This window comes from Homo sapiens, chromosome Y, assembly GCF_000001405.40.
Source record: "Homo sapiens chromosome Y, GRCh38.p14 Primary Assembly".
Taxonomy (NCBI): Eukaryota; Metazoa; Chordata; class Mammalia; order Primates; family Hominidae; genus Homo; species Homo sapiens.
In genome coordinates, this window is record NC_000024.10 from 776,338 (window position 1) to 847,195 (window position 70,858).

A 70,858-nucleotide genomic window follows, 5' to 3' on the forward strand; every position below is an offset into this window, starting at 1 on the left:
AAAGCAACTAGCTTGGTGTGCTGCAGAGACTTTAAGACTGGGGAGAAAGTTCAAGCAACATTCTGTAGCTTGCAAAACCAATCCAAGAAAATGAAATGAAAAACAAAAAACAAAAACAAACAAAAAAAGGTAACCTATTGTCTTCTTGGATCTCCAGCCCTATAGTGGGAATGTGTTTCTCCAAAAATCATCTGTTTATCCGAAAAGGAAAAAAAAATAAAACGATAAAACAACAGCAAACCTCAATACAGAATCTCGTTCTTCTAAGACACAGACTTCACTGTGCTGATATCGCTTTTAAAGGAGGAAATTCAGAATATATCCACGTCTGCCTTTCCTTTAAAGACTGTTCATTGCAGAGGAACGTGGCCCTGCCAGTTTGACCTGCCTAGCAGGACTCCAATCAGAAAAGATAAGAGCATGTTTAATTGATTAGTCAGAGTCTGTCCAGCGCTTTGAAGGTGAGGACTGAGATATTATTGTAATGATGAAGAGGGAGCTGTGATCTTTGGAGAATTTCTTCTCTCATGTAAGCCTCTTTCTCAATTTGATCTATGCTGCTCAAGTCTACTGCTGGGGTGTACAAATTACTGATCCCGATCAGTAGGAAGCACCTTACATATTCAGGCGTGGGTTGCTGAACCTCGAGGCATGAAACCAAAGACGGGCTACTGAGAGACGGGAGCTGTCTCCAGCTATCCTTCTGGGAAGACAGTCTCAAGATGGCACCCGCCATGCTGGAGGTTGCCCAGGCATCATTCTTTTCTCTGAGATGTGTTGGCTGATTTCTCTTCACGGAACACATGCCACCTCCCCAGGGCAGCTCTTGAGGGAAATTCTTCCTGACACCTGTTGGAGCTTGAGCTATCTCCATGGTTTCTCTGAACCTTGACTGTTGCCATCAAACAGGTGTTAAATTATGGCATATTGTCATTGCTTTATCCTCAGATTCCGCAACAGATCATAGGTCCTCTAAGGGGGATGACTATATGCTGTTTAATGCATAGATTTGTTTTTTCAGAGCAGTTTTGGTTTCAGAGAAAGGGAGGGCAGAAAATAAAGAATTCCCCTATATCCCCTTCATTTTTCTCCCAGCAGTTTCTGCTATTATTAACATCTTGAATTCAGGGAGGACATGCGTTGCAATTGATAAACCCATATTGATTATTATTCACTAAAGGTGATAGTTGACACTGAGGTCACTCTTGGCATTGTACGTAGTTTACACTGAGGTCAGTCTTGGCGTTCTACATCCTATGGGTTTGGACATACACAGAAGCTTCACGGCCCTAAAAATCATCTGAGAGCCACTTATTTACCTACACCAACTGTATAGTTTTCTTCTCTGCATCACCAGTAGCACTGTGCCATAATCAATCATGAATCAATCAATCAGTCCTTGATCAATCAGCTTAACATGCTGCTCAGTGTCTGGGGCTCCTCCAGAGCCAGGGTCACCTTAGTCCTGCTCTGTGGCTGCAGGCTGACTTATAGGGTAAGGGTGTGTGGGACTCCTGTGTCCCTGGATTTGGTCTATAGGAAGCCCCAGGAAGATGGCAGGAACAGAGATGCCACCTTCAGTCTGACAGTTGGCTTCTCAGGATGACTCCCTACAGGGATGGCAGGAGCTGGCCTCACCCGGCTCTTGAAGGCCATAGTCCTGACAGGTGGCCACATCTCCACCCCTAGACTGCTCTCTCTCCAGCTACTGGAAACCCACTCCTCACAGCATAGTCACAAGTCTCCCCCACACTCTGCTCCCACGGATAAGATACTCTAGCCACTGGCCGGGCGCGGTGGCTCAGGCCTGTAATCCCCACACTTTGGGAGGCCGAGGTGGGTGGATCACGAGGTCAGGAGATGGAGACCATCCTGGCTAACACGGTGAAACCCCGTCTCTACTAAAAATACAAAAAAAAATTAGGCGGGCGCGGTGGCGGGCGCCTGTAATCCCAGCTACTCCGGAAGCTGAGGCAGGAGAATGGCCTGAACCCGGGAGGTGGAGCTTGCAGTGAGTCAAGATCGCACCACTGCACTCCAGCCTGGGCGACAGAGCGAGACTCAGTCTCAAAAAAACAAAAACAAACAAACAAAAAGATACTCTAGACAAATTGACCTCCTTAGCAAGGGGACGAGGGACCATTTCTGCTCATCCCTGAGTAGTGGTTTCAGTTCCCTGCCAACCTATGGAATTGTCCAGAAAAGCCCATCACCTTCTTCTGCAGGAACCAGGAGCCACCTCACCCACTTGTTCCTACAAAGCCTGCCTTTCATGGCTTCTGATGGTTCATTGTACTAGAATGCAACTTCACATGCATGCTGTAAAGGGTCCTCTTCCCCCATCTGTGCATAGACGTGAGCAATCAATGTGGTTGTAGCTGTCATGCCTCCAGTGCTACATGCCATGGTCAGCCATCCCTAGCATCCTAGCACAAGAAACCCTTTCTTACCAAAGCAATGGATAGGAGGCTGTCCATCCATTGCTTCCCAAAACCACCTGCTCCTTGTAGTAAATTGTGAGGATAAACAGGGCAGTGTTCCATTTTGGACTGCCTCTATATATTTAAATTATCTTTGACTTGGGACCCACAAGATTATGGAAGAAGAACATGGGAAGCTTCCAGGAAACCTGGATGTATTAGTCAGGGTTCTCTAGAGAGACAGAACTGATAAGACGGATGGATGGATAGATAGATAGATAGATAGATGATAGACAGATGATGGTAATAGATACATAGGTAGATAGAAGACGATAGATAGATAGATAGATAGATAGATAGATAGATTCATAGATACATAGATACATAGATACATAGATAGATGATGGTAATAGATACATACTTAGGTAGATAGAAGATAGATAGATGATAGATAGATGATGGTAATAGATACATACTTAGGTAGATAGAGGGAGATAGATAGATAGATAGATAGATAGATAGATAGATAGATAGATACATAGATAGATAGATAGATAGATGATGGTAATAGACACATACTTAGGTAGATAGAATATCATAGATAGATAGATAATGGTAGTAGATACATACTTAGGTAGATAGAATATCATAGATAGATAGATAGATAATGGTAGTAGATACATACTTAGGTAGATAGAGGATGAGAGATAGATAGATAGATAGATAGATAGACAGATAACGGTAATAGATACATACTTAGGTAGATAGAGGATGAGAGATGGATAGATAGACAGATAATCGTAATAGGTACATACTTAGGTAGATAGAGGATGAGAGATAGATAGACAGATAGATAGACCGATAGATAATGGTAATAGATACATACTTAGGTAGATAGAGGATGAGAGACAGATAGATAGATAGATAGATAGACCGATAGATAATGGTAATAGATACATACTTAGGTAGATAGAAGATGATAGATAGATAGACAGACAGACAGATAATGGTAATAGATACATACTTAGGTAGATAGAGGATGAGAGATAGATAGATAGATAGATAGATAGATAGATAGATAGATAGATGATGGTAATAGATACATAGGTAGATAGAGGATGAGAGATAGATAGATAGATAGATAGATAGATAGATGATGGTAATAGATACATACTTAGGTAGATAGAATATCATAGATAGATAGATAATGGTAGTAGATACATACTTAGGTAGATAGAGGATGAGAGATAGATAGATAGATAGATAGATAGATAGATAGATAGACCGACAGATAATGGTAATAGATACATACTTAGGTAGATAGAAGATGATAGATAGATAGACAGACAGACAGATAATGGTAATAGATACATACTTAGGTAGATAGAGGATGAGAGATAGATAGATAGATAGATAGATAGATAGATAGATAGATAGATGATGGTAATAGATACATACTTAGGTAGATAGAATATCATAGATAGATAGATAATGGTAGTAGATACATACTTAGGTAGATAGAATATCATAGATAGATAGATAGATAGATAATGGTAGTAGATACATACTTAGGTAGATAGAGGATGAGAGATAGATAGATAGATAGATAGATAGATAGATAGATAGATAGACAGATAATGGTAATAGATACATACTTAGGTAGATAGAGGATGAGAGATAGATAGATAGATAGACCGATAGATAATGGTAATAGATACATACTTAGGTAGATAGAAGATGATAGATAGATAGACAGACAGACAGATAATGGTAATAGATACATACTTAGGTAGATAGAGGATGAGAGATAGATAGATAGATAGATAGATAGATAGATAGATAGATAGATGATGGTAATAGATACATACTTAGGTAGACAGAGGATGAGAGATAGATAGATAGATAGATAGATAGATAGACCGATAGATAATGGTAATAGATACATACTTAGGTAGATAGAAGATGATAGATAGACAGACAGACAGACAGATAATGGTAATAGATAGATACTTAGGTAGATAGAGGATGAGAGATAGATAGATGATAGATAGATAGATAGATAGATAGATAGATAGATAGACAGATAATGGTAATAGATACATACTTAGGTAGATAGAGGATGAGAGATGGATAGATAGACAGATAATGGTAATAGATACATACTTAGGTAGATAGAGGATGAGAGATAGATAGATAGATAGATAGACCGATAGATAATGGTAATAGTTACATACTTAGGTAGATAGAAGATGATAGATAGATAGACAGACAGACAGACAGATAATGGTAATAGATACATACTTAGGTAGATAGAGGATGAGAGATAGATAGATAGATAGATAGATAGATAGATAGATAGATAGATAGATGATGGTAATAGATACATACTTAGGTAGATAGAAGATAGACAGATACTGGATAGATAGACGATGTAAAATCACTAGCAGCACTTTTGGGAAAAGGTGTTGTATAAACTGGATCAAAGACTAACTCTGAGCTACACACATATGAAATCTCACCCAGAGGAGACCCCACTGCTCACAAAGACCTCAGTCAGGAGCGGGCGAGCTGTATTTTTATGCTAAAATTTACACAAAGGGACGGCCCCAGGCTCTCCCTCCTTTACAAGCTGTGGTCAGTCACGCCGTCTGGCCGAGGAATCCGGCTTTCACAGGGGGAAGCAAATAATAGGACGGGGAAACCGCAGGGTCCTTGGGCACTCAGAGCTGTCACTCATCACAAATCCATAAAACAATTCGTGTGGAAGTAATGATATTGTTTAACCACTGTATTTTTGATTAATGTATAAATAATTTAACTGAGTATTTCTTGAGTTTTCAGCGTGTCTGCCATTATTTACCGGCCCTGTCATGACGGCTGCTGGTGCTCTGCCATATAAAACATCCTCAAGTCCGTCCGAGGAGGCTGGTGGGTTGTTAATGGTCTTAGGGGGAAACGGCATTGCAGCTATTAACAAGCCGATTAGCATAATCCATTGTGATATATCATCATCCAGAAGTTCATCTGTGCAACTCGATGGGACTGGGGAATGGCTTTGAAGATCTTATGATACAATAACTATCTATTTGATAAGCAATTAAAAAGATATTTTGAGACACGAGGAGTGAAGATAATGGAACGGAGAGGAGGAGGGAGGCATGAGGGTGCCACGCTTCAGGGGAACGCGTTTGCTGATGACGGATGGAGCTTGATTCAGCCTGAGCTGTGGATGTCAGTGGCATGTTTGGCTCCCGGAGCAGCGTGGGGTGGTGACCTAGAAGCTATGGTATTCACGCAGGACTCTCCGCATGACATCAGGAGGCAGGACAAAGCACCTGTCATTATGCCACAACATCCTACTGCACTCACAGCTGCAAATCAAAGTATCTCAAAACCATTCTTGTTTCCATAGTCTTTGCCTTACACTATTCTGTGATACTGGGGGCAACTGTCAGGATCTGGGTGTGGGGACTGATAAGTGTGGATCACAGACTTCTTTTTTTCTTTGAGACGGAGTCTCACTCTTGTCGCCCAGGCTGGAGTGCAATGGAGCGATCTGGGATCACTGCAACCTCCGCCTCCCGGGTTCAAGCGATTCTCCTGCCTCAGCCTCCCGAGTAGCTGGGACTACAGGCACCTGCCACCACACGCGGCTAATTTTGTAATTTTAGTAGAGACGGGGTTTCACCATGCTGGTCAGGCTGGACTCGAATTCCTGACCTTGTGATCCGCCTGCCTCGGCCTCCCAAAGTGCTGGGATTACAGGTGTGAGCCGACGTGCCCGGCCTTTTTTTTTTTTTTTTTTTTTTTTTTAGATGGAGTCTTGCTCTGTCACCCAGGCTGGAGTGCAGTGGTGTGATCTTGGCTCACTGCAACGTCCGCCTCCTGGGTTCAAGCGATTCTCCTGCCTCAGCCTCCCGAGTAGCTGGGACTACAGGCACCCGCCACCACGCCCGGCTAATTTTGTGTTTTTAGTAGAGACGGGGTTTCATGATACTGGCCAGGCTGGACTTGAACTCCTGACCTCAAGGGATCCAGCCATCTTGACCTCCCAAAGTGCTGGGATGACAGGTATGACCCACTGCACCCGGCCACAGACTTCTTTCAAAATTGTGGCAAACTGTATAGAACCTAAACATGGCCACTTGACCATTTCAAGGTGAACAATTAAAGTTGCATAAAATATGTTCACAGCTCACACCTGTCATCCCAGCACTTTGGGAGGCCGAGGCGGGTGGATCACCTGAGGTCAGGATTTCAAGACCAGCCCGGCCAACATGGTGAAACCCCGTCTCTACTAAAAATACAAAAATTAGCCAGGTGTGGTGGCGCGCACCTGTAGTCCCAGCTACTCGGGAGGCTGAGGCAGGAGAATTGCTTGAATCTGGGAGGCGGAGGTGGCAGTGAGCCGAGATCACACCACTGGACTCCGACCTGGGTGACAGAGCGAGACTCCGTCTCCAAAAGAAAATAAAAAATGAAATAAAATAAAATACATTCACAGTGTTGTGGCATCATCCCCACTGTCTAAAGCCAAAGTTTTTCTTTTTCACCTAAACAGGAACTCTCTATGTATTAAACTATCATTCCTCATACTCCCCGTCCCCCAGCCCCTGGAAATGTCTAATTTTACTTCCTGTCTCTCTGGATCTGCCTATTCAAGTTTGTTTCTACAAATGGAACCCTACGTTATGTGGTTTTTTGTGTGGCTGGCTTATTTCACGGAGAGTCTTTTTCTTTTTCTTTATTTTTTTTTTTATTTGTTTATTTTTTTGAGACGAAGTTTCACTCTTGTCGCCCAGGCTGGAGTGCAGTGGCGTGATCTCGGCTCACCACAACCTCCGCCTCCCAGGTTCAAGTGATTCTCCTGCCTCAGCCTCCCGAGTAGCTGGGATTACAGGCGTGCACCACCACGCCAAGATAATTTTGTATTTTTAGTAGAGATGGGGTTTCACCATGTTGATCAGGCTGGTCTCGAACTCCTGACCTCCAGTGATCTGCCCGCCTCAGCCTCCCAAAGTGCTGGGATTGTAGGTGTGAGCCACCGCATCCAACCAAGCCTTCTTTTTCATGGCTAAATAATATTTCATAGTACAAATGGAATACAATCTATTTGTTGATTCTTCTGTTGATGGATATTTGGGTTTTTTTTTTTTAAGCTATTGTGAATAATGCTGTTAGGAAGTTTGTGGACAAGTACCTGTTTGAGTCATTTTCCAATTCTTTTTTTTTTTTTTTTTTTTTGAGACAGAGTCTCACTCTATTGCCCAGGCTGGAGTGCAGTGGTGTGATCTCAGCTCACTGCAACATCCTCCTCTGAGGCTCAATTGATTCTCCTGCCTCAGCCTCCCGAGTAGTTGGGATTACAGGCACCTGCCATCATGCCTGGCTAACTATTATTATTATTATTATTTTTGAGACGGAGTCTCTCTGTGTCTCCCAGACTGGAATGCAGTGGCGTGATCTCGGCTCACTGCAACCTCCACCTCCCGGGTTCAAGCGATTCTCCTGCCTCAGCCTCCCGAGTAGCTGGGATTACAGGCACCTGCCATCATGCCTGGCTAACTATTATTATTATTATTATTATTATTATTAAGACAGTGTATCTCTGTGTCTCCCAGGCTGGAATGCAGTGGCATGATCTCAGCTCACCGCAACCTCCTCCCCTGAGGTTCAATTGATTCTCCTGCCTCAGCCTCCCGAGTAGCTGGGATTACAGGTGCACGCAACCAAGCCCAGCTAATTTTTGTATTTTTAGTAGAGACGGGTTTTCACCATGTTGTCCAGGCTGGTCTTGAACTCCTGACCTCAGATGATCCACCCACCTCGGCCTCCCAAAGTGCTGGCATGACAGGTGTGAGCCAGCAAACCCTGCCCTTCTCTTCCTTTCTTTGCTTCAGGACTTATTGACAAATACAGCCACAGGGATCAAACACACGGGGAAAAGCATCCTTATTTTTTTCTTCTTTCCCCAACGGATAAAGGTACTGATCCTCTCAGATCTGGATCTGAGAGCAGTTAAGCCTCCTCGTTAGTTCTCTTAAGTTGAACTTGCTCTCCTTCTAATGAGGAACAAGGAGGGGTGAAAACGGTGGACATTCCCCTTGTCGGGGAGACCTGACCCATTCAGCTTCCTCTGAGCAGGCCGGTTGTCCCAAAGACAGACCCCCAGAGGGTCTAACCCACGTTCTCTGAGAGTCAGGTCATTCCTGGGGGCACTTGCAGGGGCCGTCAAGAGGAACCAGGAGCACTCATCGGGGAGGACTCCCGGAGTGCAAGCACGAAGAAGGAGTTTCCCCGCTTATTCCAGCAGACACCGCCCTGCGCAGCCTAACGCAAGATCACCATGTTACCTGTAGGCACCCATCTCCATGCCTGTCCTTGCAATGCGATCTTTCTCTCTCTTTCTCTTTCTTTCTTTCTTTTTCTTTCTTCCTTCCTTCCCTCCCTCCCCTCCCTTCCTCCCTCCCTTTCTCTCTTTCCTTTCTGTCTTCCTTTCCTTCTTTCTTTGTTATTTTCTTTCTTTCTTCCTTTCTTTCTTTGTTGCTCTCTTTCTTTTCTTTCTTTCTTTCTTTCTTTCTTTCTTTCTTTCTTTCTTCCTTCCTTCCTCTTTCTTTCTCTTTCTTTCTTTCTTTCTCTCAGATGGAGTCTTGCTCTGTCGCCCAGGCTGGAGTGCAGTGGCGCGATCTCAGCTCACTGCAAGCTCCGCCTCCCGGGTTCACGCCATTCTCCTTCCTCCGTCTCCCGAGTAGCTGGGATTACGGGCACCCGCCACCTCGCCCGGCTAACTTTTTTGTATGTTTAGTAGAGACGGGGTTTCACCATGTTAGCCGGGATGGTCTCGAACTCCTGACCTCAGGTGATCCACCCGCCTCAGGCCTCCCAAAGTGCTGGGAGGACAGGCGTGAGCCACCGCGCCAGGCCAACAATGGGAGTTTTCTTTACTTCACTTCTTTTTTGCATGGAGAGGCTTATAATTGGATACACTTGGGGCTTATAACTGGATACACTTGCAGCTTATAACTCCATACACTTGCGGCTTATCACTCGATATAGTTATCTTCCAGCACATGGACTCCGCATCACACAGGGATATGGCTGCAACACAGCAGCTACACATACTCATGTAGGTGAGAGGGATTCCGCAAAACCTCAACATTTGGAAAAGAAAAAAAAAAAAAAACAAAAAAAAGCCAGGCGCCGTGGCTCACACCTGTCATCCCAGCATTTTGGGAGGCCAAGGAAGGTGGATCACCTGAGGTCAGGAGTTTGAGACCAGCCTGGACAACATGGCGAAACCCCATCTCTACTAAAAATACAAAAATTAGCTGGGTGTGCTGGCGTGCGCGTGTAATCCCAGCTATTCGGGAGGCTGAGGCAGGGGAATTGCTTGAGCCCGGGAGGCGGAGATTGCAGTGAGCTGAGATTGTGCTACTGCACTCCAACCTGGGCGACATGGTGAGACTCTGTCTCAAAAAAAAAAAGACAAAATGAACAAAACAAAGAAACAAACAAAAAAACACATGCAATTGTTTACAACGCCATTGGGGTCTGGAAATTGTCTGTTTCTTGCTGAAGCTGACACTGTTGAGATCACTAAGGCAGCAAGCAAAGAACAGAGCCTCAGATGCACTTCACAAGCTATGCCATTTCCACAGTGAAAACAGGGAGGGGTCTGGAGTGCTGAAAACTTCCATGCCTTCCTTCAGTGCTAGGTGGTCCGGCTGCCCTAACATCACCCAGCTAGCAAGGTGTGGTGCCTGCTTTCAGCTCAAGTCTGCAAGCCACACCAGGCCTGTGCATTTGTGAGTGAACACAAGACATTAGCTTAGTTCACCCCTGAATACGGTGCAAGCACCTGCTCGTACAAACGCAGTATAGTACTGATGGCTTCAAATGATCTATTATCTATTAGACTTATCTACTGATGGTTATCTATCCACTGAGACTGGCGTTTCAGGAATATCCACTCAACCAGCTGTAGCCAAGGGGCCCACGGTGACTGCTCACTGCCTGCATTGACTGTGACCCAAGCCTGCTCTCCAACATTCCTGGGACTCACTTTCCCCAACTGTGGAGGAGAAGAGGATTTAACCTGCAGGGTGGTTATGAGAATGTAACACTTTTAAAAAGCACCTGCCCAAGGGTGGTGGCTCACGCCTGTGATCCCAGCACTTTGGGAGGCCGAGGCGGGTGGATCACTTGAGGTCAGGAGTTCGAGACCAGCGTGGCCAACATGGTGAAACCCCGTCTCTACTAAAAGTACAAAATTATCTGGGCATGGTGGCGGGCACCTGTAATCCCAGCTACTTGGGAGGCTGAGGCAGGAGAATCGCTTGAACCCAGGAGGCAGAAGTTGCAGTGAGCTGAGATCGAGCCACTGCACTCCAGCCTGGGCAATAGAGTGAAACTCCATCTCAAAAAAAAAAAAAAAAAAACTAACTGCCTGGTCCATCACCTGCCCATGTGTGTTTGGGGCTATTGGGAACCCCTTCTTAGTGATTGGAAAGACATTTTCATGATTTCTCCAAGCAAAATCAGGAGGATTAAGGCCAATAGCGTCAGAGGCGTTCGAACGAAAGCGACTTCATCTTGAGTGAGGGCTCGGAAAATGAGGCTGAGGCTTGCTGGCTGCATTCCCAGAAAGTTAAACATTCCTAGCCTCTATGTATTTATGGTTAAGAGAACAAATTAGGCCAGGCACAGTGGCTCACGCCTGTAATCCCAGCACTTTGGGAGGTTGAGGCGGGTGGATAATAAAGTCAAGAGTTCAAGACCATCCTGGCTAACACGGTGAAACCCCCTCTCTACTAAAAATAGAAAAATTAGCCAGTCGCGGTGGCTGGTGCCTGTAATTCCAGCTACTAGGGAGACTGAGGCAGGAGACTCGCTTGAACCCAGGAGGCAGAGGTTGCAGTGAGCCGAGATCGCTCCACTGCGCTCCAGCCTGGGTGATAGAGTAAGACTCTGTCTCAAAAAACAAAACAAAAGAGTAAAAAAAAAAAAAAGGAATAAATTAATAATGTTTACTAAATAGACCCCGACTTGGGACTATCCAGCTATCTCAATATCTGAAGAATGAAGGTATTCCTGATTTTGCTTTAAAGATAATGATATTGATTCTTGCAACATATAGTAATTAAGAACATTAATCCTTTATCACAAACCCTCCTAGCAGAGCATACGTCCCCAAGATATTTTTTTATCCTATATATAAACAACTATTGCATCTGCGGTGGAAGCTTCCCCCTCTCAGTTTCAGAAATGCCCTACTCTGTCTATGGAGGAGCTGTTCTTTTACCAATTTAGTTTCCTTTTTTTTTTTTTTTTTTTTTTTTGAGAGAGAGTCTCGCTCTGTCACCCAGGCTGGAGTGCAGTGGTGCAATCTCAGCTCACTGCAACCTCCACCTCCCAGGTTCAAGCGATTCTCCTGCCTCAGCCTCCCGAGTAGCTGGGACTACAGGCACCAGCCACCACGCCCGGCTAATTTTCCTATTTTTAATAGAGACCAGGTTTCACCATGTTGGCCATGCTGGTCTCGAACCCCTGGCCTCAGGTGATCCACCCGCCTGGGCCTCCCAAAGAGCTGGGATTACAGGCGTGAGCCACCGCCCCCGGCCTTTTTTTTTTTTTTTTTTTTGAGACAGAGTCTCACTGTGTCGCCCAGGCTGGAGTGCAATGGTGCAATCTCAGCTCACTGCAACCTCCGCCTCCCTGGTTCAAGCGATTCTCCTGCCTCAGCCTCCTGAGTAGCTATTGATTACAGATGCCCACCACCATGCCCAGCTAATTTTTCTATTTTTAATAGAGACCAAGTTTGACCATGTTGGCCAGGCTGGTCTCGAACTCCTGGCCTCAGGTGATCTGCCCGCCTCGGCCTCCCAGAGTGCTGGGATTACAGGCGTGAGCCACCGTGTCTGGCCCCAATTTACTTTCTTAATAAAGTTCCTTTAATTTGCATTACGGGCTTTCCCTGAAGTCTTTCTTGCACAAGATCCAAGAACCTTCTCTTGCCGTCTGGATCGGGACGCTTTTCCTGTAACAATAGGGCCGAACACGCTAAGAGGGGAAAGGTGGAGAGATGAGGCTTCCGTATGGGCACTGAGATGGGTCTTCAGCGTCGGGGAGCGGAGAACGGTTGGGGTCTGAACTACAGTGTCTGCCCACCTCCCCATGAGGAGCTCCAAAGACAAGCTGAACCCCTAAGCTAGTACCAGCCCCAAACTCTGAAGGCCGTTCGTATATTCCCTTTATCCACCGGAGGTCCAGGTGGAAGCAGAAAACAGAAAATATTGTCCTTTGTGGCCCGAAGGGAAGATGCCGAGGCCCCGTGACTCTGCTGAGCAGGGGAACCCCTCACCAGGACTCATCCCCACAGCCGTTTACAAGTCCTCGTTCCCCCAGACCCCCCAGTCCCTCCTGCAACTCAACCTGACCCGCACTCACTCAATGCTGCGGATCAAGCCTTCTGGGCCTTTTGTTTGCTTTTCCACACACAGTCTGAGCTGCTCAATTAAAGCATAAAAACCATTAGTGAGCCGGGGAGGCCCCTGGGGAGGCTCAGCCAGTGAACTCCCTGGCCTGTTTCCCCAAGGCAAGCCGAGTGGGCCTCCATCTGTCAGCACTGAGAGGTGGCCGCCACACCTCCAAAACCTCCAAACGGCTTCCCGGGGGACTGAGGGAGGAGATAAATTGAGATTAAAAAAAAAAAACAAAACAAAACATGGCACTATTTTTTTTGAGACAGAGTCTCGCTCTGTGGCCCAGGCTGGAGTGCAACGGCGTGATCTCGGCTCACTGCAACGTCCGCCTCTCGGGTTCAAGCGATTCTCCTGTCTCGGTTCCCAGAGTACCTGGGATGACAGGCACCCGCCACCACGCACGGCTAATTTTTGTATTTTTAGTAGAGACGGGGTTTCAGCGTGTTGGCCAGGCTGGTCTCAAACGCCTGACCGCAGGTGATCCACCCACCTCAGCCTCCCAAAGTGCTGGGATGACAGGCACCTGCCACCACGCACGGCTAATTTTTGTATTTTTAGTAGAGACGGGGTTTCAGCATGTTGGCCAGGCTGGTCTCGAACGCCTGACCCCAAGTGATCCGCCAGCCTCGGCCTCCCAAAGTGCTGGGATGACAGGCGTGAGCCCACAAGCCCGGCCAAGATTTAAAAAAAAAAAAAAAAAAAAAAAAAAAGTCACTGTTGAAATACTGGCACGTAGAATGCCAGAGATGAGGAGGATTCTAGGTAGGACAACAGCAACCTTCGCTCCCGGACAACAGGTAGCAACATCGTCCTCATATCCCTGGCCCTCTTATCGTCACCTTCCCTTCCACGCCTCCCTCGGGAGCGATTGTATCTATTGTCTCCCAGCCCCGATGATGGATGCTCAGGGCACTCATCTCTCTGAGTGATCAGTATTTTCCGTGTTCTTCTCAGAGTCTCTGACACTGTGGGCCGGGCCCTGGCTACAGCTGACGAGTGTGTGTGTGTGTGTGTGTGTGTGTCTGTGTGTGTGTGTGGGGGGGGGGGTTCATTTACATTTCAATCTTCACCTCATGAATGTAAAAGCTCAGCCGGCAAATTAATAACAGGGTGATGAGGACGCCTCCCTGCACTGGGAAGGGGGGCACCACCTCCCCTCGTTTCCAACCCCTAGAAGCCGACAGCCCCTTCCTGGCCATTGTGTTCGGCAGCCGTCTCATTTACCGGCCCGCGGTGAATGACATTACAGAGAAAGGCATATCCAGAGTGACACAAATGTATTTCTGTCCCAAGCAAGGCAGTCTATTTTCATAGAATCAAGGGGCTATTTGTCTGGGGACGATTTAGTTTCCATGAAAAATTAAAATGGTTTTCTGTGCTGCTATAGGGTGGCGAAATTTAATTTGTCACTCGTTTACTAAAGCAGGTATAAAAAGGAGAAGAATTGGATGTCTGATGGGCTGAAATTGGCGACGTCCCTCGGTTTGGTCTCCCAAGGCCTGGGGACGCAGAGGCCTGTCCCGGCCACCCCCAACGCCCCCCTCTCCCCACCCTCGGAGGACCTGGTCATCTTAAACCAACTTACAGAAAACCTTTGGGGAGGCTGTGCCAATCACCCGGAAAACCACGTTCCTATCGATCCCCTGTCTGCGTGATTTATGGCTTCATTTTACGGTAATTGAGAATTAGTGAGGAGATGAGCAGGACTGCACGTGGTGACACGGGGTCCACATCTCATTGAATTGCGGGATGACGTGGAAATTAATGTGACACACGGGAGATGTGGAACAGGGGGCCGTGTGTCTCCAGCATCACACGGGCGTCCCCGGTCACCAGCACCCCCTCCCCGGTCTGCCTTCGAAGGCAGGATGAGGATGATTGATCCGAATCGGTTTCAATCCGTCTCAACTGCAGCCCGGCCGATGGACGGGACACTCACAATTGGATTGAGCCTCCTACGAACAAAGTTCATCGACAGCCACCCGCAGGTCAATGGCTGCAGCTCACCAGCGTGGCACACGTATACGTATGTAACTAACCTGCACAATGTGCACATGTACCCTAAAACTTAAAGTATAATCATAATAAAATAAAATAAAGGAAAAAAAATAGGAGGTCTCGTGTCATCCGACCGCCTCAAAATGAAGTTTTGAAAATCTACGTCTTGCAGCCGACATGCCAAATCTCTAAAGCCAACCAACAGTGGCAAAGTCGAATTACAGATGGACTCTGCTGGGCTGTTTACAGGATAATCGGCTGCTCTGATCGTGAATAAAGGTGCTAACTACTCCCCACTGTGCAGAGAGAAAAAGGTTCTAACTACCCCCACCCTACAGAGAGAAATGTCTGCGTCCCGTAAGGGCAGGAGGGGTGACAGAGGAGATCTGGGAAGCTCTAGGGGTGAAAAGAGGCTTATGTCTGGCCTCAGCCATCTCTCCAAAGCCTTACAGAGGCCTCCTCTGCAGATTTGCACACCTAAAGCTCGGCGGGGTTTCAAGACCGTTAAGAATCTCTTTTGCATTTGAACAGGGACGTAGGTGTGAACGTAGAGTGTCCAGCAGAAAAAAAAACAAACAAACAAAAAAAAAAAAAAACGGAGCTGTGGAAAGTTCCGGAGAAGCTCACAGTGTAACAGTGGGAAATTCTTCACCTTCTGGTGCTCGGCAAATTGTTTGACAACATCTGGGTAGAAAATGGAGAGCAGAGTCTGTGAACGCTCCCCTCAAGAAAACCCGCTCATGTGTGTTTGGAAAATGCAATGGGGTTGGGATCATGGCTTTTTCTTATAAAAACACTGGGTGGCCCGGCGTGGTGGCTCATGTCTGTCATCCCAGCACTTTGGGAGGCCGAGGTGGGTGGATCACCTGAGGTCAGGGGTTCGAGACCAGCCTGGCCAACATGGTGAAACCCCGTCTCTATTAAAAATACAAAAATCAGCTGGGTGTGGTCACTGGCTCCTGTAATCCCAACTACTAGGGAGACTGAGGCAGGAGTATCGCAGGAGACTAGAGACATGGTGAAACCCTGTCTCTATTAAAAATACAAAAAATTAGCTGGGTTTGTGGCCTGTAATCCCAGCTGCTCTGGAAGCTGAGGCAGGAGAATCGCTTGAACCTGGGAGGTGGAGGTTGCAGTGAGCTGAGATCGCGCCACTGCACTCCAGCCTGGGTGACAGAGGGAGACTACGTCTCAAAAAAAAAAAAAAAAAAAAGCTAACAAAAAACTAAAAACAGGACTCTAACTTTCCCTGTTTTCCTCTCACCAACAGTATTAAAGCATTCCTATTTCCCCACATCCTCGCCAGCATCTGTTGTTTCCTGACTTTTTATTTTTTTATTTTTATCTTTTATTTTTTTGAGACGGAGTTTTGCTCTTGTTGCCCAGGCTGGAGTGCAGTGGCACGATCTCAGCTCACCGCAACCTCTGCCTCGCGGGTTCAAGCGATTCTCCTGCCTCAGCCTCCCCAGTAGCTGGGATTACAGGTGCCCACCACCATGTCCGGCTAGTTTTTTGTATTTTTAGTAGAGTTGGGGTTTCTCCATGTTGGCCACGCTGGTCTCGAACTCCTGACCTTGTGATCCGTCTGCCTCAGCCTCCTGAAGTGCTGGGATGACAGGCGTGAGCCATGGCGCCCGTCCTACACACTTCTTATGATAGGAGCTGAGTAAGGGCTTCCAAGGTGTTTTCCTGTACTAAGCACTTTGTGTTTTTGAGGCAGAGTCTCACTCTGTCATCCAGGCTGGAGTCCAGAGGTGCAATCTCGGCTCACTGCAAACTCTGCCTCCTGGGTTCAAGCGACTCTCCTGCCTCAGCCTCCCGAGTAGCTGGGACTACTGGCACCCGCCATCACGCCCGGCTAACTTTTGTATTTTTAGTAGAGGTGAGGTTTCACCATGTTGGCCAGGCTGGTCTCGAACTCCTGACCTTGTGATCCACCCACCTCAGCCTCTCAAAGTGCAGAGATGACAGGCGTGAGCCATGGCGCCCGTCCTACACACTTCTTATGATGGGAGCTGATGTGTACAAGGGCTTCCAAGGTGTTTTCCTGTGTTTTTTTGAGGCACAGTCTCACTCTGTCATCCAGGCTGGAACCCAGTGGTGCCAACCAGGCATGACTGAGGCATTAAACAGAAGGAAAACCTGTCCCTTGCACCAGTAACGTGATTTGCAAAATCCGATCAGCTATGTGCCTATCGCATACGTGGGTCTCTTATCACATTGGCGGGGACCACAAGCCCTAATGCAATGCAGGAGGTGCGCTAACGAGACAGGGGAGTCGCTAACGCAATGATCCCGCAGTCAGGGCGAGGCGAGGGGCTGCCCGTCGTGGCCAGAGGTTCCCGGAATAAATTAGCCAAGCGGAGTTGCTGAGTGCGGGAGGAGGATGAATTAGAAGTCCGACGCTGTGTGGGGAAAATAGGCTCCACCTCCCCGAGCTCAAGCCTTCCCGGGCGCTGGGACTACAGGTTTGCACCAACACACCTGGCTAATTTTTTTAAATTGTTTCTGTTTTGTAGAAACAAGGTCTCAGTATGTTGCTCAGGCTGGTCTCAAACTCCTGGCCTCAACTGATCCTCCCACCTCAGCCTCCCAAAGTGTTGGGATCACAGGTGTGAGCCACGGTGCCCAGCCCAGGAATGAGGTTTAATTCTTCACAACGCGTTATTCCAGGTCAAAGGTAGTCCCACCCCCAGCTAAATCTCCATGGGTAGAAACTGAAATGTCTTCCTTTGGAAAAAGCAGCTAAGCCAGCAGAACTCTGATCATTGGCTGTGGTGGTAGCTTGACTATGTCCCCCGAAAGAGACAGGATCATAAGGTCAGGAGTTCGAGACCAGCCTGGCCAACATGGTGAAACCCCGTCTCTACTAAAAATATAAAAAATTAGCCGGACACGGGCTGTTTTAACCTGTGCTACCTATGAGTGGGACTTTATTTGGAAATAAGGTTTCTGCAGTTGGAATTAAGTGGGGGAATTTGAGATGAGATCATCCTGCATTAGGGGGACCCTAAACCCAATGAGGAATGTCCTTCTAAGAGACAGAAGAGGAAACACAGACACAGAGGAGAAGGCCACGTAGAGACGGAGGCAGAGACTGCAGTGAGGCGGCCACAAGCCCAGGGATGCCTGGAGCCCCCAGGAGCTGGGAGAGTTAGGAAGGACCCTCCCCTACAGCCTCCAGAGGGAACACGGCCCTGAGACACCTTCTTCTCAGACTGCTGGATGCCAGGACTGGGACAGGAAAAATTCTTGTTGTAAAAGCTTCTGGGTTTGGGGTCATTTGTGTGGCAGACGTAGGATGTCAGTCACCAGGAGATCACGGATCAAAGCCGAGAAACACTGGGATGAGGGCCCTAGGTTATCCACAGGGGCCTCGATGAATGAGTTGGATGTTTCCTCATGTGTAGCAGTGCACAGAAGGGCAGGAGGAACTGGGTACCAGGCTGACTTTACCTTTCGCGTAAAAGCCCGTCCAAGAGTCACACCGAATGTGTTTCTGGTTGTTTTTTTTTTTTTTTTTTTTGGAGATGGAGTCTCGCTCTGTCGCCCAGGCTGGAGTCCAGTGGTGCCATCTCAGCTCACTGCAACCTCCGCCTCCCGGGTTCAAGCGATTCTCCTGCCTCAGCCTCCCGAGTAGCTGGGACTACATGCACCTGCCACCACAGCTGGCTAATTTTCATATTTGTAGTAGAGACGGGGTTTCGCCATGTTGGCCAGGCTGGTCTTGAACTCCTGACCTCAGGTGATCTGCCTGCCTCGGCCTCCCAAAGTGCTGGGATGTTGCAGGCGTGAGCCAACGTGCCCAGTGTGTTTCTGTTAAGACACGCGAAGCCGTGGTTCTCCCCTGGGCTCCGTCCTCTTGCTTTTGCTTTTTGAGTTCTCCAGTAATACGAGTACCCTTTACTTTTTGTATCCCATTTTTTATCTATTTTTTTCTCTCTTTTGGGTGTCTGCAACAACCTGGCTGGCTCGGCTCTCGGCTCTGCAAGACAAATGTTCAGCTTCCTCGCCAGAAAAGAAAAAAGAAAAAAAAAATTCTGGACGGCGTTTCTTGCCTTAAATAAAAAACCGCTTATTCACCTCAATGTGGGAGAAAGCTATGATTATCACACCTATATTTCGGGCCCAGGGTAAGCCGAGAATGTCTCTCTAGAATCCCATAAATCCAACCCTGAAAGGATGAATTCCTCAAACATGAAATTGGGTCCTCACCTGCTTTTCATTATAGGTTTTCAAGAAGTAAATGGTGTTTCCGTTTGTTATTTATATGCTCGTGGAGTGTAATGGTTGTAATGATTAATACTGAATTTCTGAAATTATTCTAAAAAGACACTTCATAAATATTGAACAGAGCTATTATCCGCATGTATCTCCATTTATTTTATTAAAATGGAAATTCAGCAATCATCAATAAAAGCATACTGTGTATTTTGAGAGGGCCCTGGGGAATGGAGTAGAATACAGAATTTTTTTTTTTTTAAACTTCACTACCCTCTCTTCTCTTTCACAGCTGCATTTGAACCCAGTACAATAACTCTGATGATTTCAGGGGAATGTCCCCTTTGGTGGTTTTAGGGGACTGTCCCCAAGGGTTATGTCGACGAATCCGGGAAAAATTTGATCAATAACTGGATGTGAACAGGGATATTCAGAACGAGCCCTGTTTGGACTTGAATTTTCCAACAGGGCAGAAGCATTTGCAAATATTGATAACATACGTTTCCAATCAGACCTGAATTTTGGATATTTTACTTGGAAGACTTCTCTGGAAGTTTGGAGGTCTTCAAAGACAAAATCTTGCTAATCCTCTCACTGGGGCTGAGACAGAGGACAGGATTTCTTTCAGCTTTTTTTTTTTTCTTTTTTTGAGATGGAGTCTTGCTCTGTCGCCCAGGCTGGAGTGCAGTGAGTGGTGCGATCTCAGCTCACTGCAAGCTCCACCTTCCGGGATCAAGTGATTCTCCTGCCTCAGCCTCCCGAGTAGCTGGCACTACAGGCACCTGCCACCATGCCCGGCTAATATTTGTAGTTTTAGTAGAGACTGGGTTTCGCCATGTTACCCAGGCTGATCTCAAAATCCTAGTCTCAAGTGATCCATTCACCCTGGCCGCCCAGAATGCTGGGATGACAGCTCCTTTTACCTATTTTTTTTTTTTTTTTGAGACAGAGTCTCGCTCTGTCACCCAGGCTGGAGTGCAGTGGTGCGATCTCGGCTCACTGCAAGCTCCACCTTCCGGGATCAAGGGATTCTCCTGCCTCAGCCTCCAAAATAGCTGGCAATACAGCCACCGGCCACCATGCCTGGCTAATTTTTTTTAATCTTTTTTTTATTATTATTATACTTTTAAGTTCCAGGGTACATGTGCACAACGTGCAGGTTTGTTACATATGTATTACTAGAGACGGGGTTTCTCCACGTTGTCCAGGCTGGTCTCAAACTCCTGACCTCGGGAGGTCCCCCTACCTCGGCCTCCCGAAGTGCTGGGATGACAAGAATGAGCCACCGCGCCCGGCCAGAATGCCCCAAATTTTAAACCAATAAACCATGATGGGAGTCCCTGGGAATCCAGAGTTCTGATCTAGAATAACTCAGGGACCCCACTCCCCAGTTTGTAAAGTAGGGAGTTACAGGGCAGTCTTGGGGTGAATGAGGTTCAAATGCCTTGTGTAAATTAAAAGGTTAGAGGCGGAGATAACGTTGGCCTCTGGAAACCCTAGCGGGGACAGAGGTGCACCTGGGCTGGACCAACAGACACAGAAATTGTTGCAAAGATGGAAACCATTGCCAATGCTGGTTTGATGGGATTAGGGAAAGCCTCATATATCTGACATCTTTCCTTCTTCAGTTTTCACACAGAAAATCAGAGAAAGGGAAATGCCTGCACACACAAAAAGGGAAATTACTGCACCAAAAAAAAAAATTCTGTACACACACACACACACACAAACACACACACACACACACACACACACACAATTCCCTGGAGAATTTCAGGAATAAAGCCAATCACCATTTATGGGGACAATGGAGAGACACCAGAAAGAAAACTATATACCTTTAAAAGTAATTTTTTTTCCAGGTACAACAGGACTTAAAACAAGTAATGACAATTTTTTTATTTTTATTTTTATTTTTTTGAGAGGGAGTTTCACTCTTGTCACCCAGGCTGGAGTACAGTGGCGCAATCTTGGCTCACGGCAACCTCTGCCTCCTGGGTTCAAGCGATTCTCCTGCCTCAGCCACCTGAGGAGCTGGGATTACAGGCATGCACCACCACGCCCGGCTAATTTTGTATTTTTAGTAGAGACGGGGTTTCACCACGTTGGTCAGGCTGGTCTCCAACTCTTGACCTCAGGTGATCCACCCATCTCGGTCTCCCAAAGTGCTGGGATTACAGGCATGGGCCACCATGCGTGGCCACAACTACCAACACTTTTAAGGTTAAACAGTAAAAGCTATTCTGTCTCTCTCTCCATATATATATATATATATATATATATACACACACACACACACACACACACACAGACACACACATACATACATATATATACATATATACAAATATACATATATACATATATACATATATACACATATACACATATATACACATATATACACATATATACATATATACACATATATACACATATATACGTATATACACATATATACGTATATACACGTATATACATATATACATATATACATATATACACGTATATACATATATACATATATACACGTATATACATATATACATATATACACGTATATACATATATACGTATATACTCATATATACATATATACGTATATATACATATATACACATATATATACATATATACGTATACATACACATATACATACATATGTATACATATATACGTATACTGGGGGAAGGGGAGAATTGGGCATAGCCCCAGACCAGAGGGTTTTATTGAGTCTGAAAATCAATAAATACAGTGTATGGGCTGCAGACAGGATGAGTTATTAGAATATCATGGAGATCACCTGTAAAGATTCTCCGGCAAGCTGGAAATGAGATTACAGGAACTGGGACAGACCCTGGATGCAGAGGTCTCATTAGCAATCCATGCGTACATTAATTAAGGTAAGCAGTGCCTTTGCTTCCTGAAAACCTGCCTTCCTTGATATTTTCCTCGAAGACGCTACAAGTTTTGGAGGGCACTAACCTCTCCTCTTATATGTCGATTGCTTTTTTTTTTCTTTTTTTTTTTTTTGAGACCACGTCCTTCTCTGTCACCCAGGCTGGAATGCACTGGCGCAAGCTCAGGTCACGACAACATCCTCCTCCAGGGTTCAAGTGATTCTCCTGCTTCAGCCTCCCAAGTAGCTGGGATTATAGGCACCTGCCAACACGCTTGGCTGACTTTTGTACTTTTAGTAGAGACGGGGTTTCACCATGTTGGTCAGGCTGGTCTTGAACTCCTGACTTGAAGTGATCTACCTGCCCTCCATCTTTCAAAGTGTTGGGATTACAGACATGAGCCACCGCACCCAGTCCCAACTGCTTTTTAAAAATTGAAAAAATTGAATGTTTATTGACATGCCAATTTTTTTCAATCTGTTTTAAAAATAATATATCCTAAATGGACAGGTGCAGCGGCTCACGCCTGTAATCCCAACACTTTGGGAGGCTGAGGCGGGTGGATCACTTGAGGTCAGGAGTTCGAGACCATCTGGCCAACATGGTGAAAACCCGTCTCTACTAAAAATACAAAATTAGCCAGGCGTGGTGGCGGGCGCCTGCAATCCCAGCTACTCGGGAGGCTGAGGCAGGAGAATAGCTCAAACCCGGGAGGCGGAGGTTGCAGTGAGCCGAGATCACACCACTGCATTCTAGTCAGAACGTTCTCATCACCCCAAATGGAGACCCTGTACCCGCAAAGCAGTGACTCCCCGTGCCCCATCCCCCAGCCCCTGTGGCAACCACGAATCCACTTTCTGTCTTTGTCGGTTTACCTTTTGTACACATTTCATGTAAATGGACTCATATAATGGGTGAGGTAAATATTTGTTGTTGTTTTTGTTGTTTTTGAGACAGAATCTCGCTCTGTTTCCCAGGCTGGAGTGCAGTGGCGCAATCTCGGCTCACTGCAAGCTCCACCTCCTGGGTTCAAGCGATTCTCCTGCCTCAGCCTCCCGAGTAGCTGGGACTACAGGCACCCGCCACCACGCCTGCCTAAGTTTTTGTATTTTTAGTAGAGACGGGGGTTTCACCATGTTGGCCAGGCTGGTCTTGAACTCTTGACCTCAGGTGATCCACCCGCCTCGGCCTCCCAAAGTGCTGGGATGGGATTATAGGCGTGAGCCACCATGCCAGGCCAGTAAAATATTTTTTGTTGTTGTTTGTTTCTGTTTTTGTTTGAGACAGAGTCTTGCTCTGTCTCTCAGGCTGGAGTGCAGTGGTGCGATCTCGGCTCACTGTAACCTCCACCCACCAGGTTCAAGCCATTCTCCTGCCTCAGCCTCCTGAGTAGCTGGGATCACAGGTGCACACCACCACGCCTGGCTAATTTTTGTAGTTTTAGTAGAGACGGGGTTTCACCATGTTGGTCAGGCTGGTCTCGAACTCCTGACCTCAGGTGATCCATCCACCCTGACCTCCCAAAGTGCTAGGATTACAGGCATGAACCACTGCACCCGGTGAGATAAAATATTTTGTATCTGGCTTTTTTTCACTGACCATGATCTCTTCAAGGTTCATCCATGCTGTAGCCTGTGTCAGAGCCTCATTCCTTTTCATGGCTGTATAATATTCCACAGTGTGGTTGGAGCACATTCTGTTTCTCTGTTTGTCAGCTGAGGACCATGGCTATTTCCACCTTTTGGCTATTGTGAGTAACACTGCTGTGAACATGTATGTACATGTTTTGGTTAAATATCTCTGTTTTCATTCCTTTTGGGTAGCTGTTGAGAAGTAGAATGGCTGGGCTGTATGGGAATTTGACGTTTGACTTTTTTCATTCTTTGATGAACCAATAGCTAGAGTTTTGCTTGCTGCACTGACAAGACAAGCAAGATATACAACTCATATTGGTCTATACTTCATCCACGCATTCCCAGGCCATTTCCCTGAAAGTGGTGTCCAGAACTGGGGGCAGGAAGAGCTGACCAAGTGAGCAAATGACCAGAAAGGGCTGGAGGGCAAGGATGGTGACCAGGGCCGCTGTCGCAGCAGGTGCAGTGAGTTTACCAAGCATCTAGTCCAGCTTCTCATTTCATAGACGGGGAAGCCGAGGGACTCTGAAAAAGGATAGAGCCTCACTAGGAATGGCTGGCCGAGGACTTCCCTGGATATAGACTTCAGAATGGCTGGCCTGGGAAGTCCTGGGATATGCACCTTTGTCATGCAGCTGGAAAAGATGTGCGGGGATGGAATGTTAGTGTAAACACTGAGGGATGATGGGAGTATGGGCATGAAGGTCGAAGCTCAGATACATTGATAATATATAGGTCAATGATAGTTACATGATAGATGAAAGATATATAGATGATGGATATATAATCAATAGATAAGTCAGGTGCGGTGGCTCACGCCTGTAATCCCAGCACTTTGGGAGGCCAAGGCGGGCGGATCGCCTGGGGTCAGGTGTTTGAGACCAGCCTGGCCAATATGGTGAAACCTCGTCTCTACCAAAAATACAAAAATTAGCCAGGCGGGGTGGTGGGCGCCTGTAATCCCAGCTACTCAGGGAGCTGAGGCAGGAGAATTGCTTGAACCTGGGTGGTAGAGGTTGCAGTGAACTGAGATCACGCCACTGCACTCCAGCTTGGGTGACAGAGTAAGACTCTGTCTCAAAAAAAAAAAAAAAATCAGGCCGGGTGCAGTGGCTCATGCCTGTCATCCCACCACTTTGGGAGGTGAAGTGGGTGGATCACATGAGGTCAGGAGTTCGAGACCAGCGTGGCCAACATGGTGAAACTCTGTCTCTACTAAAAATACAAAAATTAGCCAGGTGCCGTGGTGTGCACTTGTAATCCCAGCTACTGAGGAAGCTGAGGCAGGAGAATTGCTTGAACCTGGGTGGCGGACGTTGCAGTGAGCCGAGATCACACCACTGTACTCCAGCCTTGGTGACAGAGTAAGACTCCGTCTCAAAAAAAAAAAAAAAAAAAAATTCAATAGATAGATAACAGATAACATTAATAGCTAGGTAAATAATACATGATTGAGAGATGATAGATAATTGATAAGTAAATAGACGATAGATGAAAGATATTATGTAGGTGATAGCTAGCTAGATGATTGATGAATTTGTACATAGATAGATGATTGACTGATACGGTTTGACTCTGTGTCCCCACTCATCTCTCACATTGAATCATAATGATCCCCATGGGTCAAGGGGGGGACCAGGTGGAGGTAATTGAATTACGGGTGCAGTTTCCCCACACTGGCCTCGTGATAATGAGTGAGTCTCATGAGATCTGAAGGTTTTATAAGCATCTGCCATTTCCCCAGCTGGCACTCCTTCTCTCTCCTGCCGCCCTGTGAAGAGGTGCCTTCCGCCACGATTGTGAGTTTCCTGAGGTCTCCCCAGCCATGTGGAACTGTGAATCCATTGAATCTCTTTGCTTTATAAATTAGGCAGTCTTGGATATGTCTTTATTAGCAGCATGGGAAGAGTCTAATGCTAGAAAATTAGCCAGGTGTGGTGGCTTGAGCCTGTAATCCCAGCTACTTGGGAGGCTGAAGTCGGAGAATCACTTGAACCTGGAAGTTGGAGGTTGCAGTGAGCTGAGATTGAGCCACTGCACCCAGACCTGGGTGAAAGAGCAAGACTTTGTCTTAAAAGGAAAAGAAAAAAACCTCAAAAACAAACAAACAAAACGAACAAAATATTCCATCCCATACCAAGGTTATCCAAACTTGACTTCTGGCAAATTGAGTGTTTTCTGTTACTTACCTAGTATCAACATTTCTTTCTTTCCTCCTTTCTTTCTTTCTTTCCTCTCTTTCTTTCTTCATTTCTCTCTCTTCTTTCTCTTTCTTCATTTCTCTCTCTTCTTTCTCTCTCTCTTTCTTTCTTTCTTTCTTTCCCTTTCTTTCTTTCTTTTTTCTTTTTTTTTGAGATGGAGTTTTGCTCTTGTTGCCCAGGCTGGAGTGCAGTGGTGCCATCTTAGCTCACTGCAACCTCCACCTCCCAGGTCAAGCGATTCTCCTGCCTCCCAGGTAGCTGGGATTACAGGCGCCCACCACCATGCCCGGCTGTTTTTTTGTATTTTTAGTTGGGACTGGGTTTCACCAAGTTGGCCAGGCTGGTCTCAAACTCCTGACCTCAGGTGATCCACCCACCTCGGCCTCCCAAAGTGCTGGGATGACAGGAGTGAGTCAAAATATTTTTTCGTGTTGTGTGTTTTTGTTTGTGTTTTTGAGACAGAGTCTCGTTCTGTCACCTAGGCTGGAGCGATCTCAGCTCAGGGCAACCTCCATCTCCTGGGTTCAAACCATTCTTCTGCCTCAGCCTCCAGAATAGCTGGGATTACAGGCGCCCACCATCACGCCTGGCTAATTTTTGTATTTTTAGTAGAGACAGGGTTTCACGATGTTGGCCAGGCTGGCCTCGAACTCCTGACCTCAGGTGATCCACCCACCTCAGCCTCCCAAAGTGCTGGGATTGTAGACATGAGCCACCACGGCCGGCCACACCATTACTTAAATGACATTGAAAAGCACTTCCCTGGAAGCCAGATCCAGGCTGTTTCACAGTTATGGCAGTGGAGGACTTCCCAGAGCTGCTGGGCAGTTGTCCAAAAACCAATCTCTAAGTGGTGCTTTTTGGCAGCTCTAAAGGTGCAAACTTCATGGGCCTACACAAAATTGCACACGGGCTTAGCGTGCGTGGGGTCCCTTGGAACGTAGGCATCTTTGCACTTCTAGGTGGCCTTCCTTCTGAGCAGGGGGTATCTGGCTGCCTGTGGCTTTTCTCCAGCAGGAAGGGGGGTATGTGCATTGGCAGACATCAATGAGCATGAGAGATATGAATAGGGCTGAGAACGGCAGACTCTGCCCTGGATGGTGGGAGATACTCGCCAGAGGTGGCATTTCTTCTTCTGAGTTGGTCAGCACGACATGCACCCGTGGCAGCCTCTGGGACAGTTTTCTGATCCATAACAAACTTAATGGACTTGGGTGGTCTCTAGGTTCTCTGGCTTCTGACGCTACATGAACTGATGTATTAGTCAGTTCTTCCATTGCTACAGACAAATACCTGAGACTGAGTAATTTATAAAGAAGAGAGGTTGGCCAGGCACGGTAGCTCAAGCCTGTAATCCCAGCACTTTGGGAGGCTGAGGTGGGTGGATCACCTGAGGTCAAGGGTTCAAGACCAGCCTGGCCAACATGGTGAAACCCCATCTCTAGTAAACATACAAATAATTAGTTGGGCGTGATGGTGTGGGCCTGAAATCCCAGCTACTCAGGAGGGTGAGGCAGGAGAGTCACTTGAACCCAGGAGGTGGAAGTTACAGTCAGCTGACATAGCACCACTGCACTCCAGCATGGACAACAGAGTGAGACTCCATCTAGGAAGAAAGCAAGAAGGCAAGAAAGCAAGAAAGCAAGCAAGCAAGCAGGAAAGAAAGAAAGGAAGAAAAAAAGAAAGAAAGGAAGAAAGCAAGCAAATAAGAAAGCAAGAAAGCAAGCAAGCAAGAAAGAAAGAAAAAGAAATTAAGAAAGCAAGCAAGTAAGAAAGAAAGCAAGCAAGAAAGAAAGAAAGTAAGAAAGCAAGCAAGTAATAAAGCAAGAAAGAAAGAAGGAAAAGAAAGAAAGTAAGAAAGCAAGCAAGCAAGCAAGACAGAAAGTTAGAAATTAAGAAAGCAAACAAGTAAGAAAGAAAGAAGGAAAGAAAGAAGAAAAGAAAGAAAACAAGTAAGAAAGCAAGCAAGTGAGAAAGAAAGAAAGAAAGAAAGAAAGAAAGAAAGAAAGAAAGAAAGAAAGAAAGAAAAGAAAAGAAAAGAAAGACAGACTTTCCATCTGATGCTACGCTCACTATTTAAGGGATGTGTTCCATGGAAGCTCAAGCCTCCGCTTCAGACAATATATCCATATAACAATCCTGCACACGTGCCCCCGAATCTAAAATAAAAATGAAAAAAGAAACCACTTTCCACGAGCTATTTCTTTTTTTTTTTTTTTTTTTTTTTGGATTTTTTAGTAGAGACGGGGTTTGGCCCTGTTGGCCAGGCTGGTCTCGAACTCCTGACTTCCGATGATCCACCCACCTCAGCCTCCCAAAGTGCTGGGATTACAGGTGTGAGCCACCGGGCCTGGCCTTTTGTTTGTTTTGTGTTTTTTGAGATGGAGTCTCTTCTCTCACCCAGGCTGGAGGGCAGTGGCATGATCTTGGCTCACAGCAACCTCTGTCTCCTGGGTTCACGCGATTCTCCTGCCTCAGCCTCCCGAGTAGCTGTAAACTTTCACAACTGCGAATTTTTTCTCCTTCTCACTGTCCCCAGGGACAGTGTCCCAGGGAAGGGACAGCCCTTCCCAATTCGATCTCCCTTGTCAAGCCTGTTAGTGCCTCAACTTCCACTTTGAAAAGTCACGTCAACGCTGCCTGAATGTGCGGTTGTCCTTAAAAGACCGTTTGAATGAATTGTATTGTGTTTAGTGCAAGGACAAGGAGGATTGGGGTGGAAATGTGGAAGGGAAACCTCATCCCTGTGTGTGTGTGTGTGTGTGTGTGTGTGTGTGTGTGTGTGTGTGTGTGTGACATTAACGTGCTGCCACTCAAATGCACCTGTTTCCTCTCAAGGAAAGTCACTTTCAAGAAAGATGCGGTGGAAAGTCGTTTGTTTGTGATCACCGGCGTGTTGGAACACCGGGCTGGTGAAAGCAAATAATGCTGTTACCTCGTCGTCATACTGTCACTGGATACGTTTTCCTGGGGTGCAGGGAAGCTCCTTCTGATATAATACAGGGTGAAGAGATTCCCCCAAGAAGCCGTTGTTTCGGAGTCGAAACAAAGAAAAGCTTTTGCAAAACCCCCTGTCTCTAATTTCGTTTTAGAAAATTAGATACTCAGAATTTTGCCTAAGATAACTGTATTACCGGGATGCAATTTGCTGTAGGTTGCTAGCTTTCCTGCGCGGGATCCCTTAATAAAAAGTGTCAGTTAAAATGAAAATACAGCTTGGGTAATTAAATTTAATTGGATCTTGTCACTTTACATCCGCTTCGTTTTGGAGGGTTTCTACGGAATTGCAGCTACCCGGTTTGCTAATTTCTTGACGGCAAGCTGCTGAGGAGAAGCTGACCCTCCTCTAATCAACTGACACCCTGTTTTTGCCAGGACTCTGAACCCTGCTAGTGACGATAAACAAAGAAAAGGGAAGGAAGGGCTTAGGGTAGGAAAAGAGGGGGATGGAGTTATCTGTGGGTGATTAACTTGTTCTCCCAGCGAGTGAGCTGCTATTGTTACCATTTGCAGGGGAGGAATCCCAGCTCTGAGAAAAGGCAGTGATTTTTCCTACCAGGACGGATTTCCATCCCTGCGATATAATATCCGCAGATGTTTCTTCTAAACACTGTGAGCACCTACAGGGCAGCCACCCTTTACTCAGAGAGAGCCAATGCTCTTAATGCATGATGGTTCTGGAGGCCACGTCTCCCAAATCAGCCTCTCTGCGCTACCGTGAACGGGTGTGCAGGACTGAGTTCCTTCTGCAGGTTCCAGGAGACAATCTGTACTTTGGTGTTTTCTGGGTCCTACAGGAAACCCACAACCCTTGGCTCCTGGCTACGCGTCTCCTCTCCTTCTTCCTCTTCTGTCTCCTAATCTCCGCCTGTCTTCATCACACAAGGACCCTTGGGATTCCATCGGCCCACGTGGATAATCCCAGGTCACCTGTCCATCTGCCCGTAACTGAATCACATCTGGAAGCACCTGTTGCTATGAGTGCTCACATGCTCGTAGCTTCTAAAGATTGGGACCTGGGTATCGTTGGAGGTCCTCATTGAGCTGATCATGGGGAATAGAGAGTGTCAGGCCTCTGAGCCCGAGCTAAGCCATCATATCCCCTGTGACCTGCACGCATACATCCGGATGGCCTGAAGCAACTGAACATCCACAAAAGAAGTGAAAATGGCCAGTTCCTGCCTTCACTGTTGACATTCCACCATTGTGATTTGTTTCTGCCCAACCGTAACTGACCAATGTTGTTTATAATCTCCCCTACCCTCAAGAGGGTTCTTTGTAATCTCCCTAACCCTTAAGAAGGTTCTTTGCGATTCTCCCCACCTTTCAGAATGTACTTTCTGAGATCCATCCCCTGTCCCCAAAGCATTGCTCCTATAACTCCACCGCCTGTCCCCAAACCTATAAGAACTAATGATAATCCCACCACCCTTTGCTGACTCTCTTTTTGGAAACAGCCCGCCTGCACCCAGGTGATTAAAAAGCTGTATTGCTCACACAAAGCCTGTTTGGTGGTCTCTTCACACGGACGCGTGAGACAGAGATATTCCAGCAAATATCGGTCAGTGAGGGCTTGAGAAAGGGGGGAGGCCAAAGACTGGTCTACACCGGCTGACCCCGCCTGCCGGCTCACAGGGCATTTTCTCCTGGGGCCAGAGTTCCATCTCCCACCACAGCTCTGCAGACACAGCATCCAAAAATCAAGAATGCTGGATGCATGGAGAGAGTGGGCTTATCCTGAAGTCTGAGGAAAGAAGGAAGGAAGGAAATAAGGAAGGAAAGAAAGTAGGGAGGAAAGAAAGAAGGAGGGAAGGAATGGAGGAAGGAAGATTGGCTCAAGTTATCCTCCCACCTCATCCTCCCGGTAGCTGCACTGTAAGTCTGGATTGTAAAAGTTAAAGGAAACGGGGCCGAGCGCAGTGCCTCACGCCTGTCATCCCAGCACTTTGGGAGGCCAAGGTGGGTGGATCACTTGAAGTCAGGAGTTCGAGACCAGCCTGGCCAACATGCTGAAGCCCCGTCTCTACTAAAAATACAAACATTAGCCACGCCTGGTGGCGGGTGCCTGTAATCCCAGATACTCGGGAGGCTGAGGCAGGAGAATTGCTTGAACCTGGGAGGTGGACGTTGCAGTGAGCCGAGATCATACTCCTGCACGCCAGCCTGGGCAACAGAGCGAAACTCCATCTGAAACGAAACAAAGCATTTAAGGAAAGGATTGCCGATGCCCTCGGATAATTCTCCTTAGAGACAGTTGCCCAGATTTCAAGTTTTTTTCTATTTGAACAAATAGGTGGATATACATGGTGGGTGTAGACTGTCAAATACATAAACCTCAAAATCTACAAAGTCTTCACAGAGGTGTGGGCTGCACTCTGAAAAAAAAAAAAAAAAAAACTTTGGGAGGTGGAGGCAGGAGGATCACTTGAGCCCAGGAGTTCAATACCAGCCGGGACAACACAGTGAGACCCTGTCTCTACCAAAAACAATAAACAAATATTAACCAGAATAGTGGCACACACCTGTAGTCCAGCTACCTGGGAGGATGAGGTGGGAGGATAACTTGAGCCAATCTTCCTTCCTTCCTTGCTTCCTTCCTTCCCCTCTTTCTCTTTCCTTCCATACTTCCCTCTTTCCTTTCTTCTCTTCCCTTTTCCTTTCCTTCTTCCTTTCTTACAAATAAATAATGAGTATAATAAAAAATAAATAAATAATAAATAAATAATGAAATTAAAAATAAAATAAATCAATTAGTAAAATAAAAACAGAAAAGGTTTTTACTTTATAATAATACTATTAATATTAATAGTATTATTATTATTTGAGATGGAGTCTCTCTCTGTCGCCCAGGCTGGAGTGCAGTGGTGTGATCTCGGCTCCCTGCAACCTCCACCTCCCGGGTTCAAGTGATTCTCCTGCCTCAGTCTCCCAAGTAGCTGGGATTACAGGCATGTGCCACCATGCCTGGCTAATTTTTGTATTTTTAGTAGACATGGGGTTTCACCACTTTGGCCCCTTGCTGGGTGAGAGGGTCTCCTGCCACACATCCCAGCCTCTCTGGGAGCCTCCATCTGCAGAAGGATGCACTGACTGTCTGTCTCTAGTTGTGCTGACCCACCCTCCCTGCACCTCTTTGTCTGTAGATTCAAAGCTGTGTAGGAAGTAGCTTTTGACAGCCTGGCATATCATGTCTTATGTAAAACCTTCTAATTTATAGAGGGCCTCAGGTTTAATCTTACACATTCTCCCGCCGTATCCTAAATTATCAATCATTTTAATGACATGTAAAAAAAAATAACAAGCAAATCTTAGAGGACATCCTTATCGCCTATTTTAATACAATTTCCTAAATCAAACATCATAGGGAAGCTCATATAAAAAACTTACGCCTAGCAAGAAATTAAAGAAATATGTACTTAGGGCAATCAACGTTACACGGATAGACTTACCAGATCTTTAATTTTATACAAACGAGCTTCTCTTCGTATTAAAAGACGCATCTGGCTTTTTGAATGACAGACTCACCGGGTCCACATATGCAGAGACGTCTTTGGAATCATAAATACTAGCTAGCAACAGTCCTACATTAAACTTCAGGTCTTAATCAGGTCTTACACCACGTGCATTCTTTGTTGTTGTTGTTTTGTTTTTTTGAGATGGAGTCTCGCTTCTGTCACCCAGGCTGGAGTGCAGTGGCGTGATCTCTGCTCACTGCAACCTCTGCCTCCCAGGCTCAAGCGATTCTCCTGCCTCAGCCTCCTGAGTATGTGGGATTAATAGGTGCCTGCCACCACGCCTGGCTAATTTTTTGTGTTTTTAGTAGAGATGGGTTTTCACCATGTTGGCCAGGCTGGTCTCGAACTCCTGACCTCCTGATCCGCCCGCCTCGGCCTCCCAAAGTGCTGGGATAACAGGGGTAAGCCACCACGCCCGGCCATATTCCTGCTGTTTTAAACCCATCTGTGCATTGGACTTTGCTACCGCAGCCCTACGATGCTGATGAGGATGGTGATTTTTGTTTGCTAAATCATAGGTTTCTGCCTGTTTAGAAGGCAATTTAAGCGCGAATGAAATGAATCTGCTATCTGTGCAGGGCCCTCGCCAGCCATCTAACCAGCCATCTTCGACGTGGCCACTACCCCTTATTAGCAGCAGTTCCTGGCACCCACAGCCTCCCACACCCAGAAAGCAAACTTACAGTTTGACCACCAAAATTTAAAAGTATGTGGCTGTACGGATGACCCCGCTTGTTTGAACTCCCAAGGAACAGAGGAGCTCTTGTTTTACAAGTTTATTGCACGATGATATACTTTAATTTTATACAAACGAGCTTCTCTTCGTATTAAAAGATGGTATACAGTGGAGAGAGTATGTTTGGATGTTGGAAAAAAATCTCGGAAAGAGAGAGTCTTTTGTAACTGGGTATACACAGGTGCCAGCCTCTTGCTGTCCATTTGGGAGAGTGCTTTTTTAGAAATTTTTGAAACAGGGTCTGGCTAGGCTGCCCAGGCAACAGTGCAATGGTGCAATTATAACTCACTGCAGCCTCAATCTCCTGGGCTCAAGCAGTCCTCCTGCCTCAGCCTCCTGGGTAGCTGGGACTACAGGAGTGTGCCACCAAAGTCAGCTAATTTTTTATTTTTTACTTTTTGTAGAGGTGGGGTCTTGCTACATTGCCCAGTCTGGTCTCAAACTCACAGGCTCAAGCAGTCCTCCTGCCTCAGCCTCCTGGGTAGCTGGGACTACAGGCTTGTGCCACCACAGTCAGCTAATTTTTTATTTTTTACTTTTTGTAGAGGTGGGGTCTTGCTACATTGCCCAGTCTGGTCTCACACTCAGAGGATCTCCTGCTTCAGCCTCCCAAAGTGCTGGGATGACAGGCATGCACCACCACATCCTGCCAGTTTGAGCCAGTTCTATTCCCATGTCCCAGAGCTTCATTGGACCAATGACCGGGCATTTCATTCCCTCTTCCCCAAGAACTGAAGCGGATGAGCTTTCTCTTGGATGTTGTATGTTAGTGCTGGGATCTGTCAGTAGAGAAGGGTGCATGCCTGCCTTTTTGGAGCACACACATATAGACACACAGACACTCTCTCAGTGGCTCTTGACCTCTAACCATCAAGGCTGGGTGCGTGCATGGCCCCAGGATCCCAAGCATCCCTCAGGGGCTGACACTGATTGTTCGGTCTTCTGGTCAACCACTCAGTAAGTTCTTCCTCAGGCTCCTTGCTCACCTTGGCCACCATCCCCACTCTAAACGTTCCGGGGGCTCTCCTGTCCTGGCTGCAATGATGCCCCAGGATTCTTGGGGACAGGGGATTCTATGGGGACTCACCGAAGAATGAGAAGGGTAGCAAGATAGTTAGATCATAGCTAAATAGATAATAGGTAGATGATAAATAGATAGATGAAAGAGAGTAGATAGATGGTAGCTATAGGTGATAGATAGACAGATAATAGGTAGATGATAGGAAGGTAGTAGATAGATGTAGATTAGATAGACAGATAGGCAGATGATGGAATGTGAGTAGATGAATAGATAGATGATAGATAGATACATACATACGTACATATATACATACATAAATACATGATAGGATGTAATGGATAAAAGATAGAGGCACAGATGATAGAATGTGCGTGGATGAATAGATAAAAGATAGATAAAAGGATGTGAATGTATGAATAGACAGATAACAGATGGATGGATGGATAGATAATAGGATATGAGTGGATGAATAGATAGATAAACAGATGATAGGATGTTAGTGGATGAATAGATAGATGGATAGATAGATGTGATGGTGGGTGGATAGGTGGATGAACAGATAGATAGATATATGGATAGGTGAATAGATAGATACTAGACAGATGTGATGGGTGGATGGATAGATGGATGGATGAATAGATTGATAGATTGATCAATAGATAGAGAGATGATATATGGATTTCTTTTAATAGATATGACAGATAGTAGACAGATGATAGATGAATAGATGGATAGTTATTAATAGATAGATAGACAGAAAGATGATAGAATGTGAGTGGATGAATTGATAGATGATAGATAGATAGATAATATATAGATAAGATAGATACATAAATAGATACATAGATAATAGGATGTAATGGATAAAAGATAGATATACAGATGATAGAATGTGAGTGGATGAATAGATAAATGATAGATGATAGAATGTTAGTGAATGAATAGACAAATGATAGATAATAGGATGTGAATGTATGAATACGTAGATAATAGATGGGTGGATGGCTACATAGGTAGATAGATAGACACATAGATTGATAGATAGGTAGATAGATAGATAGATGATAGATAATAGGATATGAGTGGATGAATAGACAGATAGATGATAGATAGATAATAGGATATGAGTGGATGAATAGATAGATACATAGATGTGATGGTGGATGAACAGATAGATACATGGATAGATGAACAGATAGATACTAGATAGACATGATGGATGGATGGATGGATGGATGGATGGATGGATGGATGGATAGATCGATCAATAGATAGATGATAGATAGATAGATAGATAGATAGATAGATAGATAGATAGATAGACAGATAGATAGACCTTCATGAAAAAATTCCCTACATTTAGTAGAATGCACTAGGACCTTACCCCTGGGGATGCTGAAACTTAAGTTGAGATTTGGGTCAACAACACAATGATTGTTTTCCAGGACGTGGCATCTGCTGATTCTGGGGACCAGCCTGAGGGAAGGCACGAATTTTGTCCTCCTTCTTCCAGAAGGAGGCCTCTTTGCAAATGGTTCTTGGGGAGAAAGTTTGCCTCTGGCTCTTTGGTATATTTCTGCATCTCAAGGGACATTTCTATCTCAACCTAATACTGAATTCCTCTTGGATGAGTCTCAAAATCATGGTGTTTCTCTTCAGTTTCATGACTGGAGGGGGTGAGAGTCGGTGGGGTGGACACACCCATCCTCAGGACAGAGTCAGCAAGGAAATAAATATACTCCTGGTTCTCTAGTGGAGAGTTTAGCAATTTAACCTGAGAGGTTGGAGACTACCTACTCTATTTTCACGAGCAGTCTTGGATTTGGGGCCTCACTAAAGAAACTCATAAAATGCAAAGCACAGATGTAGAAAATGACCAAGAAAGAAAACAACTCGAAAATCAGTTTTAGGATGAGCCCAGGTTAAAAACGCAGCATACAAGCTGGGTGACGTGGCTCATGCCTGTCATCCCAGCACTTTGGAGGCTGAGGTGGGAGGATCACCTGAGGTCAGGAGTTTGAGACCAGCCTCACCAACATGGTGAAACCCCGTCTCTACTAAAAGTACAAAAATTAGCTGAGTGTGCTGGTGCGCACCTGTAATCTCAGGTACCCGGGAGGCTGAGGCAGGAGAATCGCTTGAACCTGGGAGGCGGAGGTTGCAGTGAGCTGAGATCATGCCACTGCACTCCAGCCTGGGGGACAGTGTGAGAGTTTGTCTCAACAAGCAAAACAAACAAACAAACAAACAAAAACCCCACAACATAATTCATTCGAACCCATTCTTAGTCATCTTTGTGAGATTAAAAAACCACAAATTCTGATTCACTGGGATAGGGTTGAGACAGAAATCCATGCGAGTTTGAAAAGCATGTAAATTAGCTCAGACATTTTCAAGCACACACGGGGATTAAAACTCAGCCAACAGCTCTTCACTGTTGGGCCGCTCTATTACCAGGACTTTGATAAAAAGATGAAAGTGCACTGAAATGGTGGTCTTCAGTAGGTGAACTCTTCTGCTCAGAGGTTTTCCTATAGCTGAGATATTCTCCTGTGTCTTGTCCCTGCCTTTACTTTCACATATTAGTAGAGAATGAAAAGTTGAAGAATTTGACTTCACTTTGGGTGTTCGTTGGTGCAATGGATATGGTTGTCTGTTGAAGGGAGTGAACCTCTGAAAACGAAGCCATGGGCTGGCTCTCAGAGCTAAGATAAAATATAAGATGTCATGAAGACCAAAGAGAGGAGAACCAGTGAAACTGGAATACAGAGTCCCAGACAATACCCTGGCTGGGTGGAGAAGATGCATGGATTTCATTGATAAGAGACTGCAGGATTGTAAGACAGATGTACAAAATGGCTCAGAGAGAAAACTTGGGGTCTTTCTCTAGCCTGCTCCCAACATCTGATTTCTTTTTTCTTTCTTTCTTTTTTTTTTTTTTTGAGATGGAGTCTTGCTCTTTCACCCAAGCTGGAGTGCAATGGTGTGATCTCAGCTCACTGCAACCTCTGCCTCCGGGTTCATGCAATTTTCCTGCTTCAGCTTCTTGAGTAGTGGGGATTACAGGCGCCTGCCACCATGCCTGGCTAATTTTTGTATTTTTATTAGAGATGGGGTTTTGCCATGTTGACCAGGCTGGTCTCGAACTCCTGACCTCAGGTGATTCACCTGCCTCGACCTCCCGAAGTGCTTTTTAAAAAATTTTCTTAGTATTTTTTTTTTCAAGGAGTCTTCAACAGCAGGAACCACATCTGAATTCTAAACCTCTCTTTTCCAGCTGATGACAACGTTGCCTTCTCTGAGTGTTTGACCCATCAAAGCCAAACTCTTTCTTCCACCATCTCCTGAAGGCACCATCTTGGTTGGCCACTGAAGTAGGCTGAATGTTGATGACCTGGAGAAATAGATCCTTGTCCTAATCCCTAAGAAGCAGAGAATGTTCACTTACGTGGTAAAAAGCGTCTTTGCAGACATGATGAATGAAGAATCTTGAGATGAAGAATTATCCTGGATTATCTGGGTGGACTCTACATCCAATGGCAGGTGTCCTTCTGGGAGACAGAAGAAGAGACACAGACACAGAGGAGAAGGCCACGTGGAGACGGAGGCAGAGACTGGAGTGATGCGGCCACAAGCCCAGGGACGCCTGGAGCCCCCAGGAGCTGGGAAAGGCAGAAAGGATCCTCCACTAGAGCCTCCAGAAGGAACTAGACAGAGTTGTAATGGATTGAACAGTGGCCATGAGATAGACACGTTCATGTCCTAACCCCCAGAACCTGGAATGAGATCGCATTTGGAAATAGGGTCTTTGCACATATAATTAGTTAAGGATCTTGAGAGGAAATCGTCTTGGATTAGGGTGGGCTCTAATTCCAATAACAAGCATCCCTGTAGGAGACAGAGGAGGAGACACAGACACAGAGGAGAAGGCCACAAGGAGACGGAGGCAGAGACTGGAGTGATGCGTCCACAAGCCGAGGGATGCCTGGAGCCCCCAGGAGCTGGGAGAGGCAGGAAGGACCCTCCCCTGGGGCCTCCAGAAGGAACTGGATACAATTGTAATGGATTGAACAGTGGCTGTCGGAAAGACGTATTCATGTCCTAACTCCCAGGACCTGGAATGAGATCGCATTTGGAAATAGGGTCTTTGCACATATAATTAGTTAAGGATCTTGAGAGGAAATCGTCTTGGATTAGGGTGGGCTCTAATTCCAATAACAAGCATCCCTGTAGGAGACAGAGGAGGAGACACAGACACAGAGGAGAAGGCCACAAGGAGACGGAGGCAGAGACTGGAGTGATGCGGCCACAAGCCGAGGGATGCCTGGAGCCCCCAGGAGCTGGGAGAGGCAGGAAGGACCCTCCCCTGGGGCCTCCAGAAGGAACTGGATACAATTGTAATGGATTGAACAGTGGCTGTCGGAAAGACGTATTCATGTCCTAACTCCCAGGACCTGGAATGAGATCGCATTTGGAAATAGGGTCTTTGCACATATAATTAGTTAAGGATCTTGAGAGGAAATCGTCTTGGATTAGGGTGGGCTCTAATTCCAATAACAAGCATCCCTGTAGGAGACAGAGGAGGAGACACAGACACAGAGGAGGAGGCCACATAGAAATGACGGCAGAGTCCATCTAATTCAGGACACTCTCAACTTGAAATCCTGAATTTAACGTGTCTGTAAACACCTTATTTTTAATTAAGGTTACAAATAGTGTCCTGGCAACGGTGTGTTTTAGGGGACACTTTAAGCTAATACAGAGAGTGACAGCTGATTCTTGTAATTATCACAGAAAGGGAATTTTCATTTGCTGGAAGAGAGAAGAAAGCAGAAATTAAACAGGCAGTTTCTTCCACGTTGCTTTGGGCTCTGTTTGATTGCATTTACTCCAACCTCTGATGCCCTGAAGTGAAGGGTTTGGACTACAAACCTCAAATGGGCTTCCAGCTCCAGGAATTTATGAACTTGCATTTTTTTTTTTTTGTTTTTGGTCTTTTGACAGAGGCCCTGAAGCGGCTACAGTAGAAGAAAAACAAATCTTCTACGAACAGAGAATTACTCTGGAAGGTCAAAAGCTAAGCTTAAAAGGATCTATTAAAACTCAACAGCAAGGCTGGGCGCTGTGGCTCACTCCTATAATCCCAGCACTTTTGGAGGCTGAGGCGGGAGGATCACCTGAGGTCAGGAGTTCGAGACCAGCCTGGCCAGCATGGTGAAATCCCGACTCTACTAAAAATACAATAATTAGCCAGGCATGGTGGCGGGCGCCTGTAATCCGAGCTACTCGGGAGGCTGAGGCAGGAAAACCACTTGAACCTGGGAGGCGGAGGTTGCAGTGAGTGGAGATCGCACCACTGCACTCCAGCCTGGGCGATGGAGCGAGACTCCATCTCAAAGAAAACAAACAAAGAAACAAAAACAAACAAACAAAACCCCTCAACATCAAAAGGACAAACAACCCAATTAAAAAGTAGGCAAAGAACTAAAATAGACATTTCTCCAAAAGAAGATAAAGAAATGGCCAAGAAGGGCATGCAGAGATGCCCAGCATCACTTACCATTACTGACGTCAAAACCGCGTTGAGAGACGGCCTCACACCCACGAGGATGGCAAGAAGGATAGTTGAGGCAATATTAGCAAGCGTTGATGAGAATGTGGAGAAACTGGAAGTCCTGTCTACTGCTGGAGGGTAAAATGGCACAGCCGCTGTGGGAAATGGCATGCACCTCACCAAAAAATGAAACATAGACTTATCCTACGATCGCATGATCTCACTCCTGGCTGTGTGCACCCAAAATAACTAAAAACAGACTCAAAGAAATACCAGAGCACAAAGAGCGGTGGTGCATGTGCCTGTCATCCCAGCTACTCGGGAGGCTGAGGCAGGAGAATTGCTTGAACCCAGGAGGAGGAGGCTGTGGTGAGCCAAGGTTGCGCCACTGCACTCCAGCCTGGGCGACAGAGCGAGTCTCCATCTCAAATAAATAAATAAATAAACACCACACCTGTAATCCCAGCACTTTTGGGAGGCTGAGGCGGGCAGATCCCGAGGTCAGGAGTTCGAGACCAGTCTGGCCAACGTAGTGAAACCCCCGTCTCTACTAAAAAATACAAAACAATTAGCCGGGTGTGGCCGTGCACGCCTGTAATCCCAGCTGCTTGGGAGGCTGAGGCGGAAAAATGGCTTGAACCCGGGAGGCGGGGAGGTTGCAGTGAGCCGAGGTTGTGCCATTGCACTGCAGCCTGGGAGACAGTGAGAGACTCCATCTCAAAATAAAAAATAACATAAAATAAATAAATAATAAATAAATAGAATCTCCAGTCCTTGGGCTCAGGGCTATTTGTACACACAACTACAGGGAGACTTTGGGTTTCCCGGTTCGGTTTTCCTTTAATCCGAAAGCTCTTCTGGAAAGAAAGTGATATTTCACCTGTTAAAGCTGCTGAATTATTCTCAAGCGGGTTCCGCGTATCTTGCACCTGTATTGGCCGATGAGCGTGAGAGACGCTCCCATCTCGTTACTGGGAGAGGTGGGACTGGGGGGCTTCATCGCCAGAGGGATGAGGGGCTCGAGGTACTTACCTTTGTGGTGGGGACATTAACTACAGCATAGCCTGAATCTTGTGATGTTGAACCGTGCACGGCGGCACTGCCTCGGGGTCTCCCCAAGAGGCTGTTGATGTCTGTTTTACTTTTTTTATATTTATTTATTTATTTGAGATGGAGTCTCGTGCTGTCACCCAGGCTGGAGTGCAATGGCACGATCGTGACTCACTGCAATCTCTGTCTCCCGGGTTCAAACGATTCTCCTGCCTCAGCCTCCAGAGTAGCTGGGATGACAGGCACCCGGCACCACGCCCAGCTAATTTTTGTGTTTTTAGTAGAGACAGGGTTTCACCATGTAGGCCAGGCTGGTTTTGAACTCCCAACCTGCTGATCTGCCTGCCTTGGCCTCCCAAATTGCTGAGATTACAGGCATGAGCCACCACGTCCAGCCTTTATTTTTATTTTTGTTTATTTATTTGAGATGAGTCTCGCTCTGTCTCCCAGGCTGCAGTGTGATGGTGTGATCTTGGCTCACTGCAACCTCCGCCTCCCAGGTTCAAGTGATTCTCCTGCCTCAGCCTCCCGAGTAGCTGGAATTACAGGCACCCGCCACCACGCCCGGCTAATTTTTCTATTTTTAGTAGAGATGGGGTTTCACCATGTTGGCCAGGCTGGTCTCGAACTCCCGACCTCAAGTGATCCACCCGCCTCGGCCTCCCAAAGTGCTGGGATGACAGCCATGAGCCACCACGCCCGGTGGATGATGCCTATTTTATAAATCAACGCCTAGAAAGTTTAGCATGTCCAGAATCTTTCGGAACAGGTGCTACCAGCCACCCACCTGGGCTGGTTCTTTTATTTCATTTCATTTATTTATTTCATATTTTATTTTATTAACATTTTATTTAATGTATTATTTTATTTATTTATTTTATCTTTGATTGTATTAGTATTTTATTTCATTATTTAATTTTATTTTTATTTCATTCTATTTTGTTTGAGACAAGGTCTTACTCTGTCCCCCGGGCTGGAGTGCAGTGGCTCGATCACGGCTCATTGCAGCCTCAAATTCCTGGGGTGAAGCAATCCTCCCATCTCAGCCTCCTGAGTAGCTGGGATTACAGGCACGCACCACTCCTGGCTAATTGAAACTGGGAGACACAGGTTGCAGTGACCCGAGATTTTATAATAATTTTATAATTATTATAATTATAATTTAGCATAATGTTATAATCATAATTATTATTATTATAATTATAATAATGTTATAATTATAATTATAATTATAATAATGTTATAATTATAATTATAATTATAATTATAATAATGTTATAATTATAATTATAATTATAATTATAATAATGTTATAATTATAATTATAATTATAATTATAATAATGTTATAATTATAATTATAATTATAATAATGTTATAATTATAATAATGTTATAATTATAATTATAATTATAATAATGTTATAATTATAATAATGTTATAATTATAATTATAATAATGTTATAATTATAATTATAATAATGTTATAATTATAATTATAATAATGTTATAATTATAATCATAATGTTATAATTATAGTTATAATAATGTTATAATTATAGTTATAATAATGTTATAATTATAATTCTAATTATAATAATGTTATAATTATAATTATATTTATAATTTTATTATAATTATAATTTATAATAATATTTATAATTTTATTATAATTATAATTATAATTTATAATAATATTTATAATTTTATTATAATTATAATTATAATTTATAATAATTTTATAATTATATTTATAAATTATATATTTTATATAATAAAATTATATTATAATTATAATTATAAATTATAATTTATACCACTCCTGGCTAATTTTATAATAATTTTAACATTGAGGTTTCAGTATGGTACCCAGGCTGGTCTCGAACTCCCTGGCTCAAGCAATCCTCCTGCCTCAGGCCTCCCAAAGTGCTGGGATTACAGGTGTGATGTTTATTTATTTATTTATTTGAGACGGAGTCTTGCTCTGTCGCCCAGGCTGGAGTGCAGTGGCACAACCTTGACTCACTGCAGCCTCCACCTCCTGGGTTCAAGCAATTCTCCTGCCTCAGCCTCCTGAGTAGCTGGGATTACAGGCATGCACCACTCCTGGCTAATTGAAACAGGGAGACAGAGGTTGCATTGAGCCGAGATTTTATAATAATTTTATAATCATTATAATTATAATTAATAATAATGTTATAATTATAATTATTATTGTTATAATTATAATAATGTTATAATTATAATTTATAATAATTTTACAATTATAATCATTATAATAATTTGATAATAATTATAATTATAATTATAATAATTTTATAATTATATTTATAAATTATATTATATATTTTATATAATAAAATTATATTATAATTATAATAATAAATTATAATTATAATTTATACCACTCCTGGCTAATTTTATGATAATTTTAACATTGAGGTTTCACTATGGTACCCAGGTTGGTCTCGAACTCCCGGGCTCAAGCAATCCTCCTGCCTCAGGCCTCCCAAAGTGCTGGGATTACAGGTGTCAGCCACTGTGCCTGGCTAATTTTTTTTTTCTTTCAGGTAGAGACGGGGTCTCACTGTGTTGCCCAGGCTTCGGTTTGTCCTTTTAAATAGCCGATCGGGATATTTAGCGTTACGGTTATGCCTGGTTCCATAGCAGGGGTATTGAATGGTATGGAATCAAAATCGGGATATGACATTGTTACTGTAAGATGCTGTGAAACCTGCTCTCCACACTCCCTTGTAAACGGAGACAGGGGGGTTTGCCCCTTGTCCATCTGCGTCTACACATCATCCTGGTAGGGACTGTACCTTTTGCCCGTCTTTCAAGGCAAAAGAATCCTCCTGGTCCCCGGGTGGATATATAGGCTCCTGTTTCCAACGCTGGAGGCTGCAGCTCACCCCGCTGCACCCCACTTACCCACCGCTTCTGATCTGAACTCCGGGCTGATGTGGATTCAGCCAAACTGCCTGCTGTACCCCATTCCCATTCAATCCATTACGCGGCTCCCTCCACCGACTCCTCATCTCCCTGACTTCTAATTTGACAATGACAAAGAGCTCCGCGGTGATTTTAAATTTCATAATTTTAATCTGTCAAGCCTGACATTTAATTACTGCCCTCCTCACCTTGCAGCCACGTACGAGGGGGCTGCTGTGCGTCTTCCTTTAGAATGTATTTTTTCCCCCTTCCGTGGAGGAGTAGACTAATAAATAAGTATATGCATAACTGCCAGGTACAAGACAATGTGCCAGGGATGGTCTATTAGCCCCAAATCTAGACAGATGAGGTTAATCATATTTCCAAGTGCCACTTTATCGTATTAGGAGTGATTAAAGCACAGCCTCGGCCCCCGGATGAGACGTCCGTTGGAAACATGAAACAGGAGACCTGGTCTGTGCAGTTTCATGTGAGCCGTTAGAGAGGCACACAGGGAGGTTGTGGGAGCCTTATGGGAACCCCGATTTGCTGCGCTGCTGGTTGTGGGGTTTGCAAACAAAGCAAGGCAAGCAGGGATTGCTAAGAGATGGCTCTGGGCAGCTGGGGTACGAAGGTTGTTTGGGACACCTGGGGCCGTTCCTTGGGTGTCTGTGGGAGGAAAAGTCTCTCTCCACACGCTGCTGTAATAGCAGGTGTAACAGACTCATCATAACTGGGTTACCTGTGTTGAGACCGTCCACCTTGACTTAGGTCCAAGCTGACTTCTTTTGCTTTTGAGACGGACTCTCATTCTGTCGCCCAGGCTGGAGTGCAGTGGCACGATCTTGGCTCCCTGCAACCTCCACCTCCCTGGTTCAAGCGATTCTCCTGCCTCAGCCTCCCGAGTAGCTGGGATTACAGGCGCCCGCCACCACACCCGGCCAATTTTTGTGTTTTTAGTAGGGACGGGGTTTCACCATGTTGGCCAGGCTGGTCTCGAACTCCTGACCTCAGGTGATCCGCCCGCCTCGGCCTCCCAAAGTGCTGGGATGACAGGCATAAGCCACTGCGCCCAGCCCTTATCCCATAATCTTTCAATTTTTTAAAAATATTTGAAGGCATGCATCATCACATTCTGAGATCTCATGGATGAAGCTGGAAACCATCATTCTCAGCAAACCATCGCAAGGACAGAAAATCAAGTCTACCATGAGAAAGACCCATTCTAATATGCCAAAGCAAAGCATGATGCACCTGGGGAGCCCAATTTCAGGTCAATATGGAAGAAGAGATGTCTCAATGCCAGAGTTGTGTGAGGGTGAAATGGCTTTTAATGACCAGGGTGAAATGTATTTTAGTAGAGACAGGGTTTAATGAGAAGGCGAGTTTCCTTCCGTTGGACATACCCCAGAGACCCCTGTGTCCCACCCAGAGAAAACCAAAGGCAGGTTCCAAGCAAGGGTCAGACGTTGGACTTCACAGCCCTGCACGTCCCTGCTAAGTCTTGGAGTCCATAAGACGTCAGGGGGCTGCCGCCTGTGTCAGCTTCCTCTCTGCAAGTCCAGGGATGGCAAATGGATCACTTCAACATTGAAAATGCATTTTTGTATCAGTGTGGGCTGCAGAATGTCTCCAATGCAAAGAAAAACCTCATCATCCCAGGCAGAGACTTGGCAAATACCTCCTATCTGGAATGTTTGTACAACATGGTCTTAGCCTCCATTCCCATGTTATACATAATTCGTCCCCAGTGGACATAAAACAGTTCGTAACAATGCAAAAAATGCTTATCCTCGTAGTCCAATTGCAGTAAAAACAAAAAACAAAAAAGATCCTGAAAGATTGAATTTTCTTTTCTTATGATACATTCAGAATTGCGGTCCAGAATAATCAAGCCATATTATTTTCCATAAATGTCTGCATTTTTTTCTGGGAAACCCCAAGGGCCCTCTATGCAGAATGAAAAGCTTGGTCTAGCTTGAGATTTGGCAAGAAGCTGTTTAACACGGAGAAGGGCCAGGCAACAGCGGTTCCTCAGGTCATTTCCCACCATAAATAGCTCAGTGCAATTTAGAGAATGAGAGGGAAGTATTTTGTAATTTCACTAAAAGATTAAGAAAATATAATAGTAATTGCCAGGTGGGAAAAAAATCCTTTTTTTTCTGTTTCAAAAATCAGTCAAGAGGAGTTTAGAAAGGAGATCAGATTGGAAGGGGGAGGGTTATTTATTTAATTTTTGTTTTGTTTTATTTTTAAGAGAGAGTCTCGCTGTGTCACCCACGCTGGAGTGCAGTGGTGCAATCTTGGCTCACTGCAACCTCTGCCTCCCAGGCTCAGGTGATTCTCCCGCCTCAGCCTCCCAAGGAGCTGGGATTACAGGCACCCGCCACCACGCCCAGCTAATTTTTGTATTTTTAGTAGAGACGGGGTTTCACCATGTTGGCCAGGCTGGTCTCAAACTCCTGACCTCAAGTGATCCATGTGCCTTGACCTCCCAAAGTGCTGGGATTATCGGCCTGAGCCACCATGCCTGGCCTTACTTAATTTTTTAAATCATTTTATCCTGAGCTTCTAACACACTGGTCATTGGGAGCACATGGTAATCACAAGGAAGAATTTTTAAAGTTTTTTTTAAAAAATGTATCAATGATAATGGGTACATAATAGTTGTATATATTTATGCCGTGCATGTGCTGTTTTGATACAAGCATACAATGTATCGTGATCAAACCAGGGTGACTGGGGTATTTACCACCTCAAGCATTTATCATTTCATTTTATTTATCATTTATCATTTTATTTCATGATGTCAAATCCACTGTTTTAGTTATTTTAAAATATACAATAAGTTATTGTTAAGTATAGTCACCTTACAGTGCTACCAAATAAGAGATCCTTTTCATTCTACCTCACTCCATTTTTAACTTTTTTCAATTATACTTTAAGTTCTAGGATACATGTGCAGAACGTGCAGGTTTGTTGCATAGGTATTCACGTGCCATGGTGGTTTGCTGCACCCATCAACCCCTCATCTACATTAGGTATTTCTCTTAATGCAATCCCACCCCTTGGCCCCCCAGACCCTGACAGGCCCCAGTGTGTGACATTCCCCTCCCTGTGTCCATGTGATCTCATTGTTCAACTCCCACTTATGAGAGAGAACATGCAGTGTTTGGTTTTCTGTTCCTGTGTGAGTTTGCTGAGAATGATGGTTTCCAGCTTCATCCATGTCCCTGCAAAGGACATGAACTCATCCTTTTTCATGGCTGCATAGTATTCCATGGTGTATATATGCCACATTTTCTTTCTCCAGTCCATCATAGCAGTGTATATAGTTATGGGGTATAAGGATATTTTTGTACCCATTACCATCTCTACCATTTCCTTCCTTCCTGCTACTTTTCTCAGCCTTCGGTCACCATCATCCTCCTCTCCATGTCCTTGAGTTTAGTGTTTTTTGTGTAATTTTTAGCTCCCACACATGTGTGAGAACATGTGAAATGTGTCTCTCTGTGCCAGCTTGTTTCACTGAACATAGTGACCTCCTCTTCCATCCATGTTTTTGCAAATGACAGGATCTCTTTTTTTTTTTTTTTTTTTTTTTTTTTTTTTTTTTTTGAGACAGAGTTTTGCTGTTGTTGCCCAGGCTGGAATGCAATGGCTCAATCTGAACACACTGCAACTTCCACCTCCCGGGTTCAAGCAATTCTCCTGCTTGAGCCTCCTGAGTAACTGGGATTACTGGCACCCACCACCATGCCTGACTAATTTTGTCTTTTTTTTTTTTTTTTTTAGTAGAGACAGGGTTTCTCCATGTTGGCCAGGCTGGTCTCGAACTCCCAATCTCAGGTGATCCACCTGCCTCAACTTCCCAAAGTGCTGGGATTACAGGTGTGAGCCACCACACCCGGCCAGGACCTCATTGTTTTTTGTTTTTTTTTCCAGCTGAATACTATTTCCTTGTGATTGACAAATAATAATTATATACATTTCTAGAGCACCATGCAATGTTTTGATACGTGCATAGGATGTGGAATGGTTAGATCAAGCTCATTAACAAATGCATCACCTCACATACGTCTCATCTTTAGGAGGTAAGAGCATTTAAAATCGACTCTTTCAGCAATTTTGAAACATACAATACGTTATTATTAACTATGAGAATGAGAAAGAAGAGGACAAGGAGCTCTCAGAGAAGCAGCAAACATAGGTCCAAGGTCCTCACAACATTGACTTAAGCACCAACTGACTGCCTCTTAATTAGGTGCTTCCAAGTAAATATAACTATCATCTATCAGATATAATACCAGAGACACCATACAATATATACGGTAAGGCCTCACCCAACATCATTAATAGGTTATCAGAAATTACAACTTTCGCTAGGCATCCTGGCTCACACCTGTAATCCCAGCACTTTGGGAGGCTGAGGTGGGTGGATCACCTGAGGTCAAGAGTTCAAGACCAGCCTGGCCAACATAGTGAAACCCCATCTCTACTAAAAAATACAAAAATTAGCTGGGCATGATGGTGCATGCCTATAGTCCCAGCTACTCAGGAGGCTGAGGCAGGACAATCCTTTGAAGCCAGGAGGTGGAGGTTGCAGTGAGCCAAGATCACACCACTGCACTCCAGCCTGAGCAACAGAGTGAGACTCTGTCTCAAAAAGAGAAACTGCAGACCGGGCACAGTGGCTCATGCCTGTAATCCCAGCATTTTGGGAGGCCGAGGCAGGTGCATCATGAAGTCAGGAGATCGAGACCATCCTGGCTAACATGGTGAAACCCCATCTCTACTAAAAACACAAAAAATTAGCCTGGCGTGGTGGCGGGCGCCTGTAGTCCCAGCTACTCGGGAGGCTGAGGCAGGAGAATGGCGTGAACCCGGGAGGCGGAGCTTGCAGTGAGCAGAGATTGCACCACTGCATTCCAGCCTGGGCAACAGAGCGAGACTCCATCTCAAAAAAACAAACTGCAACTTTAAGCAAAATGACTTACGTATAACCTATTTTACCATAGGCCAATTGATATAAACAAGAGTTAAATTCCTAGAGCATACAATAGGTCCTTTTGCTTAAAGTTGCTGCTTTCAAGAACCTATTTGTGATATCAAGTGAGAAGTTACTGTATATGGAAATTATATATTTATTACACCTTTTGTATACATATTGTATATTGCGTATATCTATATGTCTTTACATAAATATGTTCATGTATCTATGTCCATTATATGTATTTTATACATATGTATATATGTATAAAATCTATTTATATATACATATGTATCTGTATACATATGTATATATTTATATGTATCTATTTATATATACATATGCATACATACGTATCTATTTATATATACATATGCATACATACGTATCTATTTATATATACATATGCATACATACGTATCTATTTATATATACATATGCATACATACGTATCTATTTATATATACATATGCATACATACGTATCTATTTATATATACATATGCATACATACGTATCTATTTATATATACATATGCATACATACGTATCTATTTATATATACATATGCATACATACGTATCTATTTATATATACATATGTCTCCACTAGCTTGGTGCAAAAGTTAATGGCAAAAACTGAAATTACTTTTGCATCGACCTGGTATTTATATATATTTTAAGTTTAGGTTTTAATTCTATTGATACAGATTCATTTATATAGATCATTGATACAGATGTCCTGTATTTATGGAAATTGCCCCCACATGTGTCTTTTATATTCATCTATGTATATTATAGACATATGTATGTTTTTATATCTACATGTATATCTTTTTACACACATCACTGGAAATAGACTGTTTAAAATTAACTGAACAGATGATGAAAAAAAAAAACTGTTTAACAAGAAAGTTAAGCCACCTTTTTTTTTTTCTGCCTTCTGAGTTGGACTACATGTGTTTCAATAACAGCGTGCTTTTAAAAAGATATTTTTGAAAAGTTGTGGCTCGTCTGGCTTGTATTAGAGGTTGAATTTTGAGGGAAGTGACATATGTTCCCTAGAAGGCCTCCCTCAGTGACTTCGGTCGGACGATTATTTCGGTGTGTTTACGCAGGTTTTGCTAATTTTAAGTAACTGGATGTTTCCTTCATAACGACCTGCCCGGGGAGGAAGAAGCAACGATTTGTCATCCCATAATCTTCCCCCAGGGTTCTCTGCATTTTTAAAATACAAGTCTAACCAAGATCTCCAAAAGGCATCTGAAAAATGTTTTTATGTGTGGAAACTGTTCATTTCTCCGTGGTTGCATAACTCAAAAATAGATGAGGACATTTCTGAAACTTTCCCAGAAAAATCCCTCTTGGGCTAAAACTAACATTCGCTGGAGAGAAGCAAATAGGAAAGCACAAAATAAGGAAAGAAAGGCCTTCAGTGTAAAATGATCATTTTCCTTTTAAGAATTGTCTGCTTATCATGACATGAAAATCATATTTCCGGTAGCTTTTAGAAATCCATGTGGGTGATGCTGATACTTAGAACTGTTCCAGTCATTCTCTAAGCTGAGACTCAGTGAATCCTCAATTGGAATCTCCTTTGTAAAGAACCCACACTCCTATTTTTGGCAACAAACTGGGATCTTTTGTGTTTATTTGTCTTAAATCAGCTTTTACTAAAGAGAGCTACGCCAGCCCCTAAATTACCAAAAGAATAATAGTTTCACGCTATGATGCCTTTCTCGCCCCCGTTTTGTCCTGACGAATGAGAATTGCTGCCTCTTTTGAACGTTCAGCTGTCTGGCGTGAGGGGACTTTCCTTTAGCTTCGGAAGAGTCAGTCTTGGCAGTTTTTGGTAATCAGAAACCAAGAATAAGAATTTGAATGCAGGGAAAACTGTGACACAGGAAATATGTTCATCTGTTACCTATATTTTAAAAGTTGAAAAATGAAGTGCTTTGGACTCTCTCTATATATAGATAGATATATAATATCTATATATATCTATAGATATATATAGATATTATATGTATAGATATTATCTATATAGATATATATAGATATTATCTATATATATCTATATATCTATAATATATATCTATATATATCTATATATCTATAATATATATCTATATATATCTATATATCTATAATATATATCTATATATCTATAATATATATCTATATATCTATAATATATATCTATAATATATATATCTATACATCTATTATATATCTATATCTATATATCTATGATATATATCTATATATCTATATATCTATGATATATATCTATATATCTATGATATATATCTATATATCTATGATAAATATCTATATATCTATGATATATATTTATATATCTATAATATATATCTATATATCTATATATCTATAACATATATCTATATATCTATAATATATATCTATATATCTATAATATATATCTATATATCTATATATCTATAATATATATCTATATATCTATATATCTATAATATATATCTATATATCTATATATCTATAATATATATCTATATATCTATATATCTATAATATATATCTATATATCTATATATCTATAATATATATATATCTGTATATCTATAATATATATCTATATATCTATAATATATATCTATATATCTGTAATATATATCTATATATCTATATATCTATAATATATATCTATATATCTAAATATCTGTAATATATATCTATATATCTGTAATATATATCTATATATCTATATATCTGTAATATATATCTATATATCTATATATCTGTAATATATATCTATATATCTATATATCTGTAATATATATCTATATATCTGTAATATATATCTATATGTCTATATATTATATATCTATATAGATATATAATATCTTTATCGACATATCGATATATATCGACATATTGATATATATCGACATATCGATATATATCGACATATAGATATATATATTTATATAGATATATCTATATATAGATAGAGATATATAGATGATATATAGATATATAGATATATTGATATATAGATATATATAGATATATTGATATATAGATATATATAGATATATAGATATATAGAGAGATATAGATATATAGAGATATATAGATAGACATATATAGATATATAGATATATATCTATATAGAGATATATAGATATTATCTATATATCTCTCTCTATCTATATATCTATGTGTAATATATATCTATATAGATATATAATATCTTTCCCTCTCTCTCTCTCTCTCTCTCTCTATATATATATATATATATATATATGTATATATATCTCAAAGAGGCAAAATGGTAGTTATTTTTTTTCCTGTCAAGCTGCTGCTTCTGTAGAATTATAAGCCATTCTAAGGAAACTAGGAGAATTTTTAAAATCATCATAATAAACGGACCTGGTGTCTCTTTGGAACTTAGAACTCTGACACTGAGTAACAAATTGAGCCGTTGGGACGTTTGTATTTGGTTTCAGTTTTGCTGATGATATCACCGGAATCCGTTTCATACTTAAAAAATTATGCAGGGTTACTGGTGTTCAAGTTTGATTAGATCATGTAAGAATGAGAAAAACAGGCAGTCATTTCTGGCAAGGTATAGGATTTCCTGCTTGCATCCACATTTACCCCAATTCTTTCCTTGTGGGATGAAGTTTTTATCTGTCTCTCCATGTGTCTCTTTTCTGTTTTTTCCCCCCAATTCTACTATATGGAAATCTTTCTCGCTGGTTTCTAGATGCCTTATGCTTTTCCAAGTAATTTTATATTTTGGAAAGGTGAGGTTAGAAATGGCAGGCCCATCTCACAGCTGAAAAATTCGCCATCTGGATTTGTCTTTTCTTTACGCAGGTCCAACACGAGTATCTCTCTGAAATGTTTTTACTATGATTCAACATGAGTTTTACAGATTTAAACCACTCCCAAGAGTCTATTCATTTTTTTTTGTTTTTTTGAGACAGAGTCTGACTCTTGTGGCCCAGGCTGGAGTGCAGCGGGGGTTATATTGGCTCACTGCAACCTCCTGGGTTCAAGCGATTCTCCTGCCTCAGCCTCCCGAGTAGCTGGGATTACAAGTGTAAGCCACCACACCCGGCTAATTTTTGTATTTTTAGTAGAGATGGGGTTTCACCATGTTGGCCAGGCTGGTCTTGAACTCCTGACCTCAAGTGATTGACCTGCCTCAGCTTCCCAAAGTGCTGGGATTACAGGTGTGACCCACCATGCCCGACCCATTCATTCATTCATTCACTCATTCACAAGCTCACTCCATTCATTCATTCATTCATTCACTCACAAGCTCATTCATTCATTCATAAGCTCACTCATTCATTCACTCACAAGCTCATTCATTCATTCACAAGCTCACTCATTCATTCATTCATTCACTCAAAGCTCACTCATTCATTCACAAGCTCACTCATTCATTCACAAGCTCACTCATTCGTTCATTCACAAGCTCACTCCATTCATTCATTCACTCACAAGCTCACTCACTCATTCATTCATTTATTCAGAAGCTCACTCATTCATTCATTCGAGACCAGCCTGGCCAACATGGTGAAACCCTGTCTCTACTAAAAATACAAAAATTAGCCGGATGTGGTGGCTCACGCCTGTCATCTGAACACATGTGTCAGCCACTGCGCCCGGCCAACTTTTATATTTTTTTTAGTAGAGATGGGGTTTCACCATGTTGGTCAGGCTGATCTCGAACTCCTGACCTCAAAAGATCCACCCGCCTCGGCCTCTCAAAGTGCTGGGATGACAGGTGTGAGCCACCGCACCCAGTCCAAAGCACTCGAGTTTAATCCAGAGGTAACACAGCAAGACTTGGGGGTCTTCCAGGCTTGGAGGTCTTCCATCCAGCCTCCAGGAATGCTTTCTCCATGGAGGTGCCCCATGAAGTTGGTAATTCAAGGCCAGGCTCATGGTGGATATCAGGAAACCTGGAAGAAAGGTCAGCGCCCACGGTGGGTTGGAAGGTCCAATCCGTGCAACTTCAGACAAAAGCTTGGAACGAAGCTGGTTCACCATGGCTGGCTGAATGCTTTGGTTGGATGGAGCAGACAGAAATCTACAGTTTTTCATCTGACTTTTGCTCCTGGGGCCTCAGGAGGGGCAGAAACAGATATGAAGCAGTTTCTACCAGGGCAACAACATCTCCGCAGAAGTTTTCTTTCTTAATCCTGTTTCCAGAGTAAGGGGGAAAAAAGGTACCCGGGGGTGGGAACACAGAGCCTGGGACCTGCATGGTTTTACCTTGGCACCTGCTCAGGGCCCTATGTCCTGTGGGCTGGCTCATAATTACTTTCTCATTAAGAAAGCAATCCAGCTCATGCCTGTAATCCCAGCACGAGGCAGGTGGACCGTGAGGTCAGGAGTTCGAGACCAGCCTGGCTAACATGGTGAAACCCTGTGTCTATTAAAAATACAAAAATTACAGGCAGTGGCGGGTGCCTGTAATCCCAGCTACTCGGGAGGCTGAGGCAGGAGAATTGCTTGAACCGGGGAGGCAGAGGTTGCAGTGAGCCAAGATCATGCCACTGCACTCCAGCCTGAGTGACAGAACAAGACTCTGTCTAAAAAAAAAAAAAAAGGGCAGTCTAAGGAGTGAGTATATCAAGACTTGGGTTTGAGAGTTAATCTGCCTCTTTATCTGTGTCTCTGCGGAAGAGGGTACACCCCTTCCTCCAACCTCAAGGCAGAGCTCTGCGAGTGGCCAGAGGAATGTGGAGTCACTTTGTTATTCTACTTGTCCTACACCCAGGGTGACTTAAAAACAGCGTTTGCCTCCAAAATGCTACCATACGTCTTCCTGAAACATTCCACATTTCCCCAAACCTTTGCAAGCAGCTGGGTTAAAACCGTAGGGCACAAATGCATTCCTTCGAGGAGAACTTGGCACAGCTAATCAGGAATGAGAAGGTGTCCCTTAAAAAATAACACATTTCCCCCTTTAAGATGCTTCAAGGGGCTCCCCCGGCCCTCCAGGCATGTCTGTAATTTCCCACAATTTTGCTTTACGTCTCAATATGCTTGAATTGGATTAAGGAAAATAATCAATGTTCTCAATACGGTATTTACTTGTAATATTTTCCTTGCGCCCTAAGTTAGTTTCCCCGAGATGAAAGATGATTTTAAAAATTGCTATAGGTAATGATTTTTTATAGCTTAATTTAGATTATATTGAAAATTATGAAGGGGAGGGGAAAAAAAATCCAACAACCCAGAATTGCCTCTACCTTATTAAACATCTCCACGTTTTTGCAATTTAAATACTACACTCAGCCGTATATTTTCTGTATTTCTATTTCCACAATAAGCATTAATAACATGGTAATATCTTTATTTCCATACTGTTTCCTTAATACACCACGGGGAGCTGGAAGCCATGTTCACTCAACAATTATTTCCATGAGAAAGAGCAGATTGTAGCAAAGGGCTCAAATTTCCTCTCGTGTGGTGGAAAACACTCCTCCCTGCCTGCTGCCTTAAGTGAACGAGTGAAAAACACTCATTGGTTTAAAAAATAAATAGCACAGCTCTGTTTGCTTACAAGCCCACCTGTCCAACTTTTCTCCAGCTTCTGGGGATGTTTGTCTCCACCCGCTGCTGGGATCCAGATGTATCAGCAAGCTACCTCTGACAGTCAGCAAATTAGAAACTCCTAACAGTTTCATGCCTAACAGGCATGGTGGCTCATGTCTGTCATCCCAGCACTTTGGGAGGCTGAGGTGGGTGGATCACCTGAGGTCAGGAGTTCGAGACCAGCCTGGCCAACATGGTGAAACCCCGTCTAATACAAAAAATTAGCTGGGCCTGGTAGCAGGAACCAGTAGTCCCAGCTACTCGGGAGGCTGAGGCAGGAGAATCTCTTGAACCCAGGAGGTGGAGGTTGCAGTGAGCCGATACCATGCCATTGCACTCCAGCCTGTGCAACAAGAGTGAAATTCTATCTCAAAAAAAAAAAAAAGAAAGAAAAGAAAAGAAAAAAGAAACTGAAACAGCGTCTCCTCCTAATGTCCATGCACTGGAATTCCAAGGGAACCACAGGGTGATCAGACGCCCTGAACTAAGCAAGACCTCCCCAGCGGCTTGGATCTCAAGCTCAGTGGCCCAGATGGGGGCTTGGGTCAGTCTGAGGGAGGTACAACTACTGCCACTTAACAGAGAAGAGAGGCACCTGCTTTGGAGCTACTTCCCTGCAAGTAGGTAAAGCAATGTTTACTCCATAGAACCCCATGATAAATGAAAACGAGGCCGGGAGCAGTGGCTCACGCCTGTAATCCCAGCACTTTGGGAGGCCAAGATGGATGGATCACGAGGTCAAGAGATCGAGACCAGCCTGGCCAACATGGTGAAACCCTGTCTCTACTAAAAATATAAAAATTAGCTGGGCATGGTGGCAGGCGCCTGTAGTCTCAGCTACTCGGGAGGCTGAGGCAGGAGAATTGCTTGAACCTGGGAGGTGGAGGTGGCAGGAGAATTGCTTGAACCTGGGAGGCAGAGGTGGCTGTGAGCCGAGATCACGCCACTGCACTCCAGCCTGGTGTCAGAGCGAGACTGCACCTCAAAAACAAAAACAGAAAAAACAAAAAAAGAAAAATGAAAATGAGGTAGTCCCTTGCTAAGAAATCATTCAGGTTTTCAGCATGGCAATAACAGAACATGATGCTAAGGGCAAGACCAAAGAAGGCAAGGCTGCTGTTGTTATGCACATATCCATGAACATGGTATAACCAAACCCAGGCTCCGTGGCTCGTGGCTTGAAAACCAATCTGGAGAGTTGGTGGGAGGAAAACCAGGTTTATTTGGAGAGCTGGCAAACCAAGAATCTGTTGAACAAAAGTCCGAGTGTACCCCCTTAAATAAGTACATCTTTCAGGCTCTTTTTATATGAAGGGCATGGGAAAGAGGAGGGGGTTGGGATAGAGAGATGACCGATGGCCACGGACCTCTGAATGCTAGTCAGGGTCCAAAGAAGTTGAAGACTTTTTTGTCCTTGGTCAAGTCACCATGCTCCCAAAAATCTTTAACAAAACATAGTTGTTTTACATGTTTTCCCTTTAATCGCAGAGTTAGTTTTAAAAACTACATGATTGCGGCTGGGGGTGGTGGCTCACACCTGTCATCCCAGCACTTTGGGAGGCCGAGGCAGGTGGATCACTGCTGGGATCCAGTTGTATCAGCAAGCTACCTCTGACAGTCAGCAAATTAGGAACTCCTAACAGTTTCGTGCCTAACAGGCATGGTAGCTCATGTCTGTCATCCCAGCACTTTGGGAGTCCGAGGCAGGTGGATCACCTGAGGTCAGGAGTTCGACACCAGCGTGGCCAACATGGTGAAAACCTGTCTCTACTAAAAATACAAAAATTAGCCGGGCATGGTGGCGGGCACTTGTAATCCAAGTTACTCGGGAGGCTGAGGCAGGAGAATTGTTTGAACCCGGGAGGCGGAGGTTGTAGTGAGCCGAGATTGCACCGCTGCACTCCAGCCTGGGCAACAGAGCAAGACTCCATCTCAAACAAACAAACAAACAAACAAAGAAAAAAACTACATGATTGCTGTTTTTGTTTTATCTCTGTGCTCTGAAACTATCCTATCCTATGTGCAAGAATGGGTAAGGTCCCCTTAAACAAAAAGTAGAGTTAGATATGTTCCTTATTTTGCTGTTTCACTGTTACTGCGGCTCCTGGAGGAAATGTCATTCAGAACGAGGTTCTCAACCCTGGATGGGAGGAAGCTTTGGTGTTTAGTGTTTCTTTGTTTTGTGTTTGAGACGGGTTTTTCTCTGTCTCCCGGGCTGGAGTGCAGTGGCACAATTATACTTTACTGCAGCCTCCACTTCCTATGCTCAAGGGATCCTTCCACCTCGGCCTCCGAAAGTGCTGGGATTACAGGTGTGAACCACCGTGCCTGGCTAATTTTCTAATTGTTTCGTAGAGGTGGGGTTTCACTATGTTGTCCCGTCTGGAGTGAAACTCCTGGGTTCAAGCATCCTCCTTCCTCACCCTCCCAAAATGCTGGGATTACAGGTGTGAGTGACTTCACTGGGCTAATTTTCTCATTGTTTTGCAGAGATGGGGGTCTCACTATGTTGCCTAGGATGGGCTTATACTCCCGGGTTCAAGCAGTCCTCCTGCCTCAGCCTCCCAAAGTGCTGGGATTACAGACATGAGCCACCGGGGCTGGCAAAGCTTTGAAACTAGAATGTGGAGGTCCAGTGGTAAAGTTTTGACAAGTCTTGGAAGATGTTGGGCCATGGCAATGCTGATGATTCTTTTTTTTTTTTGGTGACAGAGTCTTGCTCTTTGTCTAGGCTGGAGTGCAATGGCACAATCTCGGCTCAGTGCAAGCTCCGCCTCCCGGGTTCACGCCATTCTCCTGCCTCAGCCTCCCGAGTAGCTGGGACTACAGGTGCCCGCCACCACGCCCGGCTAATTTTTTGTATTTTTAGTAGAGATGTGGTTTCACCATGTTAGCCAGGATGGTCTCAATCTCCTGACCTCGTGATCCGCTTGCCTTGGCCTCCCAAAGTGCTGGGATTACAGGCGTGAGCCACCGCGCCCAGCCACACCAGGCTAATTTTTGTTTTGTTTTGTTTTTTTAGTAGAGACGGGGTTTCACCATGTTGGCCAGGCTGGTCCCTGACCTTGTGATCCGCCCACCTCGGCTTCCCAAAGTGCTGCGATGACAGGCATGAGCCACCACGCCTGGCCAATGTTGATGATTCTAAACAGCACCCGCTAATGTGAAAACCATCCAACTGGAAGCCCTGGCCTTGCCCAGAGGACAGAGCCTGGGTGGTGGGCAGAGACTTCAGCTGCCTTCCAAGGCAAGCAGCTCCCTCCTCCCCGCTTGCTGGAGATTTTACTTACAGGGCAGAAGCTGGCAGGTGATTTTGGGGGCAGGAATTGCTTCCTGGATGCTGTAGGATGAACCCCACTCCCCAGGAAGGCACCCATCCTGGTGGACTAACAGAGGCAGCCCTCACCCCAAAAGGCAATGTTGTTCCACTCATTTTATGGGGTGACTCCTTCCTGTAGGTTCCTTCCAGCTTTGCCAGAAAAACACACAACATCTTTCCTGACAGGACATTGGTTTTGTTTTTGAACAGAGAGATCCTTCATTTAAAAAGTTAGGTTTTTTTTTTTCTTTCTTTCTTTCTTTTGTCATGGAATCAACCTAGATCCTAAGCCTAGCAGGTTATTATTATTTTTTTATTATTATTTTTTGAGATGGAGTCCCACTCTGTGGCCCAGGCTGGAGGGCAGTGGCGCGATCTCGGCTCACTGCAACGTCCGCCTCCTGGGTTCAAGAGATTCTCCTGCCTCAACCTGCAGAGGAGCCGGGATTAGAGGCACACGCCACCATGCCCAGCTAATTTTTGTACTTTTAGTAGACATAGGGTCTTGCCATGTTGGCCAGACTGATCTCAAACTCCTGACCTCAGGTGATCTGCTCACCTTGGCCTCCAAAATTGCTGAGAATACAGGTGTGAGCCACCACACCCAGACACAGTTTATTTTTGCTGATTTTCTCCCTCCTCCCACCGTCCACACTCAAAGAAAATGTGGTACATCTACACCATGGAATACTACGCAACCCTGAAAAGAAACAAAATCATGGGTTTTTTTTGCAGCAACATGGATGTAGCTGGAGGCCATTATCTTTTTAAAATTATTTTTATTATTTTTTATTTTTTCTATTCTACTTTAAGTTCTGGGGTATATGTGCAGAATGTGCAGGGTTGTTACATAGGTATACATGTGCCATAGTGATTTGCTGCACCCATCAACCCATCATCTACATTAGGTGTTTCTCATAATGCTCTCCCTCCCCCCCCAGTCCCCCACCCCTGCAACAGGCCCCAGTGTATGATGTTCCCCTCTCCGGGTCCATGTGTTCTCATTGTTCAACTCTCACTTATGAGTGAGAACATGTGGTGTTTGGTTTTCTGTTCCTGTGTGAATTTGCTGAGAATGATGGTTTCCAGCTTCATCCATGTCCCCCTGCAAAGGACATGAACTCATCCTTTTTCATGGCTGCATAGTATTCCAAGGTGTCTATGTGCTACATTTTCTTTATCCAGTCTATCACTGATGAGCATTTGGGTTGGTTCCGTGTCTTTGCTATTGTGAACAGTGTGGAGGCCATTATCTTAAGTAAATTCACAGAATGCTGCACATTCTCACTTATAAGTGGGAGCTAAATGTTGTGTATACGTAGATGCAGAGAAGGGAACAGATACTGAGGTCTAGTTAGGGGGAGAGAGGAAGGTAGAAGCACAAGAGTTGAAAAAACCAACTGCAGGGTGTTATGCTCACTACCTGGGTGATGGGATCACTCATACCCCAGACCTCTACATCACACATGGTACCCATGTAATAAACCTGTACATGTACCTCCCGAATCTAAACTGCTCCAACATTTGCCCCAGCAATTCCAAGACTGGTCATCTACCCAAAGGAAAAGAAGTCATTCTACCAAAAAGACAAATGCATGGTAAAGTTCCTTTTTTTTTTTTTTGAGATGGAGTCTCGCTCTGTTGCCCAGGCTGGAGTGCAGTAGCAATCTCGGCTCACTGCAACCTCTGCCTCCCAGGTTCAGGCGATTCTCCTGTCTCAGCCTCCTGAGCAGCTGGGATTACAGGCATGTGCCACCACGCCTGGCTCAGTTTTGTATTTTTAGTAGAGATAGGGTTTCACCATGTTGATCAGGCTGGTCTCGAACTCCTGACCTCAGGTGATCTGCCCACCTCAGCCCTCCAGAGTGCTGGGATTACAGTGCCCAGCCCTGTAAGGTTCATCACAGCACGACTCACAATAGGAAAGTCATGGAATCGACCTAGTTGTCCATCAGTAGGGGATCAGATAAAGCAAATGTGGTTCTTCTACACCATGGAATACTACACAGCCACGAAAAAGAATAAAATCATGTCCTTTGCAGCCACGTGGTTGTAGCTGAAGGGCATTATGCTTAATGAATTAACCCAAGAACAGAAAACTCAAATACCACACGTTCTCAACTGGATAAAGCAATTGTGGCCCTTCTGCATCATGGAATACTACACAGCCATGAAAAAGAATAAAATCATGTCTTTGCAGCCACATGGATGCAGCTGAAGGGCATTATGCTTAGTGAATTAATGCCAGGAACAGAAAATCGAATACTACATGTTCTCAACTAGATAAAGCAAATGTGGCCCTTCTACAGCATGGAATACTACAGAGTCATGAAAAAGAATAAAATCATGTCTTTGCAGGCACATGGATGCAGCTGAAGGGCATTATGCTTAGTGAATTAATGCCAGAAACAGAAAATGAATACTACATGTTCTCAACTAGATAAAGCAAATGTGGTCCTTCTGCATCATGCATCATGGAATACTACACAGCCATGAAAAAGAATAAAATCATGTCTTTGCAGCCTCATGGATGCAGCTGAAGGGCATTATGCTTAGTGAATTAATGCCAGAAACAGAAAATCAAATACCACATGTTCTCAATTAGATAAAGCAAATGGGGTCCTTCTGCATCATGGAATACTACACAGCAATGAAAAACAATAAAATCATGCCCTTTGTATTCACATGGATGAAGCTGAAGGGCACTATGCTTAGTGAATTAATGCCAGTAACAGAAAATCAAATACCACATGTTCTTGCTTATAGGTGGGAGCTAAACGTTGCCTGCGCCTGGACACAATGAAGGGACACCACAGACCCTCAGGACTAATAGAGCAGGAAGCAGGGGCAGGGGTACCAGCGTTGAAAAACTACCCTGAGGTTCTTGGAATGTCAGGCAGAAGGCAGCGACTGGAGAGATCTTTGGGTCACGGATTTTTCTGTTGCATTTTCTTGCCTGTTTGTTTGTTTTTTTCTGTCTCTCTCTCTCTTTCTTTTTTTTTTTTTTTTTTTTTTTTTTTTTTTTTTTTGAGAAGGAGTCTAGCTCTGTCGCCCAGGCTGGAGTGCAGTGGTGCAATCTCGGCTCCCTGCGACTTCCGCCTCCTGGATTCAAGCGATTCTCCTGCCTCAGCCTCCTGAGTAGCTGGGACTACAGGCACCCGCCACCACACCTGGTTAATTTTTGTATTTTTAGCAGAGACGGGGTTTCACAAGGTTGGTCAGGCTGGTCTTGAACTCCTGACCTCAGGCGATCACCCTGCCTGGGCCTCCCAAAGTGCTGGGATTACAGGCCTGAGCCACCGCACCCGGCCTCTCTTCTTATGTATTTCTAGAACTCCTCTAGAATTTGGGGTTTGTTTTTCTTAATTACAAGGAACCAAGTTGAATCATTATTGCATGTATAAATATACATTTTATATTTAATACATATTATATACCTCATGGATGTACAATGCTCAGTGCCTGGGTGATGGGATCATTCATACCCCAAACCTCAGCATCGTACAATATCCCCAGGTCACAAAGCTGCATGTGGATCTCCTGAATCTATAATAATAATAAATAAAAAGTGACTTTGTAATTCACAGGGAAACCCCCTCTGCCTCTCAGTCCCTTGGATTCCCAAAGTTTGTTTTCAACACCCCTAGGGGAAACTCAGAATCTCATTTTCAGAACGCGGGTTGTTTTTCTTAGAAGCGCTTTGCAAAACAAAATAGGAAGCAAAATCTTTCTCGCTCCTTCCGCTCCGTAATAGACAAAATAAAATGAGGGGGCAGGAATCCAAAGGCTTTGACCGCAGCTGGCAGATTTATTGTGGTACAGACCTGAAGGCAAGCAGTGTTCTCTTTGATTCTACGAACCGTACAGCCCCGGGCCGGCTGCCTTCTGCTTTCTGGATGGTGCAGGCATGAGCTCCAAGCCCAAATTTCACCGGAGCTCCAGGAATCGAGCCTGGCCCAGAGGACTCACAGCACGGGGGCCAAACATGAAACCAGTGAGCGCTCCAGCAAGGTAACAGGACAGCTGGGTGATTCTTCTTGCCGGCTCCGCCAGATTACAGCCAGAATTCCACCGAATGTGGTCTTTCTGTGTCTCTCCCCAGACAGCGAAGCTGGACAAACCTGGGGGGGTGGGGGTGGGGGGGTGCTGACTTCAGTGGGGTGTCCTGGAGAGGCAGGAACCAGGGTTTCCAGGGTGCAGATCCTGCTGAAGCAAATGGACGTGGCATCCGCGGGCAGAGCTGGCTGTGGCGTCCCCCCTCTGCCTGCGGTGTCATCAAATGCACCCAGAGACCCCTCCTAAACCTGGAGGGTGTGCTGACCTCAGTGGGGTGTCCTGGAGAGGCAGGAACCAGGGTTTCCAGGATGCAGATCCTACTGAAGCAAATGGACGTGGCATCCGCGGGCAGAGCTGGCTGTGGCGTCCCCCCTCTGCCTGCGGTGTCACCAAATGCACCCAGACACCCCTTCTAAACCTGCAGGGTGTGCTGACCTCAGTGGGGTGTCCCGGAGAGGCAGGAACCAGGGTTTCCAGGATGCAGATCCTGCTGAAGCAAATGGACGTGGCATCCGCGGGCAGAGCTGGCTGTGGCGTCCCCCCTCTGCCTGCGGTGTCACCAAATGCACCCAGAGACCCCTCCTAAACCTGGAGGGTGTGCTGACCTCAGTGGGGTGTCCTGGAGAGGCAGGAACCAGGGTTTCCAGGATGCAGATCCTGCTGAAGCAAATGGACGTGGCATCCTTGGGCAGAGCTGGCTGTGGCGTCCCCCCTCTGCCTGCGGTGTCACCAAATGCACCCAGACACCCCTTCTAAACCTGCAGGGTGTGCTGACCTCAGTGGGGTGTCCCGGAGAGGCAGGAACCAGGGTTTACAGGGTGCAGATCCTGCTGAAGCAAATGGACGTGGCATCCTCAGGCAGAGCTGGCTGTGGCGTCCCCCCTCTGCCTGCGGTGTCACCAAATGCACCCAGACACCCCTCCTAAACCTGCAGGGTGTGCTGACCTCAGTGGGGTGTCCCGGAGAGGCAAGAACCAGGGTTTCCAGGATGCAGATCCTGCTGAAGCAAATGGACGTGGCATCCGCGGGCAGAGCTGGCTGTGGCGTCCCCCCTCTGCCTGCGGTGTCACCAAATGCACCCAGACACCCCTTCTAAACCTGCAGGGTGTGCTGACCTCAGTGGGGTGTCCCGGAGAGGCAGGAACCAGGGTTTCCAGGATGCAGATCCTGCTGAAGCAAATGGACGTGGCATCCGCGGGCAGAGCTGGCTGTGGCGTCCCCCCTCTGCCTGCGGTGTCACCAAATGCACCCAGAGACCCCTCCTAAACCTGGAGGGTGTGCTGACCTCAGTGGGGTGTCCTGGAGAGGCAGGAACCAGGGTTTCCAGGATGCAGATCCTGCTGAAGCAAATGGACGTGGCATCCTTGGGCAGAGCTGGCTGTGGCGTCCCCCCTCTGCCTGCGGTGTCACCAAATGCACCCAGACACCCCTTCTAAACCTGCAGGGTGTGCTGACCTCAGTGGGGTGTCCCGGAGAGGCAGGAACCAGGGTTTACAGGGTGCAGATCCTGCTGAAGCAAATGGACGTGGCATCCTCAGGCAGAGCTGGCTGTGGCGTCCCCCCTCTGCCTGCGGTGTCACCAAATGCACCCAGACACCCCTCCTAAACCTGCAGGGTGTGCTGACCTCAGTGGGGTGTCCCGGAGAGGCAGGAACCAGGGTTTCCAGGGTGCAGATCCTACTGAAGCAAAGGGGCGTGGCATCCTCGGGCAGGGCTGGCTGTGGCTGGCCCCCCCAGCCTGGACATCCCCCCCACTGCCTGGGGTGTCACCTAATGCACCCAGAGACCTCTCGTCCAAAAGGCCATTCATGGGAAGCCTCCAGGTCTCCTCGGCAGGCAGCATCACGTCTGATTTATCTGTGTTATCAGGTAACGCAGGCCTGTTCTACCTGTGTGCGTGAGCGCATGGGTACCGTGGGGCCGTGTGTGTGTTGACGTGGGTGTGGGTGTGTGCTTGTGTGGCTGTGTGTGTGTGCCTGTTTATGTGACGATGAGTGTGTCTGTGGGTCTGTAAGACAATGTGTGTTTACATGTGTGTTTCTGTGTGAGCGTGCATTCCTGTGTTTTACGGAAGTGTGTTTTTGTGATGGTGTTTGTGTGTGTCCCTGCGTTTATTGTGTTTGTGTGTTTGTGAATATGAGTGTATGTGTGTAAATCTGTATGGCAATGTATAAATTCTTTTTTTTTTTTTTTTTGAGACGGCGTCTCGCTTTGTCACCCACACTGGAGTGCAATGGTGCAATCTCGGCTCACTGCAACCTCCGCCTCCAGGGTTCAAACGATTCTCCTGCCTCAGCCTCCTGAGTACCTGGGATTACGGGCACCCGCCACCACATCTGGCTAATTTTTCTTTTTTGATATGGAGTCTCGCTCTGTTACTCAGCCTGGAGTGCAGTGGTGCGATCTCGGCTCACTGCAACCTCTGCCTCCCGGGTTCAAATGATTCTCCTGCCTCAGCCTCCTGAGTAGCTGGGATTACAGGCATATGCCACCATATCTGGCTAATTTTTGTATTTTTAGTAGAGACGGGGTTTCATCATGTTGGCCAGGCTGGTCTCGAACTCCAGACCCTAACTGATCCAGCAGCCTCGGCCTCCCAAAGTGCTGGGATGACAGGCTTGAGCCACCGTGCCTGGCCCCAGTGTGTGAATTTTTACGTTTGTGTGTCCACGTGATTACGTGAGTCTTTTTGTGACTGCGTTTGCACGAGTGTGACTGTATGTATGTGTCTGTGTGTGCTTGTGTGATTCTGAGTGTGTGTATGAGTGTGTATGACATATGTGAGTGTCTATGTGGGTGAATGGCCATCCACGTGTTTATATGAGAGTGTTTTCATGATTCTGTTTATGCGTCTTTGTACGTATACGTGTTTGTGTGCTTTGTGAGAACATCCATGTGCCTCTGCACCCACGTGTGCATGTGAGGGTTTTTGTAATTGTGTTTGTGTGTGTGTGTCCCTGTGTTTGTGTGAGTGTGCATGTCTTTGTGTGTCCATGTGCTTCTCTGAGTGTGTTTTGTGATTCTGTCTTTGCGTTGATGTGCGTTTGTGTAAGCGTGTGGTTGCATTTGTGTCCGTGATTCTGGAGCAGGTGAGCTGATCACAAGCCTGAGTCAAGAATCCATGGAGATCATTTACAGCAGAAGCCGGGACCCTGTGCAAATCCTTCTGAAATATCCCCGATTGACTGAGCTCCTAGGGGTGGGGAAGAAAAATTCCCTGACATCTCGGCCTCAGGGAAAGAGACACCCCACTGGCAGGACGTCTCTGCTGTTTCTCAGAAGACAGCTGGGGTGTCACTCTCCCAAACGACGGTGATTTTCAGAACGGTTCACTTTGTGGAGAGACGTTTCTGCCCTGGAGATCCGTACATATTGAACCCAAATGAATATTTTTTAATTAAAAAAGTTTATATAAATATGCATTGTGTATACTTTATATTAATATATTGATATAAATAAATGTATTTTATTAATATAAACATATGATTTTTATAGTTTACATAAATAATAAAGTTACATATGGTGTATATGTAAAATATACTTTTATTTGTAATACATAATTGTATAGATTAAATTTTATATACTAAGCAAAGTTACGTGTAATATATACATGCCATATAACATCATTTATATAATATATAACTTTATGTAAATAAAATAAAATTGATCTTATATTAATACGTAATTATGTATATACACTATGTAAAAATAAAATTATATATTGTATATGCATAATTATATTTCTATAAATACACGCTTATGTGTGTATTTATACGTGAATGCCTGTGTTTGTGTGAGTCCATCAGTGAGTGCGTGAATGTGTGTGTGAGCATGTGTGTCTGTGTGAGTGTAAGAGTGTTGTACCTTTATACACACCCATTTTGTTTTCTGGTTAATAACAAGGTCTATGTTTGATTTAGGATATGAAGAATTCTTATAAGCAACCCCACACACACAATTTGTATTTATTTTAAAATATTCTTAAAATATGGATTTTTTTTATTTTTGCACAAACAGACAAGACTGTTTTTTCTTTCCAAAACTTTTATTTCAAATTCTGACACCGAGGGGGAGAAAAAGAAGAAAACATTGTGTAACCTTATATGCATTAGACACATAAGTAATTACTAAATGCAATACAGATTTCGACAACATGCTTTTAGGAAACAGGAGGAATTCAAACTCGTAGCCGCCTCAATGTTGAACTTTCTAATGTTTAATTTTTTTAATTAAAAATTATTCGTTTGGGTTCAATATGTACGGATCTCCAGGGCAGAAACGTCTCTCTAAAAAGTGAACCGTTCTGAAAATCACCGTCGTTTGGGAGAGTGACACCCCAGCTGTCTTCTGAGAAACAGCAGAGACGTCCTGCCAGTGGGGTGTCTCTTTCCCTGAGGCCGAGATGTCAGGGAATTTTTCTTCCCCACCCCTAGGAGCTCAGTCAACCGGGGATATTTCAGAAGGATTTGCACAGGGCCCCGGCTTCTGCTGTAAATGATCTTCATGGATTCTTGGCTCAGGCTTGTGATCAGCTTACCTGCTGCAGAATCACTTTCCCTCGTAGCTTCTGGGCTCAGACACCTCAAAACCAGCAAAGGGAAGTCCTCACTGGCCAACGCGTCCATCCCAACTCCCGCATCTCCCCTTAGGGCGGGTTTGGGGTCCCGGACTTCGTTACTGATCCTTTCAAAGCGGACAGGGAGGTAAGATTTTATTCTGTTTCCAGAGGTTCACGATTTCTGCAGACGGTCAGCAACTCTTTGCATCCTACTGGTAAAAGTTTTATATACTTTGTATTTATATAAATATGCATTGGGTATATTTTATATCAATAGATTGCTATAAATAAGTATATTTTATTAATATAAACATATGATTTTTATATTTTTATATAAATAATAAAGTTATATATAGTGTATATGTAAAATACACTTTTATTTGTAATACATAATTTTGTAGATTAAATTTAATATATTAAGCAAAAATATGTGTAACATATACATAACATATAACATATTTATATAACATATAACTTAATGTAAATAAGTATATAATAAAATTGATATTATATTTGTTAATACATAATTATGTATATATACTATGTAAAAATAAAATTATATATTGTATATGCATAATTATATTTCTATAAATACAATTACATACCACATATAATTATGTATAAAATAATTGTATATAAAATTATATAATAAATTTTGAAACTTTATAAATTATTATACATAGTATTTTATTGTATTAAATTTAGAAATGTGTTATATATAATAAAACCTTATATAATAAATGTAGATTATATAAAATTTTATTTATAATAAATTACCTTATGTATAATCATAATATGAGAAAATAATTACATATAACATTGTATTACAATAAATTTAGAAATGTTATACATTATTATATATAAAATTTCATTATATTAAATTTAGAAATATATATAGTAAAATGGTATATTAAAATTTTTATGTAACATTTTATTATACATGTGTAATTTTATATGTTTTGTAATATGTAGAATATAAGTACAAAAATATTTATATACAGCTACGTGTAATATAAATACATCAGTGTAAGATTTTTTTTTTTTTGTGAGACGGAGTCTCGCTCTGTCACCCAGGCTGGAGTGCAGTGACACGATCTCGGCTCACTGCAACCTCTGCCTCCCGGGTTCAAGCGATTCTCCTGCCTAAACCTCCCGAGTAGCTGGGATTACAGGCACTCGCCACCACACCCAATCAATTTTTGTATTTTTAGTAGAGATGGGGTTTCACCGTGTTAGCCAGGATGGTCTCAAACTCCTGACCTCAGGTGATCCACTCGCCTCGGCCCCCCAAAGTGCTGGGATTACAGACATGATCAACAGTGTAAGATACTAGCTATTAAAAAATAAATAAATAAATAAATATATATATATATATATAGCAACAGCTGATTTGTCTGGAAGACTTTGGTCAGAAGACAGTGTATTAAGAAGACAGTGAGTCCCTAGAGGAATATAAGAATATACATCATGTTAATATATTATATATAACATAAACAGCTAATTATATCTGTATGTATAGTATAAACATAAAGTACAAAAATATTTGTATATAACTATAATATAAATATATGTGTAAGATATTAGCTATTAAAATATACATATGTGTGTATGTATGTGTATATGTGTATATATAATATATACATATATAGCATATATAATATATAATATATAGCATAATATAAAATAATATATTGTATTATATATAAGACATAATATAATATATATTATATATAAGACATAATATAATATATATTATATATAAGACATAATATAATATATATTATATATAAGACATAATATAATATATATTATATATAAGACATAATATAATATATATTATATATAATAAAATATATAGCATATATATTTGCTATATATATATAGTATATATATAGCAACAGCTGATTTGTCTGAAAGACTTTGGTCAGAAGACACTGTATTAAGAAGACAGTGAGTCCCCAGAGGAATATAAGAATATACATCATGTTAATATATTATATATAACATAAACAGCTAATTACATCTGTACATATAGCATAAACATAAAGTACAAAAATATTTATAACTATATATAATATAAATATATCAGTGTAAGATATTAGCTATTAAAAAATATGTGTACATAAATAGCAACTGGTGATTTGTCTGGAAGACTCTGTTCAGAAGACAGTGTATTAGGAAGACAGGCAGTCCCCTCAGGAAGCGTGGGGCAGGTGGGATCTGGAGGTGACTCTGGGCTGCCAGAAGATGCCCCACTGCTTTGGGGCAGACACAGGTGGAGAGGTCCTCTCTGTAGCTTCAGCGTGGACACTGTGTGTGTCTTGTTGTGGGAGCACTTCTTTGTGCTTCCCTCTCCACTGTGACCCCGTCACATTCACTGACCTGTCCTCCTCCTTCCTCTCGCTCTCCGGGGCCCCTGTGCAAAGAGGGTCTTCCCCCCGAGCAGCAGGAACCCCCTAGACCCTCCCCATGCTCCTGGGTTCTGAACCTCAGGTACATGAGATCCTACCTGACCGGGCACAGGCTCTGTTCACCCTCAGGAACCCCTGTCCTCCCAGGCCACCGTGGACTGGAGAACTGGCCTCCTGAAAATCCAGAGAGAACTTAGCACCGACAACTTCTTTTTTCCTTTTTCTTTTCTTTTTTTTTTTTTTTGAGACAGGATCTTGCTCCGTCCCCCAGGCTGGAGTGCAACGGCATGATCTCAGCTCACTGCAACCTCCTCCTCCCACATTCAAGCAGTTCATCCTGCCTCTGTCTCCCGAGTATCTGGGATCACAGGCGTCCACCCCCACGGCCAACTAATTTCTGTGTTTTTAGTAGAGACGGGGTTTCACCATGTTGGCCAGGCTGGTCTCGAACTCTTGACCCCAAGTGATCCACCCGCCTCGGCCTCCCAAAGCACCGGGATGACACATATTAGCATGACGTATATTCTTCTGTTCCTCCGGGGACTCACTGTCTTCTTGGGCCAGTGAACCACCGTGCCCTGCCTTCTCTGTCCACATCTACACACGTGTAAATCTCTGTAGATTCTGAATTGTTTTTCCTTTTGCACAGAATGAGAGGAACTGAAGTCGGGAGGCCCAGCCCCAACATGGTCCCTCTGGCTCTGTGCTCAGGCGGTTTATGGCTGAGAAGGACTTGGGGGTTGAGGGCTTCCTATCAGCCCAGGAGACATTCCCCGGGCCTGGGGAAGCCTGCTCTGCACTTGTGGGTCTCGAATTGTCTGTTGCATTTACCTGCCTTATTATTTTTTCTTCCTGTCTCTCTTCTTACATATTTCTCTCGAATTTGGGGCTTGTTTTTCTTAACTACAATCAACGTGAATCATTATTGCATTATATAAATATAAATTTTATATTGAATAGACATTATATGCTCAATCTAGTACACATTCCAACACAGGCCATATCTAAGAGGCATATTTATATTTAATGTACAAAACATGTTTACATTTCGTATGGAAAATATACATTTATATTTAACATATATGTGTATATTTAATACAGGGAATATATATTTATATTTAATATAGAAAATGTATATTATATTTGACATATAAAAATATATGTTTATATTTAATATGGGAAATATATGTTTATGTTTAATATACAAAATACATGTTGATATTTAAAATAGAAAATGTATAGTTATATTTGCTATGCAAAATA

The 70,858-nt window shown here is 44.1% G+C and overlaps 20 annotated features.

Moving 5' to 3' along the window:
- Positions 13,752–14,778: an enhancer, noted in NCBI's record as "CNE5 PCR-amplified transgene fragment". NCBI's record gives its function as "activates a beta-globin promoter in mouse E11.5-E12.5 neural tissue, especially in hindbrain {active_cell/tissue: hindbrain(E11.5-E12.5) | neural(E11.5-E12.5)}" and the evidence as "EXISTENCE:transgenic organism evidence [ECO:0001131][PMID:23575226]".
- Positions 13,752–14,939: a biological region, named in NCBI's record as "CNE5 enhancer downstream of SHOX". NCBI's record gives its function as "regulatory_interactions: SHOX".
- Positions 13,753–14,778: an enhancer, noted in NCBI's record as "CNE5 reporter construct fragment". NCBI's record gives its function as "activates a SHOX or beta-globin promoter in ovo in chicken limb buds, in day 2 and day 3 zebrafish embryo brain, skin, heart, fins, muscle, notochord and eye, and in human U2OS osteosarcoma cells {active_cell/tissue: limb bud | brain(d2-d3) | skin(d2-d3) | heart(d2-d3) | fin(d2-d3) | muscle(d2-d3) | notochord(d2-d3) | eye(d2-d3) | U2OS}" and the evidence as "EXISTENCE:reporter gene assay evidence [ECO:0000049][PMID:17200153, PMID:22791839, PMID:26631348]" and "EXISTENCE:transgenic organism evidence [ECO:0001131][PMID:21731768]".
- Positions 13,763–13,812: a conserved region, noted in NCBI's record as "conserved region; CRCNE00011075 more deeply conserved sub-region". NCBI's record gives the evidence for it as "EXISTENCE:sequence alignment evidence [ECO:0000200][PMID:21731768]".
- Positions 13,950–14,009: a conserved region, noted in NCBI's record as "conserved region; CRCNE00011096 more deeply conserved sub-region". NCBI's record gives the evidence for it as "EXISTENCE:sequence alignment evidence [ECO:0000200][PMID:21731768]".
- Positions 14,113–14,399: a conserved region, noted in NCBI's record as "conserved region; CRCNE00011097 more deeply conserved sub-region". NCBI's record gives the evidence for it as "EXISTENCE:sequence alignment evidence [ECO:0000200][PMID:21731768]".
- Positions 14,223–14,939: an enhancer, noted in NCBI's record as "NANOG-H3K27ac-H3K4me1 hESC enhancer chrY:701295-702011 (GRCh37/hg19 assembly coordinates)". NCBI's record gives its function as "activates a minimal SCP1, AML or CMV promoter by ChIP-STARR-seq in primed H9 embryonic stem cells {active_cell/tissue: H9 hESC(primed)}" and the evidence as "EXISTENCE:reporter gene assay evidence [ECO:0000049][PMID:30033119]".
- Positions 14,449–14,613: a conserved region, noted in NCBI's record as "conserved region; CRCNE00011098 more deeply conserved sub-region". NCBI's record gives the evidence for it as "EXISTENCE:sequence alignment evidence [ECO:0000200][PMID:21731768]".
- Positions 14,626–14,685: a conserved region, noted in NCBI's record as "conserved region; CRCNE00011099 more deeply conserved sub-region". NCBI's record gives the evidence for it as "EXISTENCE:sequence alignment evidence [ECO:0000200][PMID:21731768]".
- Positions 16,726–17,226: an enhancer, noted in NCBI's record as "H3K4me1 hESC enhancer chrX:753798-754298 (GRCh37/hg19 assembly coordinates)". NCBI's record gives its function as "activates a minimal SCP1, AML or CMV promoter by ChIP-STARR-seq in naive H9 embryonic stem cells {active_cell/tissue: H9 hESC(naive)}" and the evidence as "EXISTENCE:reporter gene assay evidence [ECO:0000049][PMID:30033119]".
- Positions 28,792–29,288: an enhancer, noted in NCBI's record as "CNE6 PCR-amplified transgene fragment". NCBI's record gives its function as "enhancer in diverse tissues in zebrafish embryos, especially heart and ear at day 2, and muscle, ear, eye and heart at day 3" and the evidence as "EXISTENCE:transgenic organism evidence [ECO:0001131][PMID:21731768]".
- Positions 29,037–29,125: a conserved region, noted in NCBI's record as "conserved region; CRCNE00011100 more deeply conserved sub-region". NCBI's record gives the evidence for it as "EXISTENCE:sequence alignment evidence [ECO:0000200][PMID:21731768]".
- Positions 43,016–43,922: a meiotic recombination region, noted in NCBI's record as "meiotic double-strand break mapped by DNA meiotic recombinase 1 chromatin immunoprecipitation followed by single-stranded DNA enrichment and sequencing on the X chromosome in the germ cells of some male individuals with the PRDM9 A/A genotype". NCBI's record gives the evidence for it as "EXISTENCE:chromatin immunoprecipitation-seq evidence [ECO:0000229][PMID:25395542]".
- Positions 43,016–44,107: a biological region, named in NCBI's record as "SHOX downstream enhancer, distal recombination region". NCBI's record gives its function as "recombination_partner: LOC108251803".
- Positions 43,117–44,107: a meiotic recombination region, noted in NCBI's record as "meiotic double-strand break mapped by DNA meiotic recombinase 1 chromatin immunoprecipitation followed by single-stranded DNA enrichment and sequencing on the Y chromosome in the germ cells of some male individuals with the PRDM9 A/A and PRDM9 A/B genotypes". NCBI's record gives the evidence for it as "EXISTENCE:chromatin immunoprecipitation-seq evidence [ECO:0000229][PMID:25395542]".
- Positions 43,477–43,478: a chromosome breakpoint, noted in NCBI's record as "distal breakpoint sub-region, recombines with the proximal breakpoint sub-region within the SHOX downstream enhancer, proximal recombination region, resulting in a recurrent 47.5 kb deletion". NCBI's record gives the evidence for it as "EXISTENCE:nucleotide sequencing assay evidence [ECO:0000219][PMID:22791839]".
- Positions 43,509–44,163: an enhancer, noted in NCBI's record as "ECR1 PCR-amplified reporter construct fragment". NCBI's record gives its function as "enhancer in human U2OS osteosarcoma cells" and the evidence as "EXISTENCE:reporter gene assay evidence [ECO:0000049][PMID:22791839]".
- Positions 43,628–44,148: an enhancer, noted in NCBI's record as "CNE7 PCR-amplified transgene fragment". NCBI's record gives its function as "enhancer in zebrafish embryos in day 2 skin, and in day 2 and day 3 brain, fin and cardiovascular system" and the evidence as "EXISTENCE:transgenic organism evidence [ECO:0001131][PMID:21731768]".
- Positions 43,712–43,883: a conserved region, noted in NCBI's record as "conserved region; CRCNE00011101 more deeply conserved sub-region". NCBI's record gives the evidence for it as "EXISTENCE:sequence alignment evidence [ECO:0000200][PMID:21731768]".
- Positions 43,951–44,060: a conserved region, noted in NCBI's record as "conserved region; CRCNE00011102 more deeply conserved sub-region". NCBI's record gives the evidence for it as "EXISTENCE:sequence alignment evidence [ECO:0000200][PMID:21731768]".